This window comes from Caloenas nicobarica, chromosome 5, assembly GCF_036013445.1.
Source record: "Caloenas nicobarica isolate bCalNic1 chromosome 5, bCalNic1.hap1, whole genome shotgun sequence".
NCBI classification, from domain to species: Eukaryota; Metazoa; Chordata; class Aves; order Columbiformes; family Columbidae; genus Caloenas; species Caloenas nicobarica.
Genome location: NC_088249.1, coordinates 48,379,554 through 48,437,159, shown reverse-complemented (window position 1 = coordinate 48,437,159; position 57,606 = coordinate 48,379,554). Strand labels below are relative to the sequence as shown.

Below are 57,606 nucleotides of genomic sequence, written 5' to 3'. Positions count from 1 at the left end.
TGCTGCCTAGTACTCTTTATTGTAAGCAACTTTTTTTTTGCCTAAGAACTATATCATCAGGATAGTTTCTGGTAGAACTTAAGGAAAAGGAACAGTGCTAGAGATGAGGGGTTTTTTTCTACACTCAAAAGGTGAAAATTACAAATAGGGTGACAGATAAATTATTCCAGCTTTGAATTTTTTTTACAGTGCAAGTAGCTCTTGCTTTCTGTGCATTAAGAATCCTGACAGCGTTGTATGTGGCATTCTCTCTTGCCTGATGTCTTATGGAAGATTTCACGGAACTGAGATTTGAAACTGTGCAAAGATAGAATGAACTGTTATGATAACTGCAAAAATCACATACCCAAGAAAGAGATGTTTATGTAGTAAATATTCCTTTTTCATAGATGTTAGAAGCTAAATGGAGATGAAGGGTGATGAGTAAAAGCATTCAGTCTAAAGCTGAAATAGGCAATTCAAAACATCTCTTCTGCAAATCTGTGTAACAAAGACTGGAATTTCACTTCATTCCTAATGCTATCGTTTTGAGCCCAGTAACTTGCCTCTCACTGATGAATGTTAAGTTTTATTAATTGACAGCTTTTAATAGATCTGGATAAAATAACTTACTAGTAGCAATCAAAAAAGTACACCATTTTAGTAGTCTAGTTTGTAATTGGTAATAGGTCTAAAATTCAGAAGTGGCAAATTATGTAAATCAAGGCAGTAGATCTAACTGAAAATTTAAAAAGCTGTTCTTACCCCATATCTGAAGATTTAAATGATGCAGAAAAAAGGTCTTATATCTTCTGTCTTCAGTTTACTAGCTACCCATACAACTGTAGTGCTTTGCATCTGAAATCAGATTTTTGCAAAAGAAAAATTTAAGTACGTTGCTACATCTATAGCATGATGCATCACACCTTTTTCTTGGATATCACTTAGTATACTGCAGTTTTAGTTGTGGGGTTTTTGCCACAATGAGGAATTAGGCCAGTACTGCTTGGTTTATTTCTAGTAGTAAGGTGAAATATAACTAACTTCTAAGCACTGATTTTACAGTCATCTAGCAACCCAAAAGTCATCTGCTGAGCCTTTCGACTCAAACTTCTTGTAGCCTTGTTTCCCCGAGTGGTATTTTGTTTTGTTTCTTTCCACCCTCTCTAACCCAGTTAAGCATGCTAGATCAGCTCAAACTCTGGATCTGCCACATGATATGTGAGCAACTCAGTTTAACTTTGAGTTATATAGAGCATAATTCCAGCTCATCTATGCTTAAATTCTTGTTCTTTTCCTCCTCCCTTCCCTTGCCCACTTCTTGAGAAATGGCAAAATTGTAGAAATCCAAATAGGACATATTTTTCCTCTCTGGGACACTGAAGCCTGCCTGTTCAAGGAGAGGAAAATTATCTGTTCTGCTGCAAGAGGAGTAAGAACTGACAACTGGGCAGTGAGTAGAGGCTTGCTTGAATTCTGATGCCCAAGATGATGAAAAACACTTAATGGTTAACAAAGTCCCCAGATTTCCAGCCCACATGGTTGTCAATGGTCAGCATGAGTCCTAATTTGCAGGGTCCTCATGCCCTGCAGAAGTTGAGACTCAGCAAAGTTCAATATCTCTCTTTGGTAATAAGCAAAGCTTCAAAACCTTCTGGGTTGCACAGCCAAGTTGTGTTGTAACTAGAAGGGAAAATTATGACCACTCATCCCATCCTATGTCATTTGTTTTTTTCCACTATGCATTTCTACCCACTTTCTAAGCATTTAAAATATTCCAAAGCACTTTCTATAATATATTTTACTACTGGCACTATCTTTAAAGGTAGATGTTTGTTCATTTTGAAGATACAAACTTGTTTGTAATACATTACAGGTGTTGAATAAATATATGAATGCTTAAATGGGTTTGAGATTAAAGCTTTTTTTATTTTCATCAAGTTTTACAACTATTTATGATTTCAGGGAATCAGTAGTGATGGCATGTTCTCAAATGGTTAATGTGATATTAAAAGAAATAGCTGCCCTTTCAAAAACAGTACAGGGGAAAAAATGCCCCCTTCTCATAGATTTGAGTACAGCTATTAAACAGCAATAGTAAAACCCCTCAATTACACGTATCATCCATCACACTGTAATCATTAAAATAAATTCATTACTATTATAGCCATGAAGGAATACAGAAGGAAAAGCTAGATAATTTGTCTTTTAAGAAAAGTTTTGAAATTCTTAATGGTGAAGTACACCAAAATCATCTTACCAGTGTGGAGTAACACCACATAAATAAATCTTTTATTTAAAAATGAAAAAAAGCTAAAAAAGTATCAACAGTCTTGTCTGTAGTACTGGAATTCTGTCAAGGAATTTGTAACACTCCTCATGCACTTAAATCTCTTAACAAGTCATTAAACTGAGATTTAGTCAGAATTGGGCACTTTTGTATTGGTGAAACATTTGCTGGAGAAAATGCATTTGAATGATGACCAGAGTAGCACTTTTTTTTTTTTTTTTTGTAAATTACTGGTATTGCGTTGTTGACATAAGACTGACATTATTAGTTGACGTGAGACTAGCTTGCATTTTTAACTTCTAAAGCTTAGATTGGCTGTACCTACCTATTAATACCTTCTCATATTTATTTAGACTGAAACAAGTGACTTAATTGTTTTTTATATTTGAGAAGGCTACATTCCTGAGCTGCAACAGGTAGATCCAGAGTGTTCCCCTGGAGGAATCTGCCTCTCCAGTGTATATCAGGAAAGCCTAGGGAGCTAGCTGGCTCATGTAGCAATATAGTCACATTCACTAAAATCAAATGATCCAGGTAGTCCTTTACAAAATCCAAAGTCAGAGCAAGAACCATAAAGCTTTTAAATGACAAAAAACCAAAACTTCAACTGAGAAGGGCAACGTGAAAAACCAGTGACAAGAAAAATGCTAAGGAATTAAGTAACTATCCCATGACTTTGCGTAGCCCTGTATAAATGAAGTGCCTCAGATGCATATCAATTCGGATCAATAATTTTTAAAAAATGAATTGAAAAGCATGTTGCATTTCTATTATTAGGTTAGCTTTCCAGGGCACAGTCCCATTTGTAACACTGTATCTCATAGACTTGTGGGGCACAACTTTTCTCTAACTTTTCATGTTTGCCAAAAAGATCGCATTTATCTACTTATTTTCTGATTTTATTCATTATTACAATCTCTGTTCCCGTGTTATTAACTTGATCTCCTTAAAAACACCTAAAAATAGGCCCTGTTTTCCACTCCTCTTGTACGAAGTAGCATTTATCATCTTGTACCAAAAACATTTATTCTCTATTCTGTCCTTGATAGGCAGCTCTGATGTCAGAGGACTTCTCCCTTGTGCAAACCTCTTGGAGGCAAATACAACGTAAGCATCACCATACTAACTGCTGCAGTCTCCACCTAAAATCTCTGAGGGCAAACATGAGAAATTTGTACGTGAGAACGGACTTCACGACACGATCAATATGATCACCATGAGCCGATTTATTGGTGGTTACACTGGTGTATTTATACATTCTTAACACCATTACATACTACATCTATGTTACAACTTAAACAATTACTGTCTATTACACAGAGAAAAAAGAGCATTGATCAGTTATTATCTATCGCGAGAAAGCAGAATCTTATCCTTTTGGCAAAAGCAAGCAGTAACGGTCTTATCCATTTGGCAGAAGCAAATGGTTCAGGATACGACTTGCAGTTACACAGTTGTGGTTACACAGAACTGGGTGCTTTCTCCCTGCACCTGCATCTGGGAGTTTTTCTCCTCCTGCTGTTTCTACATGCCCAGCTTACAATACATAATGACTATCTTTGAAACACTGGGTTGTTCACATTCAGATGACCAAAGTCCTGTAAAAGCTCATCAACAATTCCCCCTTTTTGTTTTTGAACAACCCAGGCCGAATTTACCATATTCATAACTGAATTGCGTATTATTTGTAAGATACAGGGTGCCATAATCAAGAGTACAAATATCACTAGGAGCACAATACCCATCAGCTTAATCAAATCTAGTAACCATCCTCCGATGCCCCAACTTTGAAAGAGTGAATCTAACCAACTGTTGCCAACAGTAATCTTACGTAAATTATCTCACAGATCTCATAATTTTTTGTGAATGGACTCAGAATGCTCAGATAGGTTCATGCAGCACATTCCCTCAAAGTCTTCACACCCATGCCCTTGAGCAAGTAATAGAAAATCAATTGCGGCCCTATTTTGCAGTGTAGCATACCTTATACTGTCAACGTCAGTGACTAATTCATCTAACATTTCAGATGTAAGATTAAATAGCTTCTCTCCCCAAAAGAGGTTTCAGGGAATTGGGCATGTATAAAAATGAATGCGATTTATGAATGCCTACTTGTTTATCCAATTTGTATTTCAAAGGTTCACAAAATATGCTTTTTCACTTTGGCCAGTGGCTCCCTTTATCTACTATGTAATTGTTACATATTGGCAATATACCAAAAATTCCACTTGCTTTTGTTTTTTCCCTAGCTTCATTATAACTAGTGGATTGCTAGGTTCCCCAGGTTCCCGTCAGTCCTTTTCAAAACTTGCTACTGTCTGATTCTCTCTCTGCCTACTTCCTCTGTACCTTCCCCGACATTCATGTTCCCAGTGTACGTTGATCTGTCTCTAAAGGCTTTCAAAGCCTTCCAACCTCTTTAGTTCCCTACTCTTATCCTTTCGACAATCTTCCTCTTCCCTGTTACTACTCTCCAAGCTTCATCTAACAACGTTTCCAAATGCTCCCAGTTTCTGTAACTTCATCTGCTGACTGACTTGTCCAATATGAATTCAGCTGAAGCCGTTTATTACTTGTTACAGTACTCCTTAAGTATCTTTTTGCTCTGTCCACACGCTTACAGGCTGTAATTGGTTAATAGCTACTGTTCATGCGCCGCAAACTAACAAGGGATTGGATCTTAACAGTTAGCACGAGCTCTAACATTCCTCATTACTTCACTACAAAATTGCTGATTTGCTCACTCTTGATTTCTTCACTGGACACACTTTCTCTTGTTCTCGCTCAAGGCTGCTCAGGAGTAACGTAAGGCACGTAGGCTGTTTCACTCTTGTCCACATAGGCCTCACAGGCCTGTTCCATATAATGTCCATTCTTTTCAAGAAAATCCCTCAAATCTCCCACAATTCCCCCTTTTTGTTTTTGCGCAAACCAAACATTCGCAAAGGCTTTGGATACCATGCATTCAAGCAATTTTGTCAAACGAGGCACAATTAACAATATAGCAACAATCACAAACATTATTATTAATCCATGTAAAAGTGGATTTCTCAGCCATCCTGTAATTCCCCCAAAAAAACCCATATGTGCAGGTTCAGGCCTGAAAACCAAGGTTTTGGGTCTAATCACTTTATGCTATCAGATAATGTCAACCATTATATCTTACAGTGCTAATTCTTAAATTATGCACTTGTTTTTCAGGGCACTGGCTAAATCCTAAATCAGGCCTTGTACATTAGCTGAGACTGCTCTTTGGGGGTGTTGTTTTACTTGATTTTGCTCATAAACACTATAATTCAATTTCAATGGTATTACACATATTTAGCTCTCTGATAACATAAAATACAGGCTCAGATATCAGTTAAGGAGATTATTTGAATACAATAACATAAGAATAATGAGGATCCACAACATGCATGTAGTCACTCATGAGAAACAAAACTAGAGGCCTCTCACTTCAGGGTACTCACAATAAACAATCACTTGCGTAAATTAGGCAAGGGCTCATTCAAGGATATAGCTAGTAAATAATCGTTCTCCCAAATGAGGCAGTGAGGTGCTCTCAATCCCAGGAAGTCTCCTTAGACAGTGTTCCTGTCTAAGGAAAGGACTCTAGTTCACAGACCCGCAGCTCCGAGAAGACCACTCAAAGGGCGTCTTCGGCGGGAACCCCGTCTTCTAGTCTAGTCAGATGTGGCTGTGGGCATTAGTCCAGAAGCTTTGCAGCTGCTCTGGGCACGTCTTTTGTTGAGGACGCTGTCAATTGACCGAGAGTCCCACCCCTTCTGTCCCACCAGCTGGTAGAGGTGAAGTCACCCTGCCCCGAGACAGGGAAGGATGTGACTGACAGCACCTTGGTACCACCCTAAGTGTGTACCTGGGGACAGGTAATGAAGGCTCTAAATCTCAGGGGAATGTGCAACTGCCACACAATCCACCCTGCGGCCACAGTCATGATCTGACAGGCTACTTTGGAGTGGTGGTGCAGTCACCTCTTGCCTCCAAAGTCAAAAGGGGGCATTCTGTTGGTGAGTTTGAATGTCCATTGTGGATCATCATGCCTTATGTGTCATTTTCCTGTTATAAACTATCATTACGAATCAACTTACAATAAAATAGAATAATACAAATTACAACAATTACAGTTATTAACAAATATTCATCCTGATAAGGAAAACAAATGCATTGAAAGTTTTTTTCACCAGTTAATCCCTAATCCAAATAATTTAAATCTGTTTCTGATATGCTAGTGCCTCTAATTTACAGGGGATCCAGTACAAATTCAAAACATCTTCTGTGGTTATTTTAGATACCTTGCATGTTAAGACCCAGAATGGAAACAAAATCCAAATTACTCTGAACCACTCCTCCATTCCTCATCAGTGATAAAACAAGTGAAACTTCCCTGACAAACAGTTGTCAATTAATTTCTTGTAAATACATACAGGAGGGATCTCAACAAAATACTGTTGCATTTGATTAAGTTTAATCCAATCCTCATTTTCCAGCAATTGACCTTTTGGTGGTATCCATGCACCATCTACCCAATGCATGTCATTGTTACTGCACTGTTGCAAGAGATAATACCCGAATAGGCTAAGAAAGTGTTAACTGGAGTGAGGGGCCTGCTGCTGCCATCATAGTACTTGCATTTTGTTGTAACTTCTTTAGCTGCCCCAAGGTAACATCATTGGCCTCTTCCTTTGGTCTCTTCTGTTTCTTTGTTGCTTTCTGCTGCAGGGACAGACATTGCATCTCTGGCACTGGATTCTTGCACTATTTTTCCAGCTCATAGTGAGATTTAACATATTTCGCAGGAAGCCAGTTTGGTCCTGTTGGAATAAGAACACACACATATCTCCTTCCCCAGGTGATTAACTCTACAGGCCCTTGCTATTGAGGCATCATATTCCTCCTTTGTTGTTGTCGTTGTTGTTGTTGCTGTTGTTGTTGTTTTAATAACGTTTGTTTCAGTGTAGAATGCACCTGTTCAATAGTAGCCTATCCAGTGGGAGAATGTGGAATACCTGTGACAAGCAAAACACCCCATTGCTATAAAAAATATTGCGTGGATCTGGCAGTTTAGCCAGGGCCATTGTCAGTTTTAATCTGTTGTGGCACACCCAGCATAGCAAAACAGCAGGTCCAGTGGCACTAGACATCCTTGCTTTTCTCACTAGTATAAGCAGATGCACAAAGTTCTACTAATTGGGTTGAACCTTCAATAATTTTAACAGAATGATGCAAATTGTTATCTTCATGCTAGACTACTACAGCTTTGTGAGACTTTCCTAAACTATCAACAGAAACTGTGCAAGCATGTAGGATCGGACGAAATACAAGTATGTTCTGTAGTTTGACATCAAAGACATGCAGATTCTACAGCAATTTACATTTAGGCATGCCAAAAGCTATGCCATTAAGAAAACCAGCTAATGTAATTTAAAAGGACATAGGTTGCAAATAAAAAACCTCAACATTAGATTTCACAAATGGTACATATACAACAAAAGGATCATGGCCCATTAAGACTTAAATTAATTCCCTGCTTTTTTTTTTTTTTTTTTTTGATCAGTAACAATCGGTTTATCAGTCTGTTAGCATTCTCGTCCTACTGTCCCACAATAGCCACAGGTTGGTTTTGTGTTGTAACTATAAACAGACAAATCTGCAAGTCCGATTGAATGCAGTCAGCCTGTAGGGTTGTCATAAATTTGTTCATCAAAGTCTGTAACTCCATTTTGGCTTTCATATTTATTGGATATTGTTTTTCTTTACCAGATTGAAGTCCTGTTTAAGTTCTATCAGTGTAGTGTTGGCTTTACCAATACTTCGGCTGCTGATAGTAGTGGAAATACAGCATCTAGAATTTCCTTGGAGATTTTTTGCTTGCAGCAAGCAGATCTGCACCATCCAAACATCTTCTTATGGGACATGCAACGGAACAGAATTCTCAGAAAACATTATTTGAGTTTACAATTTACTTAACAAGTCTTGACCCAAGAGAGGTATAGGGCTTGCTGGCAAATATGAGAATTCATCTGTTAAAACTTTGTTCCAAATTTGGCATTCCATTGGTTTTAAAAAATGGCCTTTCTTTCTTTCCTACGATTTCAAAAACTATCATGGTGAATTTAATAAGAAGTCTCTTACAACTAGTTACCACAGAAAAAGTCTATTAAAAAAGTTTTTGGTTTAATTTCCCAGCTTCATTAGAACTACAGATCTGCTGGAGATGCTTTTAAATTTCACCCTCAGACTGCTTCATTCAATATTACACCACCGCTGTAGTGGAGCGGGGGGGAACCCCCTTTTGCTGCTTTAGAATCTTCTCGCTGCAGTTTAGATACAGGCAAGGCCACGCATTGTGGGAGCTGCCTGGCTTTGGCCAAACTTCTCAGTTAAATTTATGTTCAAGGTGTACAGCACAGACCTGGGCTATTTTGCTTTTTTATTTATTTCTTAAAGTTCTGTAGAACAACATCAATTGCCATATAGCACTAAAACCCAGAATTCCACATTCAAACTACATTTTCCTTTTATCAAAGTATTTCCCCAAAAAGTTACTCTAATATGTAAGGATGCATCCTAAAGGGGATCAAGGTTGTATTTTAGCAGCAGAACCGGTTCCCATTTTGTAATTATCTCCCCAAACAAAATTATTTTCGTACCAAATATATATACATATATATACAAACTAAAATACTGAGCTCAGATGTGAAAATCAAACACCAAGTTAAAATATGCAAAGAGATCACAATTACAATTAATCAAAACAATATCTCGATTTTAGCATTGCACCTTTGGACAACTTGCCGCTCAGCCAGGCAGAGATGCCACTGGGTCTCCCTGACAAAACAGGTCAGTGTGCGCTGCAGCCCAATTGGCACCTGCCCCCCCACTGCCCTAGCAAGCTGGACTGGGCAAGGCTTTTATTAGTGTCTCATCTGGCGTGCTACAACTGTTATCCCAGAAACAGGATTCTTTACGTGGTGTGCATACAAAAGAGCCAAATTTAGTACACCGAGATGAAACACAGCCTATCACAGAGTTGCGCAAGTCTGGATGTTGGAATAAAGCTAGCATGGTAGAAAGAAAAGTAACAGCTGTTACACACAAAATCATATCATCACATTCACACAGTAAAAAACTGAATTACTCACTGTTTTCTGCATAATCACAAAATGTATATTTTGAGTCAATGGATTCTCATGATTCTGTGAACTTACTATATCATATAACAGGCAAAGACTTATTAAAATGTAATATGCTTAAACAGATACCTACAAAGAAAACAGGTTAATAAGGAAAACATCTTGCAGACCCCAGTAAGCCCCCCATGACCCGTGTGCCATCAGCCAATTCTTCCCCAGCCTGTTGAAGCCCAAACCACTCCACCTGCAAAACCTCCATCCTGCTCTTCTCACTTTAAAACCAACATTATTTGCAACAAAGTGTTATACTTCAAGGTTCTATTCTCTGGCCACTTTTCCCATTCATCTAACTTACACAGCAGCCACCATTGATTATAATATTTCACAAGATCTTCCTTCCTCATATTTCCAAGTGCTTTCCTATGTTCTAAAACACCTTCCACCTTTTCCAAAGTCTCTGTCTGAACCCATTGTCCCAGGACCAAATTAATCTTTTAAATCCTTTTCTGCAATAGGTACAACCTTCGCCTCTGGTGCAGCTGCAACAGGCAAGTCTTTTCTTTCGCCTGACTCAACACCCTCTCCCCCGCAATGCCCCGGCCTCTGTCTCTGGCATGGATGGTAACACAGTTTCAGGCGGTGGGCATCTCTCACCTCCTTGCAAGTCACCCTCTTTTTTAGCTTTCGGTAGAGGAACTGGCCCGATCGGAGGGAGATTTATATCAGTTGAAAAAATTGATGTGGTGACAGGGCATGCTACAGGAGGTTTTGGCTCGGGCGTGAGAGCAGCACACACAGCTAAAGCAGCTTTCCATTCCTCTTTCATAGTTTGCAGCGTATCAAACAACAGCTGCCAAACTGTCGCATACTTATTCGCCTCTCGAGCTCCTTTGCCACCAAAGCTAATTGCCTCCCGTAGTGATTTCCCGATCGCTTCCCAGGTAGTCAGTTCAAAAGCTACACCGACATCGAAAATCAGTTCTCTCTCCCAGACCCACGATAAAAAGTCTCTTAAAAGAGAGAAGTCTACTTTAAGTCCTTTCTTAGAGAGAATATGTTGGAGGAGGTTTAGAACCACTTCCTGCTCTTTGTTCAACCCAATCTCCTCCCTGACCGCTCAGCTGGAAACGTAGGCGAGATTCTTATTTCTTCTCGTCCCTCCTTGGACGGCTTCGTCTTTTGACAGATTCCCGGCGCGCGCGATTTCTTCCCACCGTTAGCGATGAGGCACTATGTTTCAACGGATTCCCGTCTTATCCCACTCCCAGGTACAATGAGTGAGGCTTCCCACCGGGGCAGTGAGGAAAATTTCGGCTGGCTTTCTTGATCACCTAGAGGAACGCTGTCTCCCAAGGCTGGAATCAATCATCTGAGTGTCCCTGTTCAGGCGCCAAATGACGTGAGGGTACGAATGGACTTCACGACACAATCAATATGATCACCATGAGCCGATTTATTGCTGGTTACACTGATGTATTTATACATTCTTAACACCATTACGTACTACATCTATGTTACAACTTAAACAATTACTGTCTATTACACAGAGAAAGAAGAGCATTGATCAGTTATTATCTATCACGAGAAAGCAGAATCTTATCCTTTTGGCAAAAGCAAGCAGTAACGGTCTTATCCATTTGGCAGAAGCAAATGGTTCAGGATGCGACTTGCAGTTACACAGTTGCGGTTACACAGAACTGGGTGCTTTCCTCCCTGCACCTGCGTCTAGGAGTTTTTCTTCTCCTGCTGTTTCTACATGCCCAGCTTACAATACACAATGACTATCTTTGAAACACTGGGTTGTTCACATTCAGATGACCAAAGTCCTTTAAAAACTCATCAACAAAACCACCTAAAAATAGGCCCTGTTTTCCACTCCTCTTGTACGAAGTAGCATTTATCATCTTGTACCAAAAACATTTATTCTCTATTCTGTCCTTGATATGCAGCTCTGATGTCAGAGGACTTCTCCCTTGTGCAAACCTCTTGGAGGCAAATACAATGTAAGCATCACCATACTAACTGCTGCAGTCTCCACCTAAAATCCCCGAGGGCAAACATGAGAAATTTATAATTTGCCTTTCATTGCAGTCCCTCCTTTGGTTACAAGCTAAATGGTTTCTCCTCATAATCAGTCCATGAGGTCTCAATATCATTTTTTGTGGTTGCATCATATTTCATCCTGCCCACTCTCTTAATCTCTTTCCAAGAAACATTTTCTTTGAGTCTTATGGCAGGAAATGATCCACTTGTTGGCTGTACTGGCCATGTAGTGATAGTATACTTCTGTAACTGAGATGAAAGAGCATCTAAACTTGGGTCCTGAAGTTTTCGGTTGTAAAACATTCTTGTAAAGCTCCTGTGCCCAGTCATCCACAGGACTAGGAGTCGTAATTGTGCTCCCTGGACCGAGTTTGTGAGTTCAGTGTATTGGATAGAAAGGATGAACTGTTCTTTAGTGGTGGTGCTGAGCTCTAAAAATCAAATACATAGAACTCTTAGGTATACACAGGTAAAAGCTTAGGGCTCTTTTCAGAGATTTCACAGAGGTGGATTACTGATTTTATGTGCCCAAGCAAACAGGACGACTATTTCTTATAAACACAAGTACTGCTGCTATTACAAAGGAGTTGGGCTGTCAAAAATCTCCAGAGTCTTTTTGGACCACTTTAAATTCTCAGAAATTGGAAGGTTTTGCCCACTAAGCCATCTAAAAGTTAAAGAATATTTTCTGAGATCTAGAATCATAATGAGCCAATATGTCTTCTGAGCTCACAAACAAGTCGCTCATATCTTCTGAACAAGAAATCATGAAGTTTGTGTTGTCAGCTGATAAAATGAAAGTTAATACCTGCAGTTCTAGATGTGATTTCAGATTTATATATTTGATTTCTACTGGATTTCTCAAAAATACCCCAACAAAACAAGACCATTTGTGGTCCATATAAGCAAAACCAACCCCAAAATAGAATCTGATTAAGAACTTGCTGCTTTCATATGGGTAAGGATCATGCTCATTATATCTTTACAGTTATTTTGTGAAACGTAAGACTATTCTATGAAAGAGTGAGAGTACTGATATTAATGTCGCATTAACCACAGAGGTGGGTCATAGTGGTGTATGTAATTCATATGAGTAATGTCCTGCAAATTCCACATTTATGAGGATTTTTATGAGTAGATCTGGAACTCAGTCTTAGAAAATGAAGAATGATGAAGAAAAGTCATGACCTGATCATACTCTAAAATGGGATTAAAAAATCACAAGCAAATAGATAACTTTTTGAATAATGGACATATACCTGAAATCTGAAGTGGAAAAAGACAGTTAAATTGCTGCAAAACAAAAGGGATCCCCAGAGCCGATGTTCCTTTTAACTATGCATCTCTCTGTGTAGGTTGAGATCAGTTGGTTTGCCTTTACTGATCCTGAGATGATATGATAGCTCTACATATTTATGTGGTCAATGAAGCTGTGAGGCATGAGGCCAAACATCAGCTAAACATAAATCAGTAATTCTAAGCAGCAGTAATTCTAAAGGTACAGTGTAGCAAACAGAGTAACACAGGAAATAGTTACTCCATCCAGCACAGGCAAAAAGCATCAGCTGGAGAACTTGAGAACACCTTGATGTTTTTAGAAAAATGTACCCATTTGGACAGAGAATGTAGAAACCTGTGTGAATTAGAGAAGTCTAGTAAATGTAACTTACAAAAAACACTTGCAGAAATTACTGCTTAGCTCTTCAAAAACTGAAGAGAGAATGTCAAATAGGAAAAAAGACTGCTGGAAAAAAAAAGTAAGTAGTAAATTTTTGTCTCTAAAATTGCATTTTCAGCCACCTAATTCTCGATAATTTAATGTCTACCCTTTTGGATTGACACAGCAAATATTTGTTCTACTTACAGCTAAGAGTTTGTCTATAATAAATGGTGCAAAAGCTGGAAAAGTTTGTCTTCCTGATAACAATTTCTTGCAAATGTCCAAAACAAATACAAAATGGATCTTTTGGCTCATCTCTTTTACTGTGAAATACATCTTATAGTCTAAATTGATTAGATGAATGTTCTGTTGCAAATAATTTACATCCTGTAGAAGGGAATAGATATCAGAGTGTATGCAAAAGAAGGAAAATGCAGATTTATTAATTTAGCTGAAATCAAACACTTATTTCAGAATAAGTGACCTGGAAATGCTTCGTATCTTGTTCTCTACTGTGCAGTTCTTTGTTTGAAAAGGAAAATCAACTTTTCTATCATCTATTGTAGTAAAGGTATTGTTGATATAATATAGGATATTTGATATAATATACAAGAGAACACCAATGCAGACAACAGACAAGTGATTTAAAACAGATGTGAAATTCGCTCTATGTAGATAATTATAGGCACTGGTGATGACATTAGATGCATCTGACTAATCACAGTTAATGCTTGCTGTTGCCAATTAGCTTTATTAGCACAAGCAATTTGAGCACAGGATGACATTAATTACTGTTAGCTGCTTGTTCATTTATTGAGTAGTGTGCATTTAGAAAAGGGTTATTCTATCTGTAAATTAGTCATAAGCCTCTTTATGATTAGAAATTCAGGAACACTGAGAAAAAAGACTTTACAATGCAAATAGAAAAAAATTGCATGATGGAAGTTTGGCAATAATTTTAGTATTTTACTACTTTTTTTTCTTTTAAATAAGAAGACAAATGCTCTTGTATGATTTCTGTCTGAAAGCTGTACATGAGTGAAACAAAATTACTGCCATTAGAGTTAAGGCAAGACATTATAACTATTAGGTAATAGCAATGTTGAGTTGTGAAGGTGTACCGCAAAAATAAGTATAAAGGTATCTAGGAAAAAAAAAAAAGAAACACCACAAAAACACAACATCAAACATTACACTCCAAGCTGCACAAGAAACACGAACTTATTTTCTTAATTTTTATCATATGAAGATATGTTTATTGATCCGTGACACAGGTATAATTTTTTTGTAGAAATCTACATATAAGAATACAATCTCAAATGCGGAATATGGATAATTCCATTAGCAAAATGTAAAAAGAGTCATTGTACAAGTATGTTTACTCAGAAATGCTATAGAAAATGAAACAGAACTGCAGCTATGAGCCAATTTCATTTGCACCACCACACTGGCTCACAAAATTATTGCTACAGAGATCTCAAAATCATGATGTTTTGGAAACAGGAATTTGAAATAAGATTTCTTTTTCTTTGTGAGTGTCTCCTAAATCTTTATTATATACCAGAAATTGTTAGTTCTTAATTCAAAAGATAATAGATTCAAAAGACAAAACTTACCTTTCCTATATTTTAAGTCTGTAGATAATTTGAGCTTCAATCAGGAATCATACTCTCCATGTTTTCCAGTAACTATTTGCAATTTTTCTTTTAAGCCATCTGTTGCAAACCTTGTTTTGGACAAGATATCCACTTTCAAAACCGAATTTTGAGGGGTCTTAAAGAATGACAGAGTCCTTAGCAGTTGTTGACTTCTGCACTGTTGTTATTCTTCTCTTTTGTTCATCCACAGTTCCTGTAGAAGCAGTACTGTTTGAGAAAGTAGCCAGTCTGTGGCTTGTGTTATGTGGGCTCCTATGGTAAGGCCGCACTACATTATCAGCTGTGGACTCTGCTATATGCAGGCTTCTAGGGTGTGTGCATCCCTGCTTCTGGGATAAAAAAAATGAGTTAGTAGAGGCCAACGAGGCTGATAACGCTGGCTTGCCCTTGGCAGCACAACCAGCTAAGGCTGGTGAGATACTGGAAGAGGTTGCACAGAGATGTGGAAGTGTCAGTTTGGATGGAGCTTTGAGCAACCTGATCTAATGGAAGATGTCCATGCCCATAATAGGGGGGTGGGAGCTAGATGTTCATTAAAGGTCCCTTCCAACCCAAACTATTCTGTGATTCTGTGAGTCAAAGTTTCATCCTGCAGTGGTGTGGAGGAGCTCCTCAGGAGCCACTGTCTTCTTTTGCATGTAAACTCCTTCTAGAAGTTGTCTTCTCCTCAAGGTAATACATGTGCCCTACAGACCTCTAAATAACTTTAATAATAAATTATTTTAGTAAGCACAATGTCAGGTAGGGAAGGTTGGGTGACTTTGATGTCCCTGTTGCCTGTGTCCACAAATGTCCTGTGAACTGTCCTTAAAATGAAAGCATATACTCAGGTTACATCACTGTTTTCCACTGCAGCAGCTGTGTTCAGTGTCTCATGTCTGTCTTTCAGTCCCAGGGCATCTGCAACTCAAAATTTCCACCATCTTCTGACAAACCTGATTTTATCAGGCTAAGTTTCTTTTCAGTACAGTAGACGGCTTTATTATGCTGTGATGAAGGTTTAACTCTCCTGATACACCTGTGTCCACAGAGGAATAATTTTGCTGGCAGAGCATACTGATACTGTATACTGGTACCCTTTGTTATAAGCCATTACACTAAGCAGGCTGATTGATCCTCATCCTAAAGGATCTAGCCTTCAAGCCTACCTTTGGCAACAGTCACCAATGATAAAACATTGTTTCAAGCGCACTTCAAACAGTCTTTTCGAACTCACTTTAGCTGAAAAATAACTGATCTTCTTTCTCCATAACCTTAATATCACTTTCCATACATGTTTTGATTCAAGTAGAAGTCTCCAGCATGCAAAACTCTTGTAAGTTATCTCCCTGAAAAGCAACAAACCCTTATTTCTCTTCTAGCTTTACATCCATTTTCAACTTATCTGAATGCATTCAGCATTGAGAAGCTTTGTAAATACAGAGTTGTAGTTGTCTTGGCAACATGCTCTATACTTCCAGGATGCCAAGAGTATCAATAGTTGAAACTGCTGAAAACACAGAATCAGTAGGTTTGAAGTGTACAGTCTTCATAGCAAGCCACTTAAAGTAGCCCCAGGAACTGAATCTACAGAAGATGCAGTGCAAGCAGAATACAGATATGCAGCCCAAAAATAAACACAATAAAATAATTTAAATTATTAAATGGTTATATGAATATTCTGCTTTGTGTTGTGTTTGATCTGACACTACATTTTGTTAGTCGTGCCCATGCTCCAGTTTCTTGTTGGCACATAGTGAACTTTTTTCCTCATTTCTGGAGCAACAATTGCTTTTGGCACACTGTGAAAACTTATTCTGAGGATGAGTTTATTTGTATTAAGAATGGAGGCTCCCTTCTTATTTCTGTGCTGAAGATTATACTATGGAGCTCTCTAGCAATACATGACAATGTGTAAAAGGGCAGGGGTGTACATAAACACAACAGTAATCCAAGGGAAATTTTAGGATTTAAAAAAATTATAGCATTTGACAACTTGAGTCTGGCTTGTCAGGTGCTTCTGATTTTTGTAGCTTTGTTTTGACGGGGAGGATTCTTTGTTTCTTTGTTGTTCATTAAAGTCACAATTTGAAAGTTTCTTTCCTCTGGGTGCACACAATGTGCAATGTTGCCTGAAAGGTTATGGTGCTTGTCAAAGACTAGGATCACAGCATTGTTCTATGAGATAAAATAGTGGGGAGGCAAGGATGAGGTTGAAGAGAAAATGCTATTCCTGGCTGCAGAGAGTAATTTTTATTATTCACTAATACTTTGAATTAAGTGGTACTTAGAAAAATGAAAACAATGCTGTGTTTTAAACATAATACCACATTTGCATTCTGAAGGATACAAAAAATGCCAGGCATATTTAGCAATTACACACCTATATTAGCAAACTCTGGCCTGTAAATTTTTCTTCGTTGTTGTTTTGGGTTTCTTTGAGAAGCAATGAGGACACAATTGCATAGACACTGAGCAGTTCTGATATTGCTCTGGACTTTCCACATTTCTGCTGGCCCACAGAGATTATTGAAAAAAAAAAAATTAAAAAGGACTTTGTCAAAGTTCTTTGAGAGCAAAGCCTGAAGGACAATGAAGTAGCACTTCAGGCTCCATAGTGTATAAGCCATTTTAATAGGCGAGGGCAGCCATTGTGTCCAGAGAAATGTGGAACAGCACATTCATTTCAACAGATGTTCTTCACTGTCTGAGCATCCCAAACTGAAGAAACACAGCTTGGCACAATAGCTCTGAGAGCCCAAAACCGTTCTGTTCTTTAGAAAAATATTCCTCTGTTCCACTGTTCAAAACAATCTCATTTACACAGGGATTTACGACGTGTTAATGATCCATGAAGATGCAATGCTGTGTATGAGGAACCCAGTAAACCTATAATGCTGAATTTGCATCACTGCAGCTTTTGCCACCCTTCCCCCATAGACTAACGAATAATATTTTGATCAGTTGGGGGGAAGGCAAGAAAAGGAGGTGCAATTATGCCACCATAGTTAAAGTTGTTTCTAAATCTACAGAGTTAGTAAAAAGACCTACCAATGTTTTTGGTATTTTGTGATGAGGTGCAATTAGAAGCACAAAGATTTTAGAATCATAGAATGTCTTGAGCTGGAAGGGACCCACAAGGATCATCAAGTCCAACTCTTGTCCCTGCATATGACAACTCCAGAGTTCACACCATGTGTCTGAGGGTGTTGTCCAGTCTCTTCTTGAATACTGTCGGGCCTGGGGCCTTGACTGCCTCCCTGAGGAGCCTGTTCCAGTGCTCCACCACCCGCCGGGTGAAGAACCTTTTCCTAATGTCCAACCTAAACCTCCTCTGGCACATCTCCCTGCCATTCCCTCGAAGGGAATCTCACATTTACTATACACCTGGTACTTTGTTCTGATATTTCCAAAACTAACTATTGGAACTATTTCAAGCAAACTTTATTCTCTGTCCCTGCTGATGGCTCTTCCCATAATGCTGCCAGCTACTGTGATCAGGTTGGTGGTTGGGCCCTCCTCCTGCACAACCTGGCTAGATTGGGGTGTAGGTATCCTGGTTTCCTACGTACAGGGAACAGACTCAAACCCTGCTAGTCCTGGCCTTGTCTCATAATTATTTGATATGCCCCTGGTAAACTTCTAATTCTTATCAGATTGCATTTGCACAGTAGTCAAAGTTTGATCTCCAGGTTTAGGCTGACAGAAAGGAATAACGTAGAAAAATATAGTTGTTTTCTTTGTTTGTTTCATGATCTGAGATACTATTTTGGCTGACTAAAGCAGTCAGCAGCATCCTAGTCAATGTGGACCATATGCAAATATTGCTTCTATAATGGATGCATTTTCTGATGCTGAACTGCCCACCATACTCACATTAGAGAGTCACAAATGCTTTTTACTCTAACACACCTAACCATATTGCTCATGGAACTAAGAAGGAACATTCAGCATATGTAAAATCTAAGTATGACTTGTGTTGGGACAAGGGGTGATGGTTTTAAAATAGAAGATAGTAGATTCAGACTAAATACAAGGAAGAAATTTTTGCACAATGAGGGTGATGAAACACTGGAACAAGTTGCCCAAAGACGTGGTAGATGCCCTGTCCCTAGAAATATTCAAGGTCAGGTTGGACAAGGCTCTGAGCAACCTGATCTAGTTGAAGATGTCCCTGCTCATTGCAGGGGAGTTGGACTTAGATGACCTTTAAAGGTCCCTTCCAACCCAAACTATTGTATTATTCTATATTTCCTTAATACTGATGATTATTGTATTTCCTTAGCACTGATATTTCCAGTCATCTGCCATCCTCTGCTTTCTTAATACAATTTTGTTTGGTTGCATTCTTAAAATAAAGATCTAAACAAGCTTATAAGGTTCAGAATGGTCTGAAATATTGCATCTTAACCCAGCTTTCATGTAGAGCAGCAGGAACACTTGCAAAATACAAGCTCGGATTAAGCTCGGTCTCAAGGTGTTGTGAAGAAGAGAGCTTAAACTCAAAGCATGTAGGTATTGTTAAGAACAACTGAGTTATTCTGATTCAACTGTTGAATCAGTCTCTTACATTTCCATGTCAAGCTATTTGCAAATATCCTGTCTTACAACGGAGTCCAAGTCCTGTTCATATACACATTCAGCTTCGGTTTATTAGTATGCAGAGCTTTAAGTATTGCTCCTCCAAAGGGAGAGGATGTACTGGCTAAGTCTTAAGAGTACAGGGACAGCCTGGTCACCAGCTGTACAAAATTTTCTAATTAACTGCAGTGCGTAGATGTCTTACTGTTCTGTGGGACTGTATTGATCTAAATGGTAATCCTCTTTCACACACATTGCCCCTGGTTTTTTACTGTCCTGATTTAATTACAGAAGCTGATTATTGCCTCCTCTTAGGACACATGAAAAGTTTATCATTGTTAGAATATTTGGATACATGCCTGTAACCTAAACTATGTTTCTGAGCATCTCAAACTAGTATCACATTGGTGAAGGAGATCCCACCTAGCCTACATCTTCACTAACTTTTAAAGCATGGTTGTCAATTAGTGGAAACCCATACAGAGCTATGATGGGACTGTGCTTTAGTGTATTGATAAGTGATGCGGAAAAGGGCATGCATGGAAAGTTTGTCTTCTAAACTTAAATAGGAGAGCAAAAATGAAAGTAACCCTGAGAGTGTTGCAAAATAATTTTGCAATACTGAATAAAACAGGCAAAAAGATGAAAGATAAAAGTCTATGTTGATAACTTCAAAGCAATAGGCTTGGGATTAACTCTTACAATTTTTTTTTTTTAATATTAACTTTATAATGAGGGGGTAGTTATTAGTAGAAAAGCTAGAAGAATTTTAGGAATTACTAGAAACAAAGTAAGTAACTTTTTATAAATCGAATTTGCACTTGCACCTAGAATACTGTTTCCCCAGCAAACACATAAACAATATAGGATAACAATAAAAGGTACTGATAGGCACAGCAGAGAAGATCAGTAGTCAGAAACAACATATGTGGAATTGAAATCTTCTGCACAGAAAAAAGTGACTGAGAACATGGCAAAGACCACCAGAAGAAATTAATTTAACTAAATTCTTAAACCACAAATTTAAGAAAAGGAACTACATAACTAAATGTGGAATCCACTGATACAAGTTACTGTGGAGCAAAATGCTTGGACAGATTCAAAAGTGATTAGACAAATTAATGACAGAGAATTTTAAAAGTCAGGGCTTTTCACTCGTCTACTCAGGAAAACCACATGCTACAGATTATGGTAAATGGGAGTATATCACGAGTGGTACCATTGTACTTGTCCCTTTCTTTCTTCTTTCCCCAGCCAACTATTACCATGTCTCTGAGTCAGAGCAGCAGTGGTTGCCTTCTTGAAAGAGTAAGCTCTGAACCAAATCTTTATTAAAATGAAGTATTAAAGTGTAAAACATTTCTCATTCATGTAAACAGACATTTTAAAGTACAAATGGAAATTTTCTATCAGCAATTTTCAGATTTATTAGATGAGATATTAATAGCACTCCAGCAGCACCTCCAACTAAACGGAATGAATCCCAAAGCAATTTACCTAAGATTGTTGTGTTTTCATATAGTACCACCTACAGGGATAAAAAGCACCTTGAAAGCGGAGGTTAACTTTAGACTCACCAAATTCAGTACTGAGATACAGTCCGTTTTTATTGGTTGGTTTTGTCAGCTACAGCTGAAGAAATATTTTCTTTTGAAAGTTAAAGCTTGCTAACACTTCATACCCTTTCCTTACACTTGAGCTTAATATCTACTTAGACAAAATCATACCATTGTGATCGTAAGTTAACTGTGCCTAAATTTGGATAAATTGATATAAAAACTATTTTTATAACACTGTTTCTTACCCTTAAGAAAGTTTCCCCATGCTTTATTTTTCTCTGAGCCTCTAAATACTAGATACAATTTGGAATAAGTGTTAAAATATAGTTCTTTACATTACAGTCCAGCTTTATAGCAAACCACACAGCAAGAACCATTTTTTTTCCCTATTGACAAGTTCTGTATTAGAACAAGACTTACAAAAGGCTGATCTTTACACAACAATTATTTTTCTGCTTTTCTCAATGCATATTCCCTTTAGCATGCAAATATCTAGGTTTTATTCAATAGAAAATTTCCTATTAAAAATACTTTTTACATTTCCATCTATGTGATGAAACCACTATACAAGTATTATATATTGATGTTCAATTCACATGAAATATTTCTTTGTTATTCTGATATGCTAAATTGCCAAACATTGTTACAGAGAGTACCCTGATGTTCTACTATAATTGATATTTACCTTTGTCATTGGAATAGCTATAGATTATGAAAATGAACCCACAGAGTAGTGAAGAGAATTTCCAGAAGTTTCATTTAAGTATTCTATCCTTTTATCTAGAAGCTATGTTTGTGTGGAGTAAGAAGTATTTTTGAGGGTTAAGGACGAGGCAGTAATAGTAATAGGTCCAGTTCTTTGATACCCATCCTGCATTCAGCACATAAAAAAATAACATTCCTCTTAAATAAACTATCGCCCCCCGCCTTTTTTAAATTGCATTTATACATACTATGTAATTTTCAAAAAGTAGAAGTGTAATCATAAATTAAAAATATTTCTAGAAAAGCTGGCATCATTCATTAAAATGTCTAATTCTTTAAGACATAACTATATAATAAAAAGGAAAAATTACATCTATGGCTAAGAAGGAAATATGCTATCAAGAGCAGGTATAATAACAGATGATAGCTAAACAAAAAGGCAGAATAGATCTGGATCTGACCTGCGTTGTGAGAGGTGCTAGAATCAGCTGAGGAAATGGAAGGCAGGCAGGAAGGAAGGAAAGAAAGAAAGAAGGAAGAGAGTAAGAAAGGAATAGAGGAAGCCACTTGTATCAGTCAGGGATGGTAAGCTGTGAGATTCTGGCAATCTCTAAAAAAAAAAAAGGACTACCGCTAGCATCCCCGTTTTTTTTTCCTGAAGCCAAGATATTGTAATTTCATCCTTAAGCCAGGTGATGGAAGTACACTTATTTTATAAAATATTTCAAGAACTACATATTTAGTCCTTATTGAAAGGCAACGGACACAGCCTGTTTACCAGTTTTACAGAACCTGAATAGGCAGGCCCTTTGGTCTCTAAGCAGTCATCACACACAACAGGGGAATCATTGCCTGGTTCTGTGGACCCAGTTCTGCTAAAATAGGTTAACTGTAAATGCTTCTGAAAACCTGTAGCGGCAATTGGGTTGCTAAGCATTTAAGAACTGTCCTTGGGGGTGGGGGTGGTACTGAAACTTCGATATATATCACATAGGGTCTCCAACTGGAGGAAAGAGTCTCACCGGACTTCTAGGAAAATCAGGGTTGAAGGGGAAATAAACACCAACTAGCTATCAATAGAAAGGCAATAATCACAGCTGATCCTTCACTGGGCAACAACTCTCCATGAGATACAAGAAGTAACTCAGGGTCAGAGCCACAAATATTTTCTCTAATTTCATAAGTTGTCCAACAGGCACGTCGTGAAATGGAGGCTACTAAGGATAGAATAGTTGCATTTCCAGATTTCTTTGTGAACTGATCTGGGAATAGGTGAAACACTGTTGGGGACTGGAGATAAAAAAGTTGAGGCTTAAAGCTGTCATCTGTTACTTTTTATTAATATGTACCTGAATGGCAGACATATGTCACAGAACAGTACCAAGACTGTAGAGTTTTCTCTCTGATGAGATATTTCTCAAAAAGGTATTTCTGGACGTGTACCCAAGGCATTTTAATTTCCTGGCATTTACAGTACCCAAAGGGGATCTGAATCCCAATCCTCACTTACACAATACAAAGAGTGAAAATGAACCTCTGTGATAGGAATATGCCCAAAAAGGTACAGGTGAAGTTTGAAGACACACATAGGAAATGGAAAAGCCACCAAGCAATAGACAAAATGAAAAACTGAAGAAAAGGAAAACTGGAAAAGGAAATGTATCTAGAAAAAGAAAAGACAGAGTAGGAGAAAATCATCATGGAAGACAAGAGCTAGAGGCTCACTGATAATTTTGTAGGAGAAAATATGGTAAAAATAAAAGGTGTAGCATAAAGCCAGTTTTAAGGCAAAGTCTGCAGTACAGCTGAATGACTGGAGTGAACTCAGGACCATATAGCCTGCCCAACGGCTTTGTTCAAGGTACACCAAAAGGCATAGCTCACTGCTAAAGTAAAAAAGCTACAGCTTGAATGCCTGACAGAGGGTGGATAAGCATCGAGCAGACACTTTAAGAGGAGTAGCTCATATGGCTGTGTTCCTCAATGAGCTGCTCTGTGTGCCTGCACTCATCAGCATCTCCTAATACTCATCACGTGGATACATCATGGATTTCTGCGTCATGTTCAAAGGCCAGTCTGAGTAATTATAGTTTATTCCAATTTTCCTCTGAGATTTCTACACAGATATGGTTGTTGGTAGACTAACAAAGAAATATTATGAAATTATGTGCTTTTATGCTTGTTCTGCATCAAAGTGAATGTCATGGTTGAAAATGCAACATCAGTGAATGCAATTTACAACATATAACTACATGGTGAACTGAATCCCCACCTGATTTGCCTTCTTAAAAATCTCTGCAGGAGGGGAAAGTGAGGAAGAATGAGAAATTCTTACGATGGCTTTCCTTCCAAAGCCATAATTTAGGGAAGGAACAGCAATCATATTTTTTTGCTTAGATCTGACTGTAATAGCTTTAAATTACATGAATGCTAAACGCTTGCTCAGTGTTACAAGGTAAAAGAGCTTAGAAAGGTCTTCTAAATAAGGCTGGATATATGTTGAGGGTCTTATTTTTTTTATTCTGATCCCAACTAAATGTAGAACCACAAAAAAAAAGGTATCACAAATTTATTAAGTCTTATTATTACAGGCAAAGGGATGCAGAAGAGCTTAATTAGAATTTAGAGGTAATCAAATAATATATGAAGGTATCAGAGTTAGAACCTTAAATTTAGTGGTGCTTTTTTTTTAAATTTAAAAATATTTGAACACTCTTAATAAGGAAGCTTGGTGGCTAACACCTGCACATACAGCATCCGGTATAAGGGTAATACTTATTTTAAAAGAGCCGATGTATGACTGGGACAATAGTTCCATGCCCCCAACACCTAACCAGTGTTAATACAGTCTTAAGCCAAGTCCTGCTCAGTTCCCTCAAGTTTTATGAACAGTTTCATTGGCAGGGTGGGGCTGGAAAGGGAGAAGTTCAGAATAAATACAAGAGAAAAAAAGGTCAAAGGGTGAGAACTGTTTCAGCAAAATTCAATATGGAGAATATCCAAGGAACCAGACTGAGCAATAAAACAGTATCTGGAAAACAGAACAATAAGGATACATGGAAGTGGAAACGAATGGATGCAATTCACATTGCTCACAGTGGAATTATTTTGCCAATGAAAGGAGTATTTTACTATTTAATGTTTTCTGAATAGTCCATGAATTAGTACTTTGTTTTAAAAATGCTGTCTTGAGAAAAGATGAGTCTGCCCAGAATGACTCAAAGGCTTCATGGTTGACACCAATTGCATTTTAAAGGTCTTCGTTTACAGAAGTCTAATAAAAAATATTTTAGACACCTCTAATACTGAAATCACTTTCGAAGCATTAAAATTTCCCTAAATATCTCATAAATTCTTCAAATAGGAGTTGATGCAGGAATAAAATGCAAATAACATAGGCAAGTGAACCATAAATATACATAAAATGAGTAAATTTCATTTATATAAACTATGAATGTCATTTGCTAACTGTATACCATACAGTGATAACTGACAGAAAAATATGAAGCTCTTTAAAGATATGGTAACAATTTCTGAAACCAAGGGCAACATCTCTGTGGTGACAGATATCATGGAAAAGAAAACGACCTAGCTATTTCCAATATATGAGGTTCGGATCAGAAAAAAAAGCAGAACTGCCACATCAAAGGGTAAGTTTTTTCCTAGTCTTCAAAAACTGCAGTAATTACCAGTATTATGCATGCAGTATCTCTAGGACTTTTGCAAAAAAAAGAAACTAGCTGTAATACATGGCAAGTTGTGCTGTTCTATGCAGTCTATGAATCTTGCAGCATTTTTTTCATTAGCTGACTTTTTCATAACTGGGTTAGAAGTGAAAAAGGAAAACACATTTTAACAAACACAGTTTGAAATTTGAAACCACATTAATGAATTGAAACAATTCAATGAAACTTAGGTAGCTAAGTGAGGTAAATGAGGTAGCTCAACTTCATGATTAGATTTTCTTTCGTTAACAAGCCAGTTTTCTTCACATTAAAGTCTCTACCAGAAATAAGATTTAATTAACAGTAAAATTCTTCAAAATTACTTTGCAAAGGTGTTACTTATTATTGCAGTTAGCTTGCATGGTAAATGAATAAAATTAAGAAAAAATTATCACTCATAGTGTCAAATCAAAGACATATACGCCATTTAACAGATGGGAAAGTGCTCATTCTTCCATTCTGTTGCTCTTCTTGAAGTGTTTATTTTTCCCAGTGAAAACCTGGAATGACCTAATTCAAAACTGAGGAATCTCATTTTATGTTAAGGGGAGCAAATGAAAAGCACGTCTCATTTTTACCTTGCAACAAGGTCAAAGAAAGTTCCCCAATACATTCAGAAGCTGTCTGCTGGTAAACTAGGCAGAAAAAGCATTTGCATTGTTTCCCCACACTATACAATGAAATCTTCCAACCACTTATGCTCCAAGTTTAGCTCTTAAAATACCAAGGATTTCAGCAAGTCCTTACCAGCTGTTTGCCAGTGAGACTGTAGATACTGTTTTAATGTTAAAACAAAAAACTTGAAACATTAGAAGCTAAATTGTGAAAACATCCCTTTCAGAGTTCTTATTTCTTCTTTTTTCATCCATCGTCTTTCTCCATTCATCTCAGTCTTGAATTTATCAGTGAGAATGAATGCCTACTTACAAAACATATGGAGTATAGCTCCTATAGCAGTTGACGGCTGTACTAGTTCTACTTACAAGATTAGAGTATATTATCAACAGAGTAATATGCAGGACTAGAGTATCAATTACTAGCAAAAATTTTTGAAAGGAGGCTTCATATAAATGAGCAAAATTTCTGACAAAGTCATTCAGGAAGCCAGTGCAGTCTGCCACACCAGTCATATATTAAGAATATTGAAATACATTGAACATACATTGAAGCTGAGGACAGCTGTCCCAGCTGTGTCCTCTCCTGACTTCTTGTACGCTCCCACTCTCACTCACATGAGAAAGAGAGAAAGCCTTGATGCTGTGCAAGCATTGTTCAGCAATAACTGAAACATTGCTATATTATCAACCATATGAGCTGCTATGAAGAAAATTAAATCTAGCCCAGCCAAAACCAGTACATCTATAAAGGAGAAAACAAGTCAGAGTAAACAACTGAAAGGTGATGGGGCACAGATGTCTTCTCCTTATAAACAAGCATTGTATTACTCGTTTTCTATAAAGTAATCAGATTTGGCATGTTGCAAGATATAATTCTGGCTGCTTGGTAAGTAACTAACTTCTCATGTCCACAGTGTAGGTGTTTATGTAATAACTAGTTGTTCAAGCTGCCATTATAGTTTGAAGTCAGCTAGTCAATGGAATCTGAAAAGTGACCTATCTTACCTTAAAGTACACAGTTATCTACAGTTGGATATATTTGCGCTCTAAGTTCCAATGGAGCTAAGAAAACTGCCTAGCTCATTTGCAGCTGCCTAGAAGTAGGTAGATTAAATAAATCTTATGTTCATTTTAACCACACATTTTGACAAAAGTAAATTTTTAAATGTATTTTTCTTTAGCCTAGTGTATATTGGTTTAACCTGAGTTGGCAATATAGCCGCTTGCTCACTACCTCTTCCCACCCCTGAATAGGGGACAGAATCGAAAGGGAAGGGAAAAGCTCATGATTGAGATAAACACAGTTTAATAAAATAACAAAATAACACTAATACACTACTCCTACTAATAATATATATAGAATGGAAATAGAATATAAAATAAAAGCTACTCATTGCAATTCCTCACAAGCTCCATCCATGCTGAGCACCCAGTCCCAGCAAGCAGTACCCTGGTCCCGAACAGCCGATCTTGGAGACAGAAGAGAGTAAAAGGCAGAAAGGCCCAGAAGCCTCTGCAAAATGGCAGAATGGGAAAAGGCCAAGCTAAAGAAATTCCCAAACAGAACTCCACAAAATTGAGCAAAACCAGAACAGGTCTCCGTCCCTTTCTGTCCCAACTCTGTCCCTAGCTGGAATATCCCAACTCTCCTTACATATGAAGCATGACGCTAATGGCATGGAATATTCTTGTTGATCAGTCTGGATGTCAGACAAGGTCTGCCCCATCTATGCCCCTCTTCCTAGCAGCCTCACACCTGTGGGCAGAGAGGTCAGAGACCTTGGCTTCCAGACAACAATTAAAAAAATTAACTCTGTCCCGGGGTGTTATCTTCTTGTTCTCAAACTAAATCCAAACAATGACTGTGCTAGCTATGAAAAAAAAAGGTTTCTAACTGCATGAAGAAAATTAACTCACTTTTTGTCAAACCAGCACACCTAGAGAGAAGTCTACAAGTAAAAAGACCAAATTTTTCCTTTTTTTCCCCCCCTGAATCCAATTTTGCTCAGTTTCCTGATGTTCCTAATTCAAAATACCATATGCAATCTCTAAAATCCTCAGTAATTTAAAACCTCCTATTGGGAAAACACTCTCCTTCCTGTCAAAATATGTAGTTTTTCAGTATTGTATTAGGGCTTTGATTACAGAACACTTCCTTTTAACCTTCACCAGAGCCTGTATTTACTAACTTTCAAGGATTAGAGAAAGCCATTTTGATTAGCAAATGACAGATGGGAAAGCAAAGGGCTACATTTATGCATGTGTGCATATCTTTACCCAATAGTGGAGGCAGTCCTTTTGGCCACCCATGCTATTGAATTTATTTGCTAAATTGTAACATGTGGGTCATGCCAGATTCTGCAGCTACTGCAGCTACAAAGACATAATTATGATACCCAGGACATATAGAGGAAAATAAACTGGAAACAGAATAAGTATTCCTATGTTTATCATGCTAGCATCTGCATTTATACAAGTGTTTATTACAGAAACATCTATGAAATTGCTTATTTTCTTCTTGAAGTGCACACCATTTACCTTTTCAAGACAGCAGATATCTAACAAAAAACAGGCATAAGTATTTTAAGTCTGTACTGTAATGTTTCTTGTTTTGTTTGGGTTTTTTTTCAGTAAATACAAAGCTTATTTGATAAATATTATTGAATTATACAAGAAAACTGGTAAGCTAGCTGTCTGCTAGGCATTTTTTTTTCTGGTTTATTTAATTTGCTTTATTCAATTATTTGGGTGAAACGAAGCCTGTAAATTTTCAGTAATAACTGAACTGCTGTTCTGTAAGAGGGAAGGAAGGAAGGAAGGAAGAAAGGAAGGAAGGAAGGAAGGAAGGAAGGAAGGAAGGAAGGAAGGAAGGAAGGAAGGAAGGAAGGAAGGAAGGAAGGAAGGAAGGAAGGAAGGAAGGAAGGAAGGAAGGAAGGAAGGAAGGAAGGAAGGAGAAAAAGAACACATAGAAAAGTATCTAACCATTGAACTAATCTGAAGAAAAACTACAAATTTGTTTTACCTCAGAATTTGTACATTTACAAAATTAACATTTCAGATGAAGAATGAACTTTTTATATTCTATGTAAAAATAAAAAAAGTATTACTTTCTAGTGAAGACTGACTTATGAGGTCCAGCATTTGGCATTTGTGGCTGAAGTCCTAAAGAACAATCCTATACTTCATAGGATTTTTTTTTAAAGGCTTGTATATAATGCAGGCAAGTGGGTTGGGTGGTTGGTTGGGCTTGTTTTTGTTTGGTTGGTTTTTTGTTTGATAAAGGGGCATTCACACCATCTACATTTAGTATCTAACTAAAACTCTTAAGACAAGGTCTTAGCTGCCCAGATTTTCAACAGAGAGAAATTATTAATTTAGGTACTTAGATGCCTCTAGTTAGATTTCCTGTACATAAAAATGAAATCAACTCTTTAATCATAGTCAATGCTTTTCTAAACTTCTTTTGGATAATTCAAAAGAAGGCAAAAAAATACCTGGCAGGGATAATTTTCAGAGCAAGATATCAATACAATCTTAATGTGAGAAGGCATCTACTTTTTTTTTCTTCTTTGTGAAACTCAGGTATTTACAGAAGCACCACTACAACCTATCTGAACAAAGCAATCAGAAGAAAAGTTAGCAAAGTGGGCTCAAAACCAAGAGTTTAGAGAAATAGGGGCTGTGAGTCAAGAGGTGCACAATGTGTCTACCTACAAACTATGTGGTCTTGAATAGAATAAGTAGTTAAATTCAGAAGATAAACTGCAAGGTTTTTCATAACAATGTAATATCAGCACTTTTCTACAACCTGGAAAGGAAGCTTTTCTTTATTTTCATGCAAATTCAATAGGAAAAGGTAGGAAATGTACTGACATAAATCCATTACCGATATGGTCTTATAATAGCTCTTGGGATTTCCCCAAAATATGAACTTTAAACAAACATTATCCCAGGTCCAAATCGGGGCATAAGTACTTTCTGTGTAATACATACATGTAGTTGGAGTCTTTTATGCACATAGAAAGCCTTTAATCCCCCGGTACAATAAACTCTATGGTTATCAAACTGGCTTGCTTCTTTCTCTGATTTTTTTTTTTTATGAAAGAAGAGTCATGATAGATCTAAGACTAGACTTAAATCTCTCATCTCTTTCAGACTAGAAAACAGGAACAGGCAGACTCCTGGAAACCTTTTCTTATTTGATATTAAAGAGTAGACATCTAATACTCTTAATTTGATATTTAGAAGCAGCTAGAAGGCCTATTTCTCTTCTATTTCTTGGGGTGATAAAGTAAACTGAAGAAATCTCTGAGAATCTGTAACCCAAAGAATAAAGACTATGATTTTTCCTGGGTTGCATAACAGAAAGTGAACCATTGCAATCTGTCTGCCTGACCTGTTAATAGAAAAACAGACCCTTGATACTGTGTAACGCTCAGAACAATAAGGTACTAGTTAAAAAGTACAAGTCAAAAGAAAGAGAACACACTTAGGCTTTTATGAACATATGAAATTCATGCAAGACTGATCTATAGACCTATTGCAAGTATTATAGAACTTTAATACTGAAAATTTGGAAATAGATCAGGAAAAAGATGCAATTGCATTGTATATGATACCTACAGTTCTCAACCACATACGTATGTGTATCATAATAGATCTTAAAAATTTAAACCCTGGAAATACGTACATTATTTGCAACATGCAGCTAATAGAAGCTTTAAAGACAGGACGTAATAACGACTCCTTTCTGTTTCTTGTTTGCCTCCGAATTATCCATACTGTTAGTTAGTTTGATAACTTGGCTGATAAATGTTAAAGGCTGAGTGAATATTCACTGTATATCTGACTGGATCAGTAGGACTTAATTGCTCTTTGTAAGTGACAGCAGTTCCCCTTCTCCCTTCCCAGAGAAGTAAATGGGGTTGCTTTAATTCAAAATGCCCCTTCAAACAACTTGAGTCTGTTTTGCTACCAGCAGGAGACTGACTAGATGACCTCTAGGGGATTTTTCCAATTTAATTACTGTATGAGTCCATGGAAATAAAAATAATTTCATTAATTCTGCCATCATTAAAGTTAACGAAACCTGATTTGCTACAGATTATATGTATACATACATAATGTGTTATGATTGATGGCATGCTTCATGTTATGCTTTTTTTTTTTTTTCCCAAAAATCACATGTGGGAAAGGACAAAAGAGAAGACAGTAGAGTGTTTCTTTAGGAAAACAGACTAAAAATAGTGGAAATAAAATGAGACAGGGATAGAAAAAATAAGAAAAGGAGTGATGATCCTACAGCAAAGCAGAAAAAATGACAGAGGAAGTAATAAAGGAGAGAACAAAATGTAAGATGGCAACACATGAGGGAAGCTAGGTAGTAAACCTGATGAATGTACTGGGAGAGTACATGAAGTTAAAATGCACAATCAACAGTAAAAATCCAGATTGTATCGTTGCATAAATAGATCTGAAATATTTGTAAGAAATGCACTGTCTCTGAATTTTGTTGACACAGTGTGGTAGTTATGCTTCCCCACTCTCCCCTCTGATCGATGGACCCCACACAGTGACTGTAGTCACTACCCCCATACACATCCCCCCGACTCCATCCCTCACCCCGATCGTGGGAACACAAGGCCCCCTGGTTGGCAGACAGGGCCCTTGGTCAATGAAACGCCTCAGCTGAGAGAAGCTTCTGAACCACTGACCATATATGACTACAGATCAAATCTTGGTCTGTTATAAATGGAGCCTGCCAAAGACCCCATTTTGAGTTACTCTTCTCAGACCAGTGGGTCTGCAGTTGGGGACTCTCTCTGCTCAGGACTGGGACACCACCTAAGCAACTCCTTGAGGTTTAGCACCCTCACCTTTGGTGACTGTGTCTTCTGGATTGTCCTTGAGTTCCCTTGGCTTATTGGTGAGTGGTTATATCATCTGGGTACATTTGAGAATCCTCCTTTCTGAGTGAATAATTGCACGCTTTGAATCATCACTCTGGAGCTCTGGGAATTCCCTGTGTCCTGTGTGTGTTGTCTATGTAGTAATTAGTTCCTAATCAGCATCCTGAACTTGTTATAGGGTTGTCAGAGTGCTGAGTGATTTTGATAAACCTTGTTTCTACAGGACTATTTCAGTTAGAATAAATTTTGCTTTGAGTTTTTTATTTGTCTGCTTTGGTTTTCAAGTACATCCGTGACATGCAGACAGAGACATACAGGTAGAATGGAAAGAGATCATCTAGTTGGAGTTTTAAGTGTACCTGCATTATTTGTGACACGTTTGCTGAACCTGTTCTCTAGAGAAGCCTCCACATAAATCCTCTACCATTATATTTCTTATGACATTCTTTTTCTGACCATATTGTTAGAAGGTTTTTCATAATAACTAACCTCAACATTAATCCAGCTCTACCTTCTTCTACCCCACATTAGGCACGGATGACAATTGATCACTGTTTCCTAACATTTTTTTTATTGTTTGAAAGACTGTCATAATGACTGGAGTTATTTACCATTGATTTAGGTCCCTACAGGTGAGCTACTGTCACGGTTTACTGTGAGGCGACAATAAACAGGTACCCGGAAGTCCTGGGCTGGATCCCACAGTAAACCGGAACTGGATTCAGGGATACAGGGCCTGGAACTACGCCTTGGATCCCAGGCAGAACTGGTAGGGTCCTCTTCAGATGCAGGCCATGGTCAAAGAGGGCAAGACCCTCGTGATTTCCCACTTCTACAGGGTGTATGACGTGTATGGGATGGAATACATAGCTGGTCAATTTTAGTAAGCTGTTCTGTCCACCCCTCCTTGCAAATATGCCTCTCTCATGGGACATGCAAAATTTATCAGTAACCTTGGCTGCCATATCAATAAGTCTGAACCTCGGCTGCTTCTGCATATCATTGCTACCATTATCAGCTCCAGAGCAAACAATGCCTGAAAAACATGCAGCCAAATTCAGAAAAAGAACTTAACTGAAAGGAAAATTCACTAAAAGAGAAATGGTCTTGTTTCAAACAAAACCAGGACAGCTACATGTCAACGCTTCCTTAACAGTCAATGGATAGTTAGCCGAAAGAGTCACTGGAATCTAGAGCACTAGTCAACAAAGGACACGTATATACTTAAATTGTGGAGTCACTCTTGACCATGTGGATTGCCTCTCCAGTGACTATCATGGGAGCTTGACATCTTACATGTAAGTTCCTAGAGCTGAGATGAATCCCATCCCATGTGTCCATCTTGCTTCTTCATTGTCAAGCTTTTTCTTGTGAGGTGGGGGGAGTTATTACTTCAGCCCCTCATTTATTTTCTGTAATAGGGAAACTTGGGGGTGGAGGGGCACTACTAAGGAACTGAAGTGAGTTTAGTGGCAAGTCACCGCCCTCCACAGACATGCACACCAGCCACAGAAAATTTTGTTCTCTACGTGCCCTGATTTACTTCCATTTTGTCACGACTCTTTAGTGATTATTTTTAAATCTAGAATTTCAGCAGACTCTGTGAGCCCCCCCTACACCTTAATAACCTTTTATTTTTGGGTTTAGTTTGACAAGAAACTCTTATTGCACGAAATGGAAATAACCTGACTACTCTCATTGTCTAAATCCTTCTCTAAATTAAGAGCATAGGCGCCCTCTGTAGCCAGTGAAAAGAATAGGCACTTTACAGGGCAAAAATCTGCATGTAAATTGTTCTTTTGATATTTAATTCATAAATATTCCTTTTCCAGCAATATGACACCATTGCACAGGCACCTTATTTAACCAGTCCTGTGCATAACAACATTGGCATTTTTACACTGCAAAGCCATGGAAAAAGTCACATGCAGCACAGACATACTGAATTTTCTCCCACTTATTCCACTGGAAATGCCAAAAATAGTAACAAAATATTTTCAAATCTTTAAAAAAGGCCAATACATCCAGCTTTATATGTAAAAAAAAATGATGGAAACTAGGATCTTGAAAGATGTCCAGCACTTCTGTACCCACTGAGAATCAGAAATGTCGTGAGTCTTCACCATACATCACAATCTCAGTATATATTCTACCAAATATAACAGAAGTTTTGCCTCCATATGAATAACAGATATAAGCAAAGACAACTTTAAAGTAATTTTTAGCTGTGCGCAATCTCTTTTGGACAATATGTCTGAACATGTAATGAAATTCTGGTTTTCTATCAGAGTTGGAACTCCACTTTTGAAAGCTGGACCATTAAGAATCAGTGTGTTTAGCCTGAGATCCAATGATTCTGGTTTTGAAGATTTTTTTGCTTGTTTTGTCTTTTGGAAGTTTTTTTGTTGGGGAGAACAACTTCTGCCTCAGAATTACTACTAGTGTATTCTTATCACCAAGGCATCAGGTGAAAAGACTTCCAGAGGAAAAAAGAAGTTTTTTCCCCAATTCATTTTTCCATTGGGAAGATGTGGGAAAACAGTCTTGTCTGATCAGCTATAACTTTCAGTCTTCCTTGCTAGAGATCAAATGTGCTCAAGCCTTTCCACTTCTGGAATACAATGCAGAACACCAAATTTTCCCTAACCTGTTTTAAGATTGCACAGTGGGCTTTTAAGATGGAATGCATTATTTCTTACCAAAGCAGAAAAAGACTAATTGGGTGAATTTACATTAGGATTATGAAGGCTGTGTAATATCATCCTGCTAACTCTATTTTGTGTTTTAAGAAAAAAAACCCCAGTAACAACAAAGATGGATGGAAGGGTGTGACGGATGGATTCGACCCTGCCCCAGCCAAACCAGCAGCAGTTTGGTACAGACTCCAAAGGAGATAAAGGCCTGAGCTGCAGCTGGGCCAAGAACTTCTTTTAGGAAACCCACCAGGAAGTAGAATCTCACACTGAACACCAATAAGTTGTGGGTGCAAGGAATCTCGTGCATACCTTTCCCACTGTATGCAAGCTCGCTGTGAGCCAACCACTTTATTCCATAAATATGACAGCAGGGTGAGCCTACTTTGAGCTCTCTCTGCTAAACAAGCTGGCAGTATGGCAATGATATTCTACTACTGGATGAGCCCAATTTAAGTTTCATATCAATCATTTAGCTTAAGTAAATGTGTACTAAATCGAATGAATCACTTAGAATTATAAGGTTATGTGTTTGTTTCATGTTACTCAGTAAGCTGAATTTGCTGAAATCTTAACCTGTATGCTGTAAAGGTCTCGTCATATTTACCAAACTTGCATCTACTTAATGTAAACAAAAGTGGCTAAAGACTAATGTGGATGTCTGTGAGATAAGGCCTGTTCTGCACTTTGCTGGGAAGAAATAGGGTTCATTCAGACAAAACAACACCTTCAAAGCTATGAACTGCAAATGATACCTACAGCTAAACAAAACAAAGGCTCATCTGAGATCAGCAAAAAGAGAAGCAAGAAGACCCCAGACTCAAATATTGCTATTAGACTGAATCATGGTGTGAAGGGAGGGTAAATAGTCTGTAAGGGTATAAAAATAAAACCCAGGCATTTCTATGCTTGGCTGGGACCTCTGTGAAGGCACCCATCTTGAGCCAACCCTGCTGCTATTCTACTCCATTAAATTATTTATTTCTATGAACACTGATGCCTGAGAGTTTGCTTTGAGAGACCATGGACTTCGGTGCTACCTGATGCCAGGCCCCTGGAGGAGAGGTAAGCAGATTGACATGCGGAATAATGAAACTTTGAAACCCTAGTCAAGCAACATAAAGAGTCGGGTATGCACATATAATCCTTTGGCCATAAATAATCCTTTACCTGTTTTCCCTTACCCTCTATGTCTCATAGGCATGCACCATTGATCAAGTCTGGGGCTAAGTTTGGATCCAGCCACACCTGGACTCCTCTCTGACAAGGAGTTTAGAATGCAAGGCAGTCCATTCTGAACCTTATGACTCTACGGGAGGGCGTCCTTCTACCCTTTCGCATTTCTTGTCCCCATAGAAATCACTCTAAAACAACTCTCACCTGATTCTGCTTGGCATATTTCCTCCATGCAGTAAGTAACAGAGCGAATCTTGCCATTGAACTCTGTTAAGTTGCACTTTTCTTTAAGTGATATAAACATTGCTCTGCGGCAAGCAGGACCCTAAATCACTCATCTGTGACAAAGGGACCTCGAAAGATCATCTGGTCCAACCAATTATCTAGCACCCAGTCCACTCAAATCTTTAAAACCTCAGTGACAGGGACTCCACCAAGTCCCTGAGAGACATTGTTTTCACTGTAAAATTATTTTTTTGTTATATCAGCGTGAAACCTCTCCCAGTGCAGCTTGCACCCTTTGCCCTTTGTCCTCTCCATGTAGGTCTTTGTGAAGAGAGCGCCTCCATCCTCTTTTTAGCTGCCTTTTAGGTACTGGAAAGCTGTGCTGAGATCATCCCCCCAAGCCTTCTCCAGGGTAAAGAGACTAAACTTCTTCAGTCTTTCCTCATAGATCAGGTTCTCCAGCCCTTTGATCACCTTCGCGGCCCTCCTTTGGATACTCTCCAGTCTGTCTGTCTTTTTTTTAATTCTGCAGATCAGGACTGAACACAGTAGTCCAGGTGTGGCCTCACAAGCGCTGACTAGACTGGGATGATCACAACTCTGTTGCTGCTAGTAATGCTGCTGTGGATGCAGCCCCAGGATGTGATTTGCCTTCCTTACTGCAGTGGTTGACTGCTGCCTCATGTTTAACTTTTTGCCCGCCAGGATCTCCAGGTCCCTTTCCACAAGGCTGCTCCCCAGCCACACAGATTCTAGCCTGTACTGGGGTCTTTGGTTATATCACCCCAGGTGCAGGACTTTGCCCTTTTCTTTGTTAAACTTCATAGAGTCCTTGCTAGCCCGCTTGTCCAGCCTGTTCAGGTCTCTCTGTAAGATGGCTCACCCTTCTGACATGTTCACCTCACCACCCAGCTTGGAGTCAGCACCAAACTTGGCGAAGGTGCTTTCTCTCCCATCATCTCCACCATTGATGAAGATGTTAAACAGCGTGGGGCCCAATATATATCCCTGGAGGACCCCACTTGTGGCAGGCTGCCAGCTTGAGTAGAAAACATTGATCAAACTCTGTGTGAGGTTTGTTGGTCGATTTCCTACCCATCTTGCAGACTACCCATCCAGTCTGTATTGTGACAGTTTGTCAAAGAGGAGACTATGGAGAACACTATTGAACTCTTTGCTTAAGTCTAGGTTTCCCCACACTGACAGAAGATGTTATTTTGTTGTAGAAGCCGATCAGGTTAGCCAGGCATGATTTGCCCTTGGTAAATCTGTGTTTGCTTTTCCCAATCATCTGCTTCATTTGGCTTGTAATAGTTTCCAAGAGGACTCATTAGTAAAACTAATGGGCCTGTAGTTTCGTGGTTCCTCTTTTGGGCCCTTTTTGCATGTGAGTGCCAAATTTGCTCTCTTCCAGTTGTGAGACACCTCCCTCGACCTCCATGACTTTTCAAAGATTATAGGCAGTGGCCTTGCAACAATGTCAGTCAGCTCTCTTAACATGCTGGGGTGGATTCTGTCCAGGCCCATAGATTTTATGTGGGTTGAACAATAGATTTTACATGAGTCTGAGGCAAGAGGCCTCAAATCTGTCTTTCCTCCACGACTAGTCAACATATATGTTGTAGCTATTTGATCCTATGATTTGAGGTCCGGCTACACCAGTGAAGACAGAAACAAAGAAAGTATTGAAAGTCTCTGCCTTGTCAGCGTTATTAGTGACTAGTTTCCATGATGCATTTAGTAATGGGCCTATGTCTTCCCTGTGCTTCTGCTTACTACTCACATATCTGAAGAACCCTTTCTTGTTCTTGACATTTTTGGCGAATTTCAGTTCCAGCTGAGCCTTCCTGACAGCATCTCTGCCCTAACAAGGTTCTTGTCGTCCCTGTGTATACATATGCAGGCACATCGCAAGAAGAGCCAGAGGCCATGAATGCATTGCAAAGAGCAAGTTTTATTTTGGTTACCTCTCTACTGGGGGATCTCCGAAGTCGCACCCAAGCTCCCAGGCAGAGGTGACACAAGCGGGGACGCAGGCGCTGGTAAGTTCAGCCCTGCTGGAAGATCACTGGGCCTGCTGAGCTCGCCTGTATTTCAAGGCTTCGGGCAGGCACAGCCTCCCGCTCTTTCTCACAACAAAGCAGGAATCTCAGACATAGTGATAAGGTGCCTAGAGTTTCTCACAGGCCTATGTTATCTAACACAGAGGTTCTACTCATCAAGCACACAAGGCCAGTAAAACAATTAGCGTGATGTATGTGCTTTTTCTACAGACAGCTGCAAGTCACTTGGAGCGTATTTACATTTAACTAACCTCCTCGCCAAATCTTCCGCTACGTTCCCATACAGTCCCCAATGGGTATTTGGCCACCTTTCCACAGCTGGTATGCTTTTTTTCTTTTTTTGCTTTTAAGCATGCCTGAAAGCTCATTCTTAAGCCAGGGTCACCTCTTGTACTGCCTTCTTGCTTTCCCTTTGTAGGGGATGGACTGTTCTTCTGCTTCCAGGAGGCTGTTCTTAAATAAATAACTCCCAGCACTTATCTGCCTTTTCTAGATAGCTGGATACCACCTCTCCCCGACAGGCTGTATTCATCAAAGAGTGTCTTATGATCATAGAAACCAAAGCCCTGGTGTTGAAGCCAGGTATTGATCTGCATGACGTGTAAACCTCTGCCTGCATCCCTGCCTCTGACTGGCAGGACACTTGTGCCCCCAGGGCTCTAAAGTTTTGATTAATCTTGCCCAGGTTTTGCTTTACTGTGTCATTGGTGCACACAAGGAAAATAAGTAGGGGAGATTAGTCTGTGCTTTTAACCAGTTGTGGCAGTTTCCCTGTGACATTCTGTGTCTTGGTTCCTGGTAAACTTCCTTTCACTGTATAGAAAGCTGGTAGATGGGTGCCTTTGTGCCTCTCAGCAGAGTCACCCACTACTAGCACTTACCGTCTCCTTTTGTTGCTTTTAGTGCTGGTGCCATTTCTCCCTGTGAATCTTTCTCATTGGCTTTGTCTACAGCCAAGGCTTCATAGCTGTTGCTGGCTGGTACCTAGAAGCAAGGAGAGTGAAGTGATAGCCTGTTCCCACAGCTCACCAAAAGACATGTGCCATACTCTCCAAGGTACTGTCTGTTCACTGTTGAAACTCGTTTGGTAGTCCTTAGAAGTCAGTGCCACAAGACACTAATATTTCTTCCTACAAAGTAATAATACCTGATGTATTTCTTGTTCACTATCCATAATGCAGCATAGCCTGTTAACTTCCTCCTGCAGCTCCTCCACCTACCCCCTGAGTGATTTCACCAGAGCACAGCTCGCACTTCCACCATCGTCCACAGAGGAACGTGCAGCCTTTCACCTGGATAGCTGCTTCCCTGATAGGAAGCACTGTCTGGGTGCCTCCCTCCACTCGTTCCAGGCTAGCCTGGCCAGGTAGTTGATTCCTGTCTGCTGCAGAACACAGTCCTTTTGACCACCATGCTTCTGACAACTTCAAAGCACTGCCTAATAAGCCCTTCTGATTCCCTGGAGACCTCAATCTGCTGGCTAGGCTTGCACAGCCACCATCAGGGCTGCAGCCTGAGCCTGTGGGTGAGCAGAGCAGGCAGCAGCCAAATAACTGGCAGAGTACGCAGCCACTCCTGCCGCCACACTCTAATCTAATGTTTAGATTAATACATTTTAATCCCCATTCTAAAATACAGTTTAAGAAGATGTGTGGTAATTGTTTATATTTCGCAGACTTCATTCATCCAGTGACGCTGAAATAAAATCTCATGCAAAAAATTACAATATTTGCAGAATGTTGGTTTCATCCTGATTTAAATACAAAGCTCTAAGTTAATAGTAGGAACTTTTTGCATCATGCCTCATAAGCACATTTAAAGAGCCTTCAAAGCCACTACAGAAATTCTAAATGAGATATGATGGTCTTGTATTCAAATAAGGAACTAATATTATTAACATAGGAAGGATTTTTTAAAAGCAGTGAAGGTTCAGATTGCTTAATGTTAAAACACACAAAATATACAAAGATTATTTTATGTGATGTAAAAAAGGATATCATGTGGTACGATGCATCTGTATAGAGCTATTCACATGTAACTAATTGTATGTAATTAAAATGAGAAACAATATAATAGGCATATGATTTCACACTAAGCAGGAAGTTGACACAAAATATTTCAGATCTGTGTTGCCTCTAAATAAGAAAATATTCTCAACTTTTGGTGCCCTTAGAAGTTGCTTACCATGAGACAGGCAGCTATCATCAGCTGCTCCCCACATCTTTTCTTATCAGTGGGTAGGCAGTAATTCCTTCTGAGATCTTGCAGGAAGAGAAGTGGCTCCCTTGTGTTTGGTAGGTGTGAGCTTCCACTGAATTTACTGTTCAAAAGAGATAATTCAGAACTTGGGAAAAGAGCCTTTGTATCTACAAGTTCTAAATCTGGTCTCTGAGTCAGAGGTTCCAGCTATTGCAAGACTTGGCCAGAGTTGCTGCCTCCCAAAAAGTCGAGCTCTAACATTAGCACGAGCTGAGAACCAAGCTCTGTTGCCTTTAACAGAGCTGAGATATTGTATTTCCTTCTGAGAGAGGCAGTTGTTCTGAAGCCATCCTCCTCCTTGGCCTATGAAGAAAATTGCTGCAGCAGTGGGTCTCCTGGAAATTCAATGAGGCTTCTGGATAGAGCCACTTTACCCAATGAGCAGTAGTCTGGGGATGCATAAGACTAGAAATGGCAGTAGGGTATGCAATCTGTATTGATCCACTACTATCAGAACTGGAAACCCTTGCAAATGGTATTTCTTAGAATATTTCAAATTCTTTGTGCTTTTCTCAGATAAAACCTCATCAAGAGAGCCTCTGGTTTCGTGTGACTTCTTCAGCATATGAAGATTATGTGATTGTGCTGGCTATCAACCTGTCCTTGATAGATTTGAACTTAGTGGCTAATTTTAACCAAATGGGACAGATACTTTGTTCTCCTGTAAGTTTTATGAAGCAGGAATCAAGACTAAATGATTTTTGTCATTTCTCACAATATTATTGATGTGTACATTAATTAACTTTCAAAATTTTTCTCTGAAGTTTTTATTCTGTTGTTCCTCATTTTTAAAAGATATAAGATGATCTAACGTGGTAGTCACAGTTTTGTTGCAATGTTGTGTGAATAATAGCTCTGGTAGCATACAAATGTAATAAGAGGAAATTATTAGTTGATATCAGTGTAATTCAGAACAGAAAATAGCCCATCGTTCAGAAGGTATCTATAATATTTAGTCCTATTTGACACTGAGCTGCAGGTGGTAAAACAGGCAAATTATTCACTCAGTGAAGATTGCCTACATTTTACAGGAATTACAAAACGGGAAATGGGAAGACAACAATAGCAAAGGCTTTGGAAGGATAAAGAAAATGACCCTTCTCTTACTTTTTTTTTTTTTCCTTTTAAAAATTTTAGCTATATTCTCTATTCTGCATCCATTAAAGTGGAAATAAGTTCTATACATGTGAGGGAAAATATAATCAAGAGGTTTCTCGAAGACTTAAAGAGCAAACTACTTTCAAAATTATAGTTGCATATTGAAGTTCCATGTCATCTTCAGATAAATGCAAACAGCATCATCTTCAACTTATCTCTGCTTAAGTTAGCAATGAACAGCTGAGATGCAAATACTGGAGGGTGGGGTCATGCTGTTGAACAGAAAGAAAAACTCTAAATAACTTTTTAGCTCTGCAATGGTGTCCTCATTTACCACTAAAATAGCATTAAGTCTTTAGATCAGCGAGGCAATTGACAGCCTTGTTGGCAACTGGAAATCCTCATTGCTCAGATCTGTCAGTGTCTATACTCTATTGGAAAGAAATTTGTGCCTTTCCCACTCAGAGTTGAATTTAGCCACAGAAAGCCTTGAGTTTGTGATCTCCATGCTCAGTTATGGTAAATCTCTGTATTCAGGGTTTAAAAAGTGATCTCAAAACTCTAAAGTTGTTTCCAATGCACAAAATACAGTAACACAAGTTACTAGTGTCACTACATGTTAGTGGTCCCCCAATAAACATTGAATTAGATTAAAAGATAGACATCTTCAAATTTCTACAAAGAATAATTTCTGGTTAGCTGGATGACGACACTCCCCTAATAAAGCAATTACTTTCTGTAATGTCAGTGTTTCACTGGAATTACTCTAGTGTATGTGAGACAAATTTTTCTGATAACTTATCTTCCAAGGGTAGAATTCATTGCCATTTCTCACATAATATTAGAGATTTTGTGTACATACTTGAGGATGGTCTTAAACAATATGTTCACGCTTGAAGTTACCAGGAAAGTAGGAAAAAACCTCCCCTGTCTTTCATGCAGATGGACATCACTCTGTGAATGCAATGGGTTTAAATATTTGATTTTAATATTCATTGGTGAGTTGCTGAAACCAAACCTGGCTATACAACTTCAACACAGAAGTAGCAGACACACTTTTTCCTGCTTCATTCTTTGTCTCTCAGCAAGCTTGACAGTGAAGGGAACCACTGCAACTCGAGGCCCTTCTAAAATATACTACAAAATCCACTTTTATTCAGTGTTTTTCCTGAATATTAAACAAAGTAGCCATTCTTGATGGTTTATGGTTTTTGCTAATTAAAAATAAAAAAAGTCATCCTGCCACGCCAGTTGTATATAAGTGAAATGTTTACCATCAAACACAGTGGAATTCTTAGGATTTAACAGTTGTTTTCAAAATTAAATCTCTGGTAACAAAAATGCAATTATTTTTTTCCTAAGCCAAATGTTTCAATACTCTCATTTGTTTAATCCATATTATAATTTCTTTGAAAAATGGAAGCTTTTTACTCTGGCTGAAAATAGTATTCTCCCCTGTGTTTTCATTTAATTATTATGAAATGCAGTTACAATTATAGAACAGAATACATGGTTTTGTGTGAGACAGACTGTGGTAATCATGTTTCTCGTGTATCTATTTAGAGACATTAGAGACAGTTTTGTTATCAGTGCTTATTGTTCTATTGACTTGAGTAGATTTTACATGAGTTTTATTGTGACTTTGTCTGATGGTGAACATCTGGTGAGGACTAGGCATAAGCTAATGGCTACTGCAAGTTGCATTAAGCCTTCACAATTAACCAGAAAAACCAAAGAAATCAGTGGGGGAATTAGTATGTTGAAGGGTCATCTCAATAAGAAAATAAACCATGTAGCCATAGACATGGTCATTTTTCAAGTTAAGCTAGAAAAGGCAGGCTTCAGCCTAATGCTAATTCTTCTGTCCGAACAGTGAGATTTAAAAATCCTATGGAATAAAAAAAAGACTAACAGCACTCTTGACAAGGAAAACTGAGGAAATGAGAACACCAGTTGTAGGAATGAGTGATAAAATTATTTAATTGACACTAACTTAAAAACAGATTTAGACAAAAAGTATGATGGGCAAGTGCCTTTGAGTGTACGAAGAGCCTTTCTTTTGCATCTGAATCTAATGGAGATGAAGAGATCATTTTACTCTGTAATTTGACAAGAAGATGCAAGTATTGTGATGAAAGATTGGAATAAAAATTACAGGTTAAAATATATTGTTTCAAATAGTTTTTCCGGGAACCTGAAGAACAAACTGTAGTCAAAGAGAACAGAATTAATATATTTTCGTAGTATTGCTTGAATGCAAATTTTGACATCTCTTCATATAACCTCTGTGGTTTTACTCAAATAACATCAAGAAAATATTTTGTGTCATGGAGAAGCTTCTTCAAGTTTCAAAAATTACTTTCGGGGAGTTAAAAGTTGAAAGCTAGGAAACTTCAGCCAGAAGTGCATTTTTGATAAGGCAAAGGAAAGCAAAATTTGCAAAAATTATATTACTATTTTCCAGATCTATCTAGTCTGAATTGTGAGGATCATGCAATGGCTGACAGAACATCTTCACCAAATGATAAAAAGCATCAAATGAAATCTGCAAAGTTGTTTCCCATTTATGTGCATTATCATTTAAGAATTGTACAAAACAATAAAGTTATTCAAGCAGTATTAGATCAGAGATCCAATGACATGGCTAGACTATTATAACCCTACTGCTCCTGAAAGAAGAGGGTAGGAAACAGAACTTCCATTTCTAGCCTGGATTATGAACATTATGCTATATTAAAGTAAAAAAATTGTTGGATTTTAAGCTTGTGAACGATAGGTATATTGCATTTTTCGATAACTCTCTCAGCTTCACACTCAAGTTCACATACACTCTGTGTAAAAATTTGCAGACAACTTAAGCAGCTTTAGAAAAAAAGAGCTCCAAGTATATTCTGTGCAACATCTGCGATGCTCTTCTTACTGAAAGATGAATTTGAGAGGCTTGCAGTGAATAAACTCATCTGTTGCAGAGAAAATACAATTTGGCAGGGAAAAAAAGGGAACTAACATTGGAATCTCTGCCTTGTAATTCAATTTTGCATATCCCAATGTCAGCTGTAACCACAACTAAGATAATCGAACTGGTGAAACCTTACTGTTTGTAAATAGACAGGCTGGGGCTAGTCTAATCACTAGGGAGAGCTACATCCCCAGCCATTCACATACAACCTTAAAAAAACCTTATATCTCAGATACAAAGCACTGAGGAAGTACAATAACAATAGTTTTGACTCAGGTCCTTTTGCTCTGATGTTAGAGGTATGAGTTGAAGGGATTTTAAGGGACTGCAAGTGACCTGAGTAATAGGGAGTCCAGGGGTCACAAGCAGAGCAGGAGGTATGTGGAAGTCCTCAGTATTCCCAAATGCAAAGCCCAAACACTATGAATCTTGTTAACCAGCATCATACACAGACATTTATATTTAGCCCTACTTCCATACCCAAGTCTCTGAAAAGTGATTTGTATTCACTTTATGCCTTCTTACTCCCCACCACCAATCAAGCCCTTGCGAAGCTGCAGCAGGTGACAGGCGTGGGCCAGGTTGCCCAGACCAGAGCTCTTCTCCCTGCTCACCAGCCTGCCCAGGGCCACCGTAATCAGAGGTAATTGCCTGCGCTGTTATCTCCTTGCAGCTTAAGTCGTGCTTCCAAATACCTCTAATTGAATTGCTATAATTTTTGCCCTGCTTAATGCAGTGGTTTGGCGGGGGGGGAAATGACCCAAGAGAGGCGGAGAAGTGGGGTGGGCGTCTCTCAGCTCTCGCTCTCTCTCTCCCTCTCCCTCTCCCCCTCCCCGCCTCCTCCCTCCCGAAGGGCGCCCTTCCTGAGCGGTCGTACTGCAGCCCATAAAGAGCGGAGAGAGTGGGAGTGCAGATCTGTACCCGCGCACCGTGGCCATGCTGTGAGTGCCCACCGGCAAGACTGTAGCTGTGGGACAAGGTGCCGCGCTGCCAGCACCAGGTGAAACGCTGCAAGGGAGAGGCCATCGCGCCCCAGCTCAAGGTACTCACTTCCCCACTCTCTCCCAGTGGGAATTTGGTTGCCAGATCGGTAGCCACAGGCGCCCTGTCCCACGGGAAGAAGGTTCACCTCCTCTTCCCACCCGCGCGGGGGATGCTCAAGTGCCCTGGGGGATCTGTAACTGGAAGGCAAAGTGATAACTCAGAGCATTTACCCTAGTACGGTTTCTTTCCAGATGCAGAGGTTCTTTAGTTTCCTGTTTGTGTCTTTAATCCTTTGTGCCACCCTGTCAGAAACATTTGGACTGGTTTTCTCAGTAAGTATTAATTTCACTACTGGAGGACCTATCCATTGAGCAGTATACATGTCTCAGCTGGCAAGTAACAGTAAACCTTGTAGTGTTATACACTGTATTTAGATACAGGGGATGGACAAGATGCAGCACTCAAAAACATTTTGGGCAGTAAATAGGTCTTTAGTTAAGAATTTGGGCCTTTGAATACTAGCTCCCTTGTAATAAATAATATGATCAAAAGGAAAAAGGAGTGTCTACTTCATAGACTAAAATTGAATGGATGTCCTATCTAACTCTGAAAAGGTGGTGCACATATGGACTTTTTTAAATAAAAAGGCTGTTGTGTAAACAAATAAAGAAAACACTGCTCTTTGTTAAGGTGATTATCAGGTGGTAATATAAACTTGGAGTAGAGCGTCAAAATTTTTGCCTCCAAAGTGTGGTTGCAATTTCGCTTTCATGGTGTGAAATCTTCACACTACATAGATGTCAACAGCAAAACTATAGACACAGATGGGGAGGGGTCAAGAGTTGACCATTAATATTTGCTTCAATATTATTGGCTTTTATGTTTTACAATCTTTCTTGATTTCAAGCCTTCAGAAGACATTTTCTGCTAAGAGAATGTCCATTTGGTTGCTATTTGTATTGTGTTCGGAAAGCATGGTGTACTTCATGCAATAACATACTTGCATTTTTTTCTTTAAGGCAAAAGAAAAAAAGGGCTGGACTTTGAATAGTGCTGGTTACCTGCTTGGGCCATGTAAGTCAAGCACTTTTTAAAATTATTATTATTTCAAAAAGTTTTATTATTGTAAATCAGTTTGCTGCAGTGTGCTACTCACTTTACCGATTAATAATTTTGTCTAAACTCGAAAGACTGAATAAACTCATTTGAGAGAATACTTGTTTTGGTATTTTTACATGCCTATTATAGAATTGTATTGTCTTAAACAGTAACTCTTTTTTCTGAAAAGCACTGTTGTGCTCTGAGGCTTAATATCCAAAAGCTCATCTGGTCACTCTTTGTGCTTCTGAACCTTAATTTTCATTTGAGAAATACTTCCCCCTTTCTCTGCCCCCTCTAGCTTTCCCCTCTCTCCTCTCCCACCCCCCAGAATAGTTACAAAATCTTATAACCTCTTAAATGTCAAGGGAAGAATGACAAAATATGACATTTTGGCACTTCTCAATGTATTTCAGAGTTCACTTTTAAATCTATTAGAAAATGGCTACAACGCCTGGCTTTATTATATTACTTTTTTTTTTTTCTAATTAAAGCAAAACAAATTAAAGCAATAACACGTGAACTCATGACTGTAAATATTAACAGTTCAGTACATGAAAAATATTTAATGTACAAGGTGTTTAAAATACAGGATCACATTGGTTTACATAGGTGGAGAATCCTAAATGCAGATTATAAGAAAAGTGAAATACAGTGGTAAGCTGTCTCAAATATCTGTCCTTTTACCATTATTTCTTGTTAATGTAATGACACTCATTACTAGTGTTTCTGTATTTTTAGTCTCAGTAACAAATACTACAGATATTATGGCTCTCTTAATCCTTTTTAACTAACCTTAAAGGTACCTGAAAAAGAGATTACAGAACCAGCTAATATGTTTAAAATGCATTAAATGTCTGGAAGTATATTTGCACTGAAGCAGATCTAACCCAATTGGCAAAGATACTGTGGGGAAATGTACTTCTCAAAGTGCCGTTTCTCTAAGACTAGATAAGAGGAATCATCCTTTGTTGCCTGTGATATTGATCAGCTTTTACTGATAAAGCAAATGCCCATTGCAAGGGGGACAGAAGTAGCACCAGGGACATGTGAGATCGTTTACAAGAATGACCTTTAAAAACTATCTGCAGGCTGGGGGCGGGGTGGGGTAGTTGTTTTGGGGTTTTTTAAGCAGAATCACAGGCAACATTTTAGAAAAACAGAGGAAAGGGTAGCAAAAAATAATTTCCCAAATTTTCTTCACATTTTCTTTACAACTTCCTCTGCATTCAGTAATAACTTCAGCAAGTATGTAGTACAGGACTGGATCTGTAAACTATAGAAATCGTAAGCACAAATTCAGAAGAAAGTTTATTTTATTTAGTGACAAATTAATTGCTTCTTGATAATTTTGTAGAGTGCATGTTTTCTTTGAAATCCATGAAAAGAAAGCAATATAACAAAGGTGGTTGTTAAGTTGATTAACTTTTCTGATTTTTCATTTATTTATTAGATGCAGTAGATAACCACAGATCTTTTAATGACAAACATGGTTTCACTGGTAAACGTGAAATACAGTCTGATGAGGATATTAAATCAGGTAAGGAAATTCTGAAAGCAAACATTGAGTTGTTTTTAACGTTTAGTAATTTATTTACTGTTATTGAGTTAACTAACTACCTAGATACAAGACTATTCCTGCCCTTTAACAAGAATCCTAATAGACATGTAAAAGGAAGAAAAATGAAATCCGGCCATTCAGTGTGCTCTTTGTACATGGCGATAGTTTAAAATATCTTGGTGCCTAGGGAAAGGTACAATAGTTACATTGCTTTTAAAGTATAATAGATGATATTACTCTAAATAAACTTATTTTTATTTTCGTATATTCAAATAAGTATTTCAAATGTCACCCTACGCACTCTAGAGTTAACTTTTTTCAGCAAAGAAGTGAGCCCGTGCAGGAACATCCCAGTAGGGAAAGCTATAGCTTTTTTTTTTTTTCCTTTTTTTTTTTTTAATTCTGTTATTCCAGAGCTGAAACCAGACCTCAGGACTGTATGGCACTGTTTATGTTGTAAGAGTCTTCACTATTAAAAAACAAAACAAACTCCAAACCCCCACCATGTTAAGTTTTATCTATATTTAACTCTTTCCTATATTTAAGCAAGATGGATCACCTTCATTAAAAGATTGAGAATCTGGTCAAAACTGGTCACGTCAACATATTGTTTTGAGGTTGCATGTATCAGAATTTAGTAAATGGCAATGAAAAGGATGCAGCCTTTTTCTGTGTTTGTTATCCAAAGCTGGGCTTCTACAATTTATGTCTAGACCGTCTTTATGTGGAGAAGCTGGCGCTTTTAGGATTTTTCTTAAACACTGTCTTCAGGATAAGATTAGAAACTTCTAGAAAAACATGTTTGTTTCTCCTGAGGAGAAACTAGATCTGCTGCAGACATCTGAAGTGAGCTGGGATGAACATCATCTTTGGACTGTCAAAGTGTGATTTGTTCTTCACTGCAACCAAAGCAAGCAGAGCCTACTTAAGTAATATTGCACTCATCACTAAAGGGCAAAGACTCCCAGACAGCTCTTGCAAGTTATTTTTAAGTCTACCCAGCACAATGCAAATTTAGCTAACACTAAATAAGTTTATGAAAAAAGGAAGTGTGTTTAGTTACAATTTCATAGATGTAATTACTTTGTAAACAGAAGAGTAACACTAATATATTTCTTAGTTGTTACATTCTCAGAATGACTGCCAGTTTAGTTCTGATACATAGTTATGTATTGGGGTTTTGTGCGAGTCCTGTGTGTGTTGTTTTGTTGTTTGTGGTTTTTGGTTTTCTGTTGGTTTGTTTAGTGTCATCTAACAATGCAGCTCACACTGCAACATGTCACCATTTGTGGATACGCTACCACCCTCTTTACAGGAATATGATATTTTAGGGTTACAGAACTCTTTTGCTGCATGCTGCTGCAGCTCCACAACCACAAATAAACCCAACCAAATTTGTCTGGATGGGATCTGAAGATTACGTAACTTCCTCTGTTATGAACCTCATTTTAGATCCTCTTCTCTTACCAAAAATTTTCTTTGAAGTTGAATATTATTATAGAGTTCCTATCCAAAGGAGGTTTGAATATAGTAAATGGATAAGGTAGTCAGAATTCTTATTGTAATTAAAAATGAAAGTATTATTTTTTAGGTAAATTCTGCTGATTATTTACAAAAGTATCATAAAATGGCAATGTACATACGCCTTATTGCCGTAAAAGAATTCATGCAAAGGACTAGTCACTCTCTCTCCTTGACGGAACACTGCAAAATTCACAAGCTCTCCTGATAACCTTGAAGAAATTGTAAGCTGTATTAGTCATAACATGGGGGGGGGCGGGGGCAGGTGGGGGGAGGAGGGAGAGGATCTAAGAGCTTAGTCAGGAAAATATTTGAGTTCCAAGAGTATAACTGTATCTTTACTAGAGTCTTCAAGTAATTGGCTATACAGAATTATGGTCAATAGCAGAGTATATAGAAATACACATAAAATATGCTTAAATTACTAAAGAAAAAATTTATCCAATAAATATGAGTAGTAAAATCTGGTTCAATAACTAGTAATATAAGAATGATTAATCACAACAATCCATAATGGGTTAGGTGGGAATGAAATTAAATTAAGGAAAAGTTCTAATAATACAAGTGTTATTATTGTAAGTAATAACATCTTTGTGTCAGTTCAAAGACTGGAAGACAAGACTTATAAATGCAAATTTCTTAAATGCATTCTTGAATGCTGACTTTGTGTATACCAGCAACCTCTGTGTATCTTACAGCTCCCCACCAATATTTTATTATTTGTGCTACAGAGCTCAGTCTGCCTTCTGAAGTGTCACTAGAAGCTGTGTGTCACTAGAAGCTTAAATCTCTTCTTCCACCATGGAAGAACTCCCCCAACACTCACCTGCTGAAAATTCAGTCTTTCAGACTATTTTCTGAGATTAAACACATCCCCTATGATAACATCAAGGGACAGTATTTTCAACGATGTAATAATGGACTGTCAGTCAGATACTGGTACCTATCTGTTCTGTATGTAGAACAAATCTCCATGCTGGTGATAGAAAGCAAGATGATTTTTTTTTCTTCTCTTAATAGACACTTTTCAGCCTCCTAAAGTGTAATATCAAGCTCCCAGGGAGCTTGATAAATTGGGTGATTTAAAAACTGTCAAAAGGGCTACTTCCACAAGATCAGAGGAGTATATTGTGTTAGACACATATGCAAAAGCGTATCTTTCTGAGCTTTTAGTATATCACTTAGTGGGAACATCAGTCTACATGAAGAACTTTTAACTGTTTTGCAAAGCTGAGAAATGTGTTTGCTGATTTTACCCTTCCCTTGAATCTCAGGCTTGTGTAGCGAGCTGAGAACAGAGGATAACACTCTTCTGCAACAGAATTCATAAGGCCTTAAAGACCGTGACCATTAAGATGTTAAAGCAGCTTTTCTGCAGCAATAGCATACAAAGCTGGGCAATTTTGATTCTGAGAACTGCAGTGACCTACCTTAAAGCAGATTTGCTCTTCCATGAAATGAGGCTTGCTATCAAGGATTTTAAGGAAAAAGAATTTTCAGACAACTTTTTTTCAGAGTGCTCATAAACCTCGTCACAAAGTCACATACAATAGATCTTTATACTATATTAATGTTAAGTAACAACCAGCTTGTTTTACAGGGAATCTTGGAAGACCAATGGCTGATGAAAACATTGTGCGCACAGTAATCGAGTTTTTGACATACTTGCATCTTAAAGGTTAGTTAATAGCTTTTTAATCTTTCACATTTTCTGGTGTGAAATTTACTGAGAAGACGGGACTATCCTTGAATGTACAAGTCTGCTACAGATTTGAGTGTGCAAGGCTTTGAACAGTGTGTACTGTTTGGTGCAGGAACTGTCAATTCCACTTCAGTGTGCTTAGGAGTAGGCCTGATTTAGAGAGGGCAAGTAGCATCCTGCCAAACTGCAGATCAATGACTATCTAACATAACAGGGTTCTAATACTGTTTGATTACTCTGGGCACTGTGAAAATAAGAAGTTACTACTAAAATTGTATGGACACAGCTTTTAGAAGAGTTGAAAACAAACTATGTACATGGGAGTTAGTATAAAACAATTCAATAACAAATTAAATTATTGCCAAGAACAGTTGGTTGAAATTCTGAAACACTTGTCAGTGACAAAAGAAATACATCTCCTTTTCTGCATGTGCTCTACAATAAGGTCACATCATAAAGTTGCAATAACACTAAGCTGAATGTTGACAACCAGCTCAAAATGCTGCTAGTAATATCTCTGTGGAGTTTTAAAATTGTGAAAAGAATTATAAAACTGAGCTTACATCTGATTCTATAAGAATAGTAACTTTATTATAGCATTAGGTAAAGAAGAAACCTGACTGCTTCTGAGTTTTCATTAGTTTTGCTTTTTTTTTTTTTTTAAACCACACAAAAAGAACCCCACACATAATTCTGAGCTTTTGAAAACCTTCAGCCGTTCTAAAACTGTCTACAAAATGTTCAAAACCATAATATATACATGTGTAGAAACAACAGGAAGGAAGAAATTATTTTACTGTAAATGTTTGAGGACTTCTCTGTCTCAGAAAGCAGACATTTCAAGAAATATGTGACTTGTATATTCTTATCTTTGTATATAAAAAATAAGCAATTTTGTGGCAAGTATATGCTGTGGACTAGTAACAAAGAACTGTGGGTTATATTCGTATTTTAATTTCATTATTGAAAGACACTTTCAAGAGATCTGTTCATTTTCAGTGTACCTAGGAAACAAAATTCTAGACCTCTTTGGCAACATTTTATAAATAATTTACATCCAACCAAGTGAAATAATTCTCACTACTGAAAATATCAACCCAGTGTTTATTGAATTAACTTTGTTTGAAACAAAAACTCTTTATGGTTAGTACTAATGGCCTGAGATAATTCAAATATATATTTAAAGTAGATTATTAGCATGTATACTTACTGTGGACAAAGTAGTAGCTTGTTTGTTTTGTCACTATGAAGAAGGAGGAGCCCTGAACACTCCTTTACCCTGCTGTGTGAACCTAGGAAGTAAAATCAACAACTGGACACAGAGAAAGGGTGTGAAACATGTCGAGCTGAAGCATGCACTCTCTGAGTAGGCTAAGAGCTGCTAAATTGGGCAAGAAAATAAAATTTGTGTCAAAGAAATATAAGTCACTTTTTCCCTGGAGCAAATGATTAAAAAAGGCTGAATTGTAACTCTAAGTAACAATTCCTTGCATAGGATAGTGATGACAATCAACAGGTTTTGTTCAGAAAATTTGGTATTATCTGTCCTAACAAAAAAAGGAATCTCCAGATCATATAAAATGGCTTTTCCCTGAGAAGGTTCTTGTATTCCCGTGTTTCGAAAGACACAGGGTGTCATCATATTATCCCTTAACAATATTTATTGGCAAGAACTAGCACAAACTCTTACACTTAATCAGAACTGTAGATTTAAGAGGTGAAAAACATACTTTAACATTTTATCTCAAATGAAACTTTAATACATTAAATATATTGATTTAAACGTATTTGTTTGTGGGGAGAGGGAAAGATCCCAGTCATGGGATTCAGATTCAGGGTATTGGTTATTCAGATTAGACATACATTTCAATCCGCAAGATAAAGTGAATATTTTAACTGCCAATAAGTATCTTGGAAATAACTAAAAGTGGCCTTCAGCTCTTTCTGTTGAAAATTCCTCCCTCCAGCTTTAAAGGCTTCCCATATAGAGTGGGCTATAGGATGAGGGCTGTAATTTGATAATACTGAAACTTTTGAGATACTGGGATCCAGCAATATCAATTGACATGATAAAAATTACACCAGGAAGATAGTAACATTCAAAAGAAAAAAACCCACTAGTTTATACTTTAAAATATGAAGAGTTCAAGGATTTGCCTCTTATAGTTGAGAGAAGGAAAAAAAAATATATATTAATGAAATTGTATTTCATTCTTATGTATGTGTTAATTATGTGTTAATTCCTTTTTTTTTTTTTTTTTTTTTCCCCAGAGGTAGGAGCACTTGACAAACTACCTCCACCAGAGGAAACAAACCAGTCTTGAGGAAGAATGCATTTTTATGTTGCTGTAGTGTAGATTTAGATTGAATTCTAAACAGAAGATCCAGATGAGCTGAAGATAAGAAGTATTGTTTGCATTCATCTGATAAATGGTAAACAGCATTGTGCCCTCTGTTTTTTGTTTGTTTGGGGTTTTGTTTGGCCCTCCCTGTTTTTTTTTCCCCCCCTCCTTTCCTGTGATGTTATGGTGTAAAGTTTTGCCTTGGTAAAATTTTTCTGTAGGTAAATGGTAAAATAAAAATAAGGAGCAACTACATCGTTTCAATTTAAAATTAATTACATGTCAGCACACAATACATCATATACAGAGCCCAAATTAAACTGCAAGATTACACTGCATCTATACTCTGCAAAATTACAGTAAAGTAAAACAAATACTCCATATTGAGTACTTTAGCTAATTGCGAAAAAGAAGAGCAGTGATTTCAAACTGCTGCCATGGAGAGTCTTTTTAGTTCACAGATCTGTCCATACTTCTATACTTCATGGAAGCCTTCCTGTTCATATTTTCATAGATATGAAATAAGCTAATCTTCATTTGAAATTTCATGTTATTCACCTGTAATACATCAGCCCATTGACCAAAGCATACCTTCAGACAATATGAATTTAACTGTCCTGCACAGGTAATAGGTTTACACAAATCCTATGTGTCAAGATTACTGGATCTGTACTCTTTAATAAAGAAACTCTCCCATCCCCTCCAATATAAAAAAAAATATTTTGTTTTATGAAATGCTTTAGTCTGATGCCAGCAAAACACTTGAATACATGCTTAATCTCTATGATTAAGGGATTACATCGTTTGATGTACTGGGACCAGAATGGTAAACCCATACACAATAAATGTCACATTAAGAATGAGGAGGGGTTTGAGAGGATACAGAATCTTAGAAAGGTTTTTCACATTCAGATAACTTTTAATCTGCACTAGAGTGCAGAGACTGAGAAATTGTGCAGAACGTTATTACATAATCTGGTTTTCACTTTTAGCATAGCAGAATACATTCTAGATGCCTAGCCACTGTCATGGTATATTTTCCTAACATAAATAAATTATTGATTAAGCCAACCAATCCACCAAGGAAATGTCAGGCATTCCTCACAGAGGGACTTATTTTCCCACTTGCAAGTCCAATAATTCTTCATTTCATAAAGTTATTGGACAGGAAAGAAATGCAAGGAGTTATCTAAATTATTCTCTAGTTCACAGCAGGATCAGCTGCTCATAAATCATATCTGAAGGGTGCTTATTTTTAAGACCAATGTTAAAGTCTCTACAATCCCTCCAACAAACAAGTTAGGGAGTGCTTCATTATCCTTTACTATTCAAAATCATTACCTGATATAGAACCGAAATTTTCTTTCTGCTTTTTCTATGAAGCATTTATTTTATTGACCATGGGCATGGGAATAATTTTTTCCTTTGCTGTTACTAAACCAGTATGTTTCAAGACAGTTGTGTTGCACTCTGTCACAACCTTTGTGGATTCTGTGGCAAACAATCACAACTTGCTAAACTTTGAGGAGAACAAGGTAAGGATTTCCAGAAGAAAAGTTTCAAGTATTTCCAGAACCAACATTTATAGCTTTTTTTTTCTTTTAAATAAATGGTTTTGATATTAAAATAATATGCAAGACATGTTTAGATGGTTAGTTCTTAATGCTGTAGTTCTCTAATTTTGGGGCATCCAGGTGAAAGCAAAGGACAACTATAAAGCAAAGAAGGTTGCCACTTCAGAAGACTGCACTATATTGCAAGCCCAATTCTTCTGAGCATCATACTAGATGGTCTAAAATGCCACAAGGTGGCAATAGTGCTCTACAATGAAAAAGCTCAAGCCTGTGCAATAGAACAGGTTTCATAGAATTATGGGACAGTTTGGATTGGAAAGGAACTTTAAACGTCATCTAGTCCAACCCTGATGCAATGACCAGGGACATCTTCAACTAGATCAGGTTGCTCAGAGCCCCATTCAGCCGGCCTTATATGTCTCTAGGGATGGGGCTTTCTATCATATCTCTGGGCAACCTGTTCCAGTATTTTACCACCCTCATCGTAAAAAATTTCTTCCTCGTGCCTAACTTGAATCTCCCCTCTTCTAGTTTAAAACCATTACCCCTTGTCCTGTCATAACATATCCTTCTAAAAAGTCTGTCACCATCCTTCTTATAGGCTCCTTTTAAGTACTGAAAGGCTGCAATAGGGTATCCCTGTAGCCTTCTCTTCTCCCGGCTGAACAACCATAACTCTCTCAGCCTTTCCTCATAGGAGAGCCCTCTGATCAGTTTTGTGGCCCTCCTTTGGACCCTCTCCAACAGGTCCATCTCTTTCCTGTACTGAGGGCTCCAGAGCTGGGTGCCGTACTCCAGGTGGAGCCTCACCAGAGCAGAGTACAGGGCCAGAATCACCTCCCTCAAACTGCTGGCCACATTCCTTTTGATGCAGCCCAAGATACGACTGGCCTTCTGGGCCACAAGTGCACATTGCTGGCTCATGTCCAATCTTTCATCCACCAGTACCCCCAAGACCTCTCAATCCTTTCATGCCCCAGCCTGTATTGGTACTGGCGGTTGCCCCGACCCAGCTGCAGGATGTTGCACTTGGCCTTGTTGAATCTCATGAGGTTCACACGGGCCCACTTCTTGAGCTTGTCCAGGTCCCTCTGGATGGCATCCTGTCCCTCAGGTGTGTCAACTGCACCACTCAGCTTGGCGTCATCTGCGAACTTACTGAGGGTGCACTCAATCCACTGTCTATAATTGATTAAGATATGAAACAGTACTGGTCCCAATACAGACCCCTGATGGACACCACAAGGCACCAGTATCCATCCAGATATTGTGCCATTGACCACTACTCGCTGGATGCGACCATCCAGTCAGTTCCTCATCCACTGAACAGTCCACCTATCAAATCCATACCTCGCCAATGTAGAGAGTGGAATGTTGTGGGGGGACTGTGTCAAAGGCTTTACAGACATCCAGATAGACAACATTCGTAGCCCTTCCTTTGTCCACTAATGTAATTACTTTGTTGTAGAAGGCCACTAGGTTGTTCAGGCAGGCCTTGCCCTTGGTGAAGCCATGCTGGCTGTCCTGAATCACCTTCCTGTCCTCCATGGGCCTCCATGAGCACGGCTTCTAGGAGGATCTGTTCCATGATCTTCCCAGGCACAGAGGTAAGGCTGACAGGTCGATAGTTCCTAGGGTCGTCCTTTCTACCCTTTTTAAAAACAGGTGCAATATTTCCATTTTTCCAGTCACCGGGGACTTCACCTGACCGCCATGACTTCTCAAGCATAGTGGAGAGTGGCTTGCCAACTACATCAGCCAATTCCCTCAGGAGTCTGGGATGCATCTCATCAGGTTCCATGGTCTAATGTATGTTCAGGCTCCGTAAGTGGTCATAAACCAGATCCTCACTTAACAGTTGGAGGGACTTTTCTCCCCCAGTCTCTGTCTTGCAGTTCATCCACTTGAGAGGTGTGGGAAGTGAGCTTGCCAGTGAAGGCTGAGGCAAAGAAGTTCCTGAGTACCTCAGCCTTCTCCTTGTCCATTGTTACCAGTTTGCCAGTCTTGCTCATCAGGAGGTATGCTTTCTTTGACCTTCCTTTTCTGGTTGACATACCTGTAGAAGTCCTTCTAATTATTCTTTGCATCCCTTTGCATCCCTCCAGCTGTGCCTTGCACTTCCTGGCCCCCATCTCTGCACAACCAGGCAGTGTCCCTGTACTCTTCCCAGGATACTCATCCCTGCTTCCATTGCCTGTACATTTCCTTCTTGCCCTTTAATTTGACCAGCAGGTCTTGACTCAGCCATGCTAGCCTCTTGCTCTCTTTACCCGACTTGTTACACCTGGAGTTTGAGACCTCTTGTGCTCTATGGAAAGTGTCCTTAAAGATCTGCCAGCTCTATTCTGCTCCCTTGTCCCTGAGGGCAGTTTCTCAGGGGAACCTGTTGACTAACTCCTTGAAGAGCTGGAAGTTGGCTTTCCTAAAATTCAGGGTACTGACTTTACTTTCTGCCTGTCCCAGGTTCCTCAGGACTGTGAACTCCACTGGTG

General features: G+C 38.4%; 1 protein-coding gene and 1 long non-coding RNA gene across 2 annotated transcripts; one reads left to right on the top strand and one right to left on the bottom strand.

Moving 5' to 3' along the window:
• Window positions 1-10,005: 10,005 nt before the first annotated feature.
• On the bottom strand, window positions 10,006-40,388 carry LOC135989290 (uncharacterized). Its single transcript, XR_010606308.1, has 4 exons — window positions 40,201-40,388; window positions 38,898-39,000; window positions 14,743-15,113; window positions 10,006-11,897 (listed from the first exon to the last, which is right to left on the bottom strand). It is a non-coding gene; the product is annotated as an uncharacterized LOC135989290 (long non-coding RNA).
• Window positions 40,389-45,198: 4,810 nt separating this feature from the next.
• Window positions 45,199-53,723, top strand: GAL (galanin and GMAP prepropeptide). The gene is made up of 6 exons (XM_065636644.1): window positions 45,199-45,374; window positions 45,568-45,648; window positions 46,336-46,390; window positions 47,868-47,954; window positions 51,097-51,174; window positions 53,470-53,723. Exons 2-6 carry the CDS (start codon window positions 45,568-45,570, stop codon window positions 53,520-53,522), a joined length of 354 nt encoding a protein of 117 aa, XP_065492716.1. The 5' UTR covers window positions 45,199-45,374; the 3' UTR covers window positions 53,523-53,723.
• The last annotated feature ends 3,883 nt before the right edge of the window (window positions 53,724-57,606 follow it).

Coding starts and splice junctions, on each gene's coding strand:
- GAL (XM_065636644.1), top strand. CDS start 45,568: ATGCAGAGGTTCTTTAGTTTCCTGTTTGTGTCTTTAATCCTTTGTGCC. Junction 46,391..47,867: donor TGGTTACCTGCTTGGGCCAT/GTAAGTCAAGCA, acceptor TTTATTTATTAG/ATGCAGTAGATAACCACAGA. Junction 47,955..51,096: donor TGATGAGGATATTAAATCAG/GTAAGGAAATTC, acceptor CTTGTTTTACAG/GGAATCTTGGAAGACCAATG.